The sequence below is a fragment of the Betta splendens genome, chromosome 21 (assembly GCF_900634795.4).
Source record: "Betta splendens chromosome 21, fBetSpl5.4, whole genome shotgun sequence".
Lineage (NCBI taxonomy): Eukaryota > Metazoa > Chordata > Actinopteri > Anabantiformes > Osphronemidae > Betta > Betta splendens.
The window spans coordinates 3,771,678-3,840,793 of NC_040899.1; the positions used below are offsets into that span (position 1 = coordinate 3,771,678).

Below are 69,116 nucleotides of genomic sequence, written 5' to 3' on the forward strand. Positions count from 1 at the left end.
GTCCAGATCCCAGTCCAGATCCCAGTCCAGATCCCAGTCCAGATCCCAGTCCAGACCCCAGTCCAGTCGAGCCCAGTCCAGTCGAGCCCAGTCCAGTCGAGCCCAGTCCAGTCGAGCCCAGTCCAGGTTCCAGCCCAGTCGAGTCACGTTCCAGTTCAGTTAAGTCACGTCCAGGCCCCCGTTCAGTCCGGTCACGTTCAGGTTCAGTCGAGTCTAGCCCAGGTTCCAGTCCAGTCGAGTCACATTCCAGTCCAGTCGAGTCACGCCCAGGCCCCAGTTCAGTCGAGTCCTGTCCCAGTCCAGTCCAGTCACGCTCAGTCCTTGTCCCAGTCAGAGGGCACCGTCCGTCTGACGAGTGTTAGTCCCACCCAATCAGGCCCGACGTCCACTCCGTCGAGCTTGGCAGCTGTAAGCAGTCATGCCGGCTCCGGAGGGGACGCCGTCCCAGTTCCTGTCGACCCGTTAGGGGTCGTTCTTGTCCCCGTCGGCTCCAGTAAGGACGCCGTTTCGGTCCCTGCCGGCTCCTGTGAGGAGCCTGAGGGCAGCGCCGCCGGCTCCTGTGAGGAGCCTGAGGGCAGCGCCGCCGGCTCTAGTAAGGACGCCGTTCCAGTCCCCGTTCCTGTTTCTGTCGGCCATGTTGAGGTCGTCCCTGTCGGCCATGTTGAGGTCGTCCCTGTCGGCCATGTTGAGGTCGTCCCTGTCGGCCATGTTGAGGTCGTCCCTGTCGGCCATGTTGAGGCCGTCCCTGTCGGCCATGTTGAGGCCGTCCCTGTCGGCCATGTTGAGGCCGTCCCTGTCGGCCATGTTGCGGCCGTTCCTGTCGGCCATGTTGCGGCCGTTCCCGTCGGCCATGTTGCGGCCGTTCCTGTCCCTGGTCCCGTTCCCGTCGGCCAAGTAGAGGCCGCTCCTGTCCCTGGTCCCGTTACCGTCGGCCAAGTAGAGGCCGCTCCAGTTCCCGTTCCCGTCGGCCCTGTAGCGGCCGTTCCAGTCCCCGTTCCCGTCGGCCCGAGAGAGGTCGTTCCAGTCCCTGTCACCCTCGGAGCCGCAGCGCCCGCCGGCCTCCAGGAGGGGGTCGCGCCAGCTGCAGTCCCTGCGCACCTCCAGGAGGGGGTCGCGCCAGCTGCAGTCCCTGCGCACCTCCAGGAGGAGGTCGCGCCAGCTGCAGTCCCTGCGCACCTCCAGGAGGAGGTCGCGCCAGCTGCAGTCCCTGCGCACCTCCAGGAGGAGGTCGCGCCAGCTGCAGTCCCTGCGCACCTCCAGGAGGAGGTCGCGCCAGCTGCAGTCCCTGCGCACCTCCAGGAGGAGGTCGCACCAGCTGGAGTTGCTGCCGCGGTTCCAGCCGACCTCCAGGAGGAGGTCGCGCCAGCTGGAGTTGCTGCCGCGGTTCCAGCCGACCTCCAGGAGGAGGTCGCGCCAGCTGGAGTTGCTGCCGCGGTTCCAGCCGACCTCCAGGAGGAGGTCGCGCCAGCTGGAGTTGCTGCCGCGGTTCCAGCCGACCTCCAGGAGGAGGTCGCCCCCGTCGTGGTTCCAGCTGACCTCCAGGAGGAGGTCGCCCCCGTCGTGGTTCCAGCCGACCTCCCGGAGGAGGTCGCCCCCGTCGTGGTTCCAGCCGACCTCCCGGAGGAGGTCGCCCCCGTCGTGGTTCCAGCCGACCTCCCGGAGGAGGTCGCCCCCGTCGTGGTTCCAGCCGACCTCCAGGAGGAGGTCGCCCCCGTCCTAGTTCCCGCCGACCTCCAGGAGAAGGTCGCTCCTGCATCGGTTCCTGGCGGCCCGGCTCCGGCCGCACCTGCATCGGTTCCTGGCGGCCCGGCTCCGGCCGCATCTGCATCTGTTCCTGGCGGCCCGGCTCCGGCCACATCTGCATCGGTTCCTGGCAGCCCGGCTCCGGCCGCATCTGCATCTGTTTCTCGTCGCGGTGGTCCAAGGGGGACGCCGCTGGTTCCTGTTTCTCGTCGCGGTGGTCCAAGGGGGACGCCGCTGGTTCCTGTTTCTCGTCGCGGTGGTCCAAGGGGGACGCCGCTGGTTCCTGTGTCTCGTCGCGGTGGTCCAAGGAGGACGCTACTGGTTCCGGGTTCTCATCGCGGAGCTGCATAGTTGTCTCATGGACTGGTGGCCTCGCCCGCGGCGCATCCGGCGGTGTGGATGGCGCTGCCTCCTGCGGCGACGCCATTCGGGGTGGTCCCCAGGGACGTCGGCCCAGCTCAAGGGCACTAAGAGTGCCACCCTGGCTCAGCGGCTGCTGAGCAGGATCTCGCCACGCCTTCACCCTCCGTGAGGGAATCCCTGGTTTTTGTGTTTTTCCTGTTCGTGGACTTTGGTTTTGTCGTGTGGACTCTTGTTTTGGCCCTCCTCCGGTCCTCCCTCCACCCACCCTGCTCGTTTGCCTTGAGGGGTTGGGATTCGGTCCCTCCTCCTGGGACCACCCTCCGCCCGCCCTAGTTTGGGGGGGGGGGCTTCCGTGGGCACCGTGGAAGGCGCCATAGGGGGGGGGGGTACTGTCATGATTTGGGTTTTGGTTCTAGTTGTTTCCTGTCATCACGCCATGTCCTGTTTTATTTTGTTGACTTCCTGTCATCAGTTCTGTTGTTCACTCCCTAGCTCATTACCCACACCTGTCTGTAATTAGTTAATCACTCACCTGTGTATTTAGTCAGCTCCTGTTCCCATAGTCCCTTGCCAGATTGTTGAGTTCGTTAGTTTCCTGAGTCCCTTGTGTTTCCTGAGTATCTCGAGTTTCCTGAGTTTCCTCGTTCCAGTGTTTCGTGTCCGTGTTTGTCGCGTATTATTCCTGTTTGCCTTGGCCGTCGTTTCCTGTCTGCACCTGGACTAACCAACTGACCGTGAGTTCGCTTAATCCCTGTCTGTACCTTGGCCAAGATCTTCCGTGTATCGAATCTCGCCTACGTACTGGACTCGAGATTGCCTGCTCCCCTTTGTACCTTTTGCTGAGCCTTTTGTGTATGACCTGGACCGTCTGACTCTGCCTTGGAAAATAAACCTCTGTTTGATCATTATCCTGCCTCTGTGCTGTGCATGTGGGTCCGCCGTCTGCCCGAGTCTGACACAAAATACACCTTCACATAAAAAGCAAGTAACTTAGGGACAAAAGGTTGGGAGCTGTTTTTGGTGGGTAGTTATACAAGAATAACCTCTGTATTGGCATGTGAAGAAAACAAGTCAATAATCATATTTGTATCAGATTATATTTTGTGATCGGATAGCCTAAGACCATCGTCAAAGTCATTAAGTGAATTAGAGTTGGGGTTTTTGAACATAGTGCATTGTGTCATTTGATACAAGAGTGTTGCTGAGGTCGCACGCATGATGAGACCCCTAACTAGTGGGATAACTTTCAGATCTTTAATTGTACATTTGGGTCTAGAATGAATAAGAGAATCAGGGATTAAACCAGAATGATGATGCATATTTCCGCTTGTGTTGTCTTTCATTTGTAGATGAAGGATAAAAACTAATTGTAGCAGTGAATAAAGTGATTGTGAGCAATTTAAACACCAAGTCAACTTCAGGATATTTAAACTCAGTGTCGTTGTGAAATTTTCTTCTTCAAAAGTAGTGTGTAAAGTTATATAGAAACATCATGTGATAAAGGCAACAATCCAAGTAACATAAAATGAAGTCTAACAAAATAAGGTTACAATTGATGTCTTGTAACAATCTGCTTCTTCCTGTTGAACAGTAGTGTTAGATTGTTTCCAACCTGTGTGTTGAAGTATTGACAGTTCGTTGGAGTTCTTCAGGTTGTGATCAGCTGATCACAGACACTTGGGATTCGTTATCACCGCCAGGTTTCCTCCCAATGTCGTCTGAGTCACTGTCACTCCCGTGATGTGAAGAGTCTACACGTCGTCCAGCGTCGGCAACTCAAGGCTGCTCGTGTGTGTGTTTTCTCAGGAGCGTGTGTGTAGATGTATGGTCTGACAGTGTGACAAAAGGAAACAGGTTTGACAAGACCCAACAGGTGGTCAAGTCAAGGCCCATCCTTCCTCCTGCTTGACCCCAACCAGTGGCCTGATCTAACCGGCATCTTGAGTCGGGCTTTGGATCACACTGAGCTGTGCAAAGAGTCTCCACAACAGCAGATTCTGTCACTCCAAGCTTCATGGAGTACGACACCTGGCTGCAGTTGTTGCAGGCAACTATCCAACAGTTGCACTTCGGGGGCATCTGGGAATGAGATATCCAGCGCCCTACATTACGGTTGGAGTGCAGCCCAGGTGGACGGGATTCTTAACACCAAACCATTGGGTTTTGCGCCTTCGGATGTCAGTGATCCAGACCCTGTGACTCCAAAGTGCCTGTTGATGGAGCGACCAGATGGGTCCCTGCCACAGGTGGTCTACGCCAAGGAAGAGCTGTTGAGTCACAGAAGGTGAAATCATACACAGGTGCCCACGACCACTTCTGGTCCGGCTTCCTCCGTCCTTACCTGCCTGGCCTGAAGTCCCACCAGAATAGGCAGACATCTTCAGTGGAGGTCACAGGACTCTGTGGCAAAGCTTGTGGACCTGCAGCTGCCTCGGGCATCTTGGTCTAGTGGTTGGATATCCACAGTGCACCAGAGCCCTGATGGACATATTAGGTCAGCAGACATCCAGATAAAGGACAGAACTTTAACCCGGCCAGGGGCTAAGTTGGTAGACCTACCACGATTAAGAACAGTCACCTCAAGTAACAAAGTGTAAGTGAACTGTGCACGGGCTTTTGTTCTGGGCAAATGTATTAGATACATTTGGGGCCAGCTGAATAAAAGGCTCTATGAGACAGTGCGGCTGACGGGGAATTCTCACGCTCCATGAAGGGGTCTTGAGTTCCGGGAAGAACAGGGAAGCGGAGTGCGCAGAAAGGGGGACACAGACCTGTTAACAGCCGGCACACCAAGTTTATAGAGCATGTCGTTAGCAAACCGTTGCTCGTAGCTAACGTTCTGTTGCTATACGTTTCCTTATGCACATGTGTTCATTATTATTCTGTTCTGATTGTCTTATTTTGTTCTCATTAGTTTAGCGCTCCTGTGATGTTGTATCATGGTATGTATATATTTGTTTACACGTTTCTACTGTTTGTTAATCCTAGAGACCACACTTTAGCCCAACTCCTATAATATGTTGGGACCAAAGCCATCTCTGTCTCCTCCCTACCTCACCACCGCACCTATAACATATAACATCTTCCTGGCCTTGAAGTGGTGTTCTGGCCGACACCCAGGATAGTGACAGTCACACATTAGTTTAGTGCTCCTGTGATGTGATGTGTCGTGGTATGCTGTAATGGAAAAATTGTGCCTTTGTGCTATTTCTTATCCAACACAATCGTCATGTGCTGGTTAGGTGCAATACTGAACTGAAAATTCTTACACAAACAACTAATCTCTTGTGCCCTGTCGTGCATCATATCTAAACATCTGATGTTCCATTTGACTGACTAATAGTTTATGATATATGTTTGTCTTTTACACCCAGACTCTGGATCCATCCTATCTGACTCCCCACCAGACCCAAGGCTTTTAAAACGAATGCATCTTGTCTTCGAAGCTTGGTGTTCCTTCCTTTACTCTAGATAACAAGACAGGATGAACAGATGATGCAGAAGTGAGAATGTTTGCATTCTCACTTCTGCACCATTGTGGGCTCTTTGCATCACACCTTCATGGTGTGTGCACTGTGTCACAGTTCGGTCTGGTTCTTGTCATGATGTTATAGTGACATCACCCACAGTCAGTTTCCACTTCTTTCAGGGCCCATTTCTAAGAAAACCTTTAATAGTCCCACAATAGGGAAATTGCGCCACACAACAGCACAAAAGCACAATACAGAACAGGAAAATAAAAACACAGCAGCAAGATTTAAAAGTCAAGTTGTGTTGGCACAATACAAAAAAATACTTCCAGAGTACTGGTACTCTGCTCACAGAGCTGCTCTGCACCCTCTCTGAGGAGCCTGGAGCTGATGTGGTCAGGGCCTGTTGCCTTCCTGGCCTTGGTCGCCCTTAACTCCCTCCTGACCTGCTTCAGACTGAGTCAGAGGGGGGTGGGCGTTGGCTGGTCTGGAGCTGTGGGTTGTTGGGGGGGGGGGTCCCATTGCTCTGTACAGGGGACGGGCAGAGTGGACCCGGAACCCACCTGCAGAGGCTCCGAGACGCTGCTTGGCTTTGGTTCGGCTCTGACTGCAGCACCAGCGACGTTTGGGCTGGACGTGAGCAGATATTTACTGAAGCGCTGATTATCTGCCTAAAGCAGAGACGCGTTTCCTGCGTCTCAACACAACGTCTGATAAAATGCCACGTCGTGACTAATGAAGCGATTTGATGATATGGAGAAATGATGCAGATGAACAGTGAACTGCACAAATGTCACCTCAGTAATAATCTAAAAACAACTTCCCTTCCTGTCGCTCAACACGTTATCGTGTGTTTGCAGTGGTTGAAGTGTTAAATACTCACAGCACAAACATTCAGATTGTGAACACACTGTAATTTATAAAAAACTAATGATGATGCATTAGAGCTGGATTAGAAAAGTTTATTCTCTAATCATTGACACAACCTGTGTCAATGATTAGACTGACTGACTGACTGAAAAGGATTCATTATATTTCAGTGTTGGGAAGTGAAGCAGACGTGAGTGTGAACCCCATGTTCTGAGTCCTTTAGTACAAAGTACAAAAGCTGAATTGTTGCTGTTTCCTGTTAGAAGCCTCCTGTTTCCAGAACCAGGACTCAATGAAACCATGTAAATGAGTGAGTGAGTGTTAAAAGCTGCTTCCACTGAGGACATGAATGAATCCCTGTCAACATGTCGATGACTTCTCTCGTTCCGTCACTGAGTCTGTCCACGTTCCGTTCAGCGTCTGAGAGAACGAGGCCTCGTCAGTCAGTGAGGACTGGACCTGGGTTCTACTGGACCTGCAGCTCACAGGTTTGAGGCCTGACGTGTCGTTGGCTCTGATGCTCCTCATGCTCCAACCAGACTAAGGTCAGTGACGCCGCTGCAGTTTGCTGTGATGCAGATGCAGTGAGGGCGACTGTGAGTCTGCTGGACACTGAGCACCGTTCATGGATTCCAGGCTCAGACTCAGTGAAGCAGCTTGAAGCCGTGTTTCTGACCTCAGTGACTGTGTGTGTTCACGCCCGCCTCTCTTAGATCACACACATCTATCTGATGCAGATAAACACACGCTGCTGTCACTCACACATCATAAGGCAGCAGCTGCACACGGCATCAGCGGTCGTCCTGCGTCGCTCCAAGGTAACGTTCCTGCTTCACATCTGTGTGTTCCAGCTCCTGGTTCATCAGGGCCCTGACGGAACCATCAGCAGACGTTTCTGTCTGACTGGGTTTGGTTCTGCAGCAGGTGTCGGTCCGTCAGCAGCTCCGCGTTGGCTCTGAGCCGCTGATGCGGTTCCAGCTTCAGTCGCTAGCGTTGACTGTGACCTTGAAGGTTCCAGGGGTCGGTTCCCTGGTCCAGAGTCATGTTTAATGCGGTTCTGGACTTATTGCAGCTCCGTTTGCTTTCAGGTCCACGTCTTATGTTTCCTGGTAATAAGTGTGTGTTTGAACCTGTTCAGTGGTTTTAGCCAAAGTGTCGTTCATTAGTTGTAGTTCAGTCGAGGAGGAGTCTGGTCTCGTTTCTTCGTCTCTCAGTGGAGCAGAAACCTCTGAGTTACTAGAACTGTGTGTGAGACGTTGGATCATGTTCAGGATTCACTTACTGGACAAATGAACAGTTCAACCAGAACTGTACTGACACTTTATTCAACTCTGTTTTTTTCCAGTTTCTCAGTGAAGAATAAATCAGAGCAACATTAACGGCACATTGATGGACACTGATGACAACATCCATGATAATATAAAAACAGTTTCATCATGGCTGATCGTCGCCATCTGCTTCTTCCTGACACCTGTTGCCATCGCTGCTGTTTCCTCTCTGGTTCGTTTTTTACATCATTTACTTCCTTATGTTGACAGTTGGTCAGTTCAATGTTAAAGACCCTTAAAGGAGACTGATGATACTTTTAACTCTAAAGAGTATTGGACTTCAATGTCTTAGTAAGGTCGCTGTTACTTTTCATCCCATTAAACCCTTTAGATCGTCCACACTGCCCCTATCAGTATGTGGTTCTCACTCCCCATCAGCAAACGCTGTGTTTTCTGGGCGTGTCGCAAGCGAAGCTGCTCACCACACGTCTGTGGGGAAGCGCATAACTTTTTTGTTGTTTTTAACCTTTTTTTTAATTGGCTTCATGGATTCGAGCCACCGCAAGGTTAGGATACAATAGATGGCAGTAGTGCGACATTGAGAACGCAATCCACCGCAATCCTCCACAGAAGAAGACCCACTACAGGACTGCACGACATTAGCCAGCTGGTTCGTAGCGTAGTGGAACCATACGTCTACGATCCCGAATCTGACCCTGAAGCTGAAGAGGAGGCTGTTGAAGTCGCCACATTTCGGCTGATGCAAGATGTGTCTCATTGGTAATGTCGCATTTACTTCAATTTAATTGATTTATGTAATTTGCAAAGTGACTAGCGGTTGCTAATGCGTATGCTAAATGACTTGAATATTTACAACATGACTTACCTGGAAAACTCTTGCTAATAGGTAACACTACTTTAGCTTACATTATACAAATAAATAAGTTTGAGAGCATAGCTGAAATAATATAAATACATTTTACATTTATACATTTCACTGTTTTTGTCTTACTTGTGCTGCTGCTCTGACATAATTTTATTTATAAAATGTGCATTCATATTTAGAGCAATCACTGCATGACCTTCCTGGGAACAAAAAGCATTGGTTCAAATTATATATTGACCTGACGTATTTTTACTGCTTTTAATTATGTTTTTGTCATTCTTTATAAACCTGACAGTAATATGTCTCTGTATCTGAAGTTGTTACAGGTCTAGTCTACTACATCTAGTCTACAGAGGCTAGTGAGCTGGTGCTGGGGATTCCTGGGTTGAAGAATCTGAGTTGCCATCTCTTCATGCTTGGGTTGTAGATGAAGGCAGAGTTTCCTGATGGATAAAACACTAAAACACTCATTGTATGATGGATGTAGACCACCTGTGGAATAACTCCTTTACCACTTGAGTAAAAATGTGTTTTTTGTGAGTGCAATACTCAGTAAGATTTTTTTTAAATTTATATATAATTTATATGCTTTTTTATTTATGGGTGGTTCACCTTTAAAGCTTACCATATTAGAAAGAGAAAAACATGTAATTTCAATACTATGATTTCCTGAATAAAAGTGTTTTCCCTTCAGAAACCGAGTTCAGTAAAATACGTAATAGTTAAAGCCAACTTTACTGTCAACCAAAAAACTGCACCACTACTCCAAAGCTAGAACAAACTGTTACCTTCACACTCCAATGTGCAATGTATAGGTTACTGAGTTAATTAAGAAGTCTGGGGGTTTGAGGACAGAAGCCTTTGCAGGCCCTTGCATATTAAATGCTTGAAGGAAGTAGGGTAAACAGACCATGTCCTGGGTAGGGGGTACACTTATTACCCCCTATGTTATGTTGGAGATTTTGTTTCTGGTATAGGTACAGTATACAGGTATAGTTATAAACAGATGACCACGGAGATGTGGTGATCCTTGTTCTCATCACTATTTGGAAGACTGAGCGGAAGCAGTCCTCTACCAGATGGAAGCTGTGGCTGTCTTCACCATCACTTCATCAAAACAAAAAGGTACTGCAATCAGAATTGTAGATTACTAAAATGTTCATTATTATGTAGGTCAAGACCTTCTCTAATGTAAGAATACACAATACAAGACAAAACATTAAACCAAACAAGAGGACAGGCCTGTCTGTGCTAAAACAACAGATATATGGTTGTTACAAATCAAATGTAAAATCTAAACAGTATATACCAATTAAAATTAAAATCTTCTATAGCCTATCTTACTGTTAGTACATACAAACTTACATACCTTCACTCCTGAGCTGGGCAGCAGATGCCTGTGTACCAACAGTCTGCAGTGATTTCTCAGTTTGACAGCTTCCTTGCATGTGGGTAACTGGGATGTGTCCCCCTACAGTATAGAAAAGACAATGTTAAATTTACTGTAAACTGTATTGGTCCTACAAATATAATGGCTATGGTACAAGCTATAGGTAACTGACCAGATAAGCAGCAGTTATTGTAGATTGTTAAGCTGCAATAGACATAGACTGCTGGGGGACTTAATTTATACACTGAGCTCCTCTGTTTCCTTCTGCCTCCTCTGTCCCATAACCTCCCATCATTATCCCATGTTTAACTAACCTTGTCTTTTTCTGTCCAGTAGTTGTGCTTCTCTCCCCCCCCCCCCCCACCCCCACTCTTTCTCCCTCTCTGTCCTCACCTACAGGTATCATTGGACTCAAAGTTTGGTGTCTGTGATGGGCAGCTGCGGATCCAACCAATCCTGCCTGCATCCAGTCCCTGGTCCTACCATCCTGCCTGTGCTCTGTTGTTGCTTGTTGTTGCTTGTTGCTGTTGCTGTGCTTTTCTATCTCTCTATCCTCTCACCCCAACCGGTCGAGGCAGATGGCCGCCCACATCCAGTCTGGTTCTGCTGGAGGTTTCTTCCTCGTTAGAGAGGGAGTTTTTCCTCTCCACTGTTGCTGTCAAATTAAATGCTTGCTGTATGTGGGATTTGTTGGGTTTAGTTGTGTGAGGTTTTAAACCTTACTTTGTAAAGTGCCTTGAAATAACTTTGTTGTGATTTGGCGCTATATAAATAAAATTGAATTGAATTGAATTGAATAGATGTGACTAATTAGCAACTAAGCTTTAAACACAACACAGTAATCATTCCAACTAATCATGTTAAAATTTAATAGAACAATGACATAACCCCAAATCACAAGTTGATTTAGGCTGTGACACAGGACGGGCTAATAAACATAACCGCGTTCATCTGCAGTTTCTTATTGTAGCAATCGACCAGCTGTAGCTCTAAAGTGCAAAGGCCTAATGGCATGCATAGGTGTAACCACAGGTGTACAGGTGTATGCGATTACAGAAAAGGCCAAAAGCTGGACCCACTGCTCCCTGCCTGTAGCCGCTCAATGCCGATAGTCATTAGCTTTTCTCCACACAGGTGTGTGGCTGCAGGAGCCCACATGAGCACATTTGAAGGGGACAAAGGCTCGGTTGACTGGCTGTAGCCGTTAGCATAGCTAGCTACTATGTGCCTCACACATGGGTTACTACATTTTAAACAGACAAACTAACATTTTAAAACATTATAATTATCAAGCATGGAAAAGATTCTTCTTTTCCAACAGGAGCCGCGAAACAAATCCAGCATTGTACGCACCCTTGTTTGAAATGCACGTACGTATAAATGCTGAGGCAGTGTTTCTGGCACCGGTCCGTTAAAAATAAAAGTAACCCACAAAGTCCTCACTTGGGGGGGGGGGGGTTATGGTGGAATTCCAGTTTTGGTTTGGGATCATTGTGGTGGTGGTGGTTCAGGATTTGCAGGGAGGACTTCCTGCTTCCATGACGACAACGGGGACCCGGCTTCAGAGTACGACGAGGTCTGTTTCCATTGGATGAGAAAATGTACATTTTCAAAATGTGAAAAAAGGAGGAAATGCTTTTCTACCGTGCTCAGTGTGTGTATATGTGACCCAAAGAGTCATAGGAACGCTCCAAAATGTCTAACAGTGGATTTTGCATGACCCCTTTAATTCCAGTAAGTGGTGTCACTGAGCTGGTGCTGTTGTTTTCATCCTGAACAAGTTAGAACTGACTGATAATAAAACGAAGTTATGTCTGAAATAAAAGTCCAGTTAATGCAACATAAACAACATTAAATCTGCAGGTGAAGAAAGACAACGTTGCTCCGATCTTCGTCATCAACCTCCTGGTTTCTGACGTCATTCAGCTCTGTGGCATGATCATTTTGCGGACAGGACAAGGAACTGTCTTTATTACTGGGGATTGCATGTACACCTTCGGTCTTTCAGCCAGTGTGGGCTTCATGCTGTGCATCGCTCTGGAAAGGTAACTTCCTGTAGAACGTGTGTCCATCATTTCATCATGGATGATGGTGGTGACCATCGTCTGCTGTCTCTGTGTTCCAGGTATCTGGTCATCGTCTGGCCGCTGTGGTACCGAACCAGACAACAAGTCAAGATGTTGCTGCTGCTCTGTGCTGCGGTCTGGACTCTGGCTTTGGTTCTTGTCTTCGTTTTTTATTGGAATGTATATGTTTGGGCTGGTTTGTACCATACCATCTTTGGCGTCCTCCTCCTCCTCCCGTTCCCTCTGCTCGTGTTCTTCCTGGTTGGGACCCTTAGAGCCTTGTCTGCCTCCATCAGTGTTCGTGCTGAGGAAAAGCGGAGAATCGTTGGACTTCTGGTTCTGGTGCTGCTGATTTACACACTGCTGTTCCTGCCTCGCATCATTTTGTTCTTGGTAGATCCTCATGATTATAAGCTGAATGTTCTTGCTATACTTTTCAATAACCTCAATCCCATTGCTGACTTGTTCATGTACATCTTCCTCAGAAAGGGGGCTGTGAACCACGTTTGTTTCTGTCTCTGTTGTTGCAAAAAGAACAGAACCAGTCATCAGTCGTCCAGTGGTTTGAATGATTGTGACACAGTCACAAGTTTGTAGTCAGACAATGAAACACTGGGAAATATTCTTGGCTTGTAGTTTTCATCTTTTGTTAAATATTTAGTTTTGATGAGTCTAGAGCTAAACTACATCAAGCAATAAACAGGCGTCAGTGTCACAGAGTTGAGAAACATCACATAAAATATTAAATAATAGCTTAAAATAAATACATTGTGTGTGGAAACATTTTGTTTGTTTGCTGGAATTTGAGTGTTTTACTGTAGCTAAAATAAAGGAACATTTGTCATTTCTTAATTGATTCCAAATTAAAACTGAACAGTTTGATTCGTGCTCTGTCTCTGATTTAATCTGTGTCCAAAGTAGATCATCATCGGAAAATGTCTTTCAGTGAGTGAAGCCCATGATTTAGATGAACATGGTTTAAACGGTCGTAAGATGCTGGATGTTAAATGTCAACCTGTGTCGTTGATGTGGAGAAGCTTAAACATGTGCGCATGTTCTTCCAGATGTGATTTTAGGTTGATGTTATTAATGATGATGACGATGGCCCTGGTGTTTATTATTTGTTTTTTTTCTATCTTCTGGGTTTTGGAACTCTACAGTCTGAGTCTTTGCTGGTGTACGATCGTCAGTTTCTTTTGATCTTTGACACAATGTTAAGGATCTATGCATGACACCTGTGTCAGGTTTTAGTTTCGTTTTCAGTTTTATTTTGAAAGGACTTAGGTTGTCATACATGTTTTCGTTCTAGTTCCTGTTTTACTTTTGTGGACTTTCTGTTTTCACCCAGAGCACACGTTTTGTTATCTCCGGTTCATTAAGCACACCTGCCAGTTGTTAGCAATCAAACCCAGTATTTAAGATCCACCTCCTCCGGCACTCAGTTGCCAGATTGTCGAGTTTCATACCACTTTCCAGCATACCAGTATAGCTTACCCTGTTCAACGATCACGTTTGTCTCTGACCGCCAATCCCTGCCTGTCCCCTGACTGTACCTACGCCTGGATCTCTTGGTAACATTCTGATTGTCTGACCACGCTTTCGTCTACTCCCTGTCTGTACCTCTGCCGAGCTTACTCGTTGCCGAAACCTTGCCTGCTTCTTTTGTGTCTTTAACCTGAGATTTATCGTGTATGACCTGATTGCCCTGACTACGTGGAGAATAAAGGAACTGTTTGTTAATTCATCACCGTGTCTGCATTGTGCATGTGGGTCCGAAGTCTGTCAAAGTCTGACAACCTGTTGCGAGCAGTGGTAATAAATTCCAGCCCCGTCGCTCCTTCCAGTGCAGTGAACCCGAGTATATCGAGTGATACATCTGCACTGTATGGTTTTCTGCATTTGAACTTATGCCAAGTTAGTAGGAAATCTACAGATGTCTTTGTACACGAGGCCTCTGAATGAGGCCTAATGTACTGTATGTTCTGTTTAAATGTGAGCGTGGATTGAGGTGAATGCATCTGCTCTGCACTGATGCTGATTACTGTAGCTCAGAGTTTGCATGACTTCATCGCTCTGTCAGAACTAATAGGACGCGTCATCAGCCAGAACGAATTAAAGTCGCGCTGCGTTACAGGAGCTCCACGAGCAACAAACCAAAACACGGGTCCAGTGAATCCACGCCTCGACCTTCATTTACAGGCGTCTGCAGGGCTTTTCCTCACGCTGGCCCGTGTTCCGGCTCCTTTCATGTGTTGGTGAAGGCGGGGGGGGGGGCACACGAGCCCGACCTTTGCCTCATTGAAAGATGAGGATCAGGCCAAACTTTCATCTGCCTCTTTGTTATCGCCACCAACGCTGCTGAACGGTTCCCATGAAGTAAATGTCAGGCGGCTTTGAAGGCGTTCTTTCTCCAGCTGCTCCAGAACCAGCCCAGAGGAGCGTGGGGGGAATCCCTCCTCCGCGGCGCTGGCGGATCCACGCGTGCCGCCTCTTTTAGATCCAGTATCCTGCACTGACACCTGGTGAGTCAGAGGAGGTGACGGTTGTGCTTCAGGAGGTAAACAGAGGGTTTGTGACTTCAGCTGGACTCAGTCAGAGACGAGTCCCGTTCTTCAGGGGTGAATCTGCTCGGCCTCGTTTTAACTCCTGGAAGCTGTTTCCAAAATGGCAGCTGAGGTGGAGAGGCTTCCACCACCCATGGGATCAACTGCCACATCAATGAGCCCAGGTCCCCCGTGACCCCACATCAAGGCTGGAAAGGACCCCCCACGGCCCGCGTCCCCCTTGGATCAGAAACACAGTGAGGCGTGGCTGTTTTATTTATAGACGGGCCGCACGTGTCTCACGGCAGACGTGATGGAGTTCCACATGACAAGCTGTCGACTGCAGGCGCTTTAGTCAAAGCTAAACGTACAGTCGGTTACATAATTCTAATTCAGCTTTGGGTTAAAACATAATGAAGGGCTCTCATTAAAGGCCACTATGCAGCGTTTACAGTCAGAACCACGCAGACGAGTCCAGACTGTTGTGTTTAACCTTGTGAAAGCAGGTCATGCATTTGAAGCGCGTGTTGGTTCCGCTGACATGGCTCCACTCTGGTGCTTTCACAGTCCTCCGCCTTTTTAACGTCTCAGATGTGGCCAGAATGGAAGCGTGGTAGAAGAGGCCGCCCAGCGAGTGACTCAGCGCTGGCTTCACATGCTGGAGGCCTGTACGTGTTGCACAACAGAGCCCTGGTGCAGTGATGTGGACCAGGATGCCTCCTCACACGTGCGCGTGCCAGACGGCTCCGCTGGCAGAACCGGCCGAGGTCAGAGGTTCCTATGGCCTCTGGAAGAGAACCCGGAGGATGGAACTCAGCGGCGCCAAGAAGCAGAAGGACGGACTGAAATGGAGAGTGAATTTGTCAACTAATCTCTGGTTCCCATTTGTCAATACTGCGTCTGCATGAGTTGGTGTTTGAAAATGTTGGCTGATGTCAACGAGCTGAAGTATGCGCTGTGTTAAATCGCTGGCTAATCACGGAACTCTCCCTGGAATAAAACACTTTTAGTGGTTTTATTTTCACAGTTTTGGCCGCCGTTCCTGCTTATGATGCATATTTAATTTAAAACACTGGACTTGGCCAAACATGGGGAAGTAATGCTTAGTGTTACAGCATTCAGCAGCGCCTGCATCCTTTTCTGCTGCTTTTCCAGGACCTTGACAGGGTCCTGGACCTTTGGTGCGAGCTGGACCTGATGAGCCAGACGTTATCAGTCCACATCACTCCTCCCTGAGCTCACGGAGGCCTCTGTGTCCGACTGTAAAGCTTCCACTGATGAAATCTCTGCCTGCTGGAATGTGACCTTTGACCTTTCATAGATTCTGGAAGGATGGACGTTCATGATAAAATGCCTAAGAGCTAAATTGTGCAAAGGCTGCAGAATTTTTACTCCTTTATTTCTAGTGGAAAGTGACAATAAAGTGAATAAATTGGCTCATGACTGGATGTTATCACATTCAGTGTCCTTCTATCGCTTTCATTACAACCTCTTCATCCATGCGATCATCGACTGTCACCCAACGTTTGTCCTGCATGTAAAAATAGCCTTTATCCTGTGTGAACTTATTAGAATCATGAGCTCTTTGCTGTTATTCTCTGCCAGGTTTTACTGACAATGAGGCCAACTGGGCACGATGTCCCCCGGCCGCTCTGGACGCAGTGTTAATGATGTAATTAGTGATGTAACCAACTGGACGGTTCAGCAGAAAACGACTCAGATAGAAGAGAGTTCAGCGCAGGAGCTTCATGACTTCATGGTTGCGTAACATAAGGGAGCAGGAGATGAGATGACTGGGACCGTTCACATGCGCAGCTCGTTTGTGACTGTGAATCTGACAGTGAACAAAACAAGTACATCAATAAGTGTTCGGAGCCACAAGCTCAACATTAGACGACAACGGCAGCAGCTGCCACAGGATGCGGAAGCATTTCTAAAACCCTCAGTGGGATTTGATCTACCAATTCCCCTCAATCTGATTAATATAATCATTGTAAGTGGCTCTAAGAGGCTTTGTCACAGTCACGGTCACATCTGACTAACTGACAAACAGGAGAAGGCAACGTCTCCACCACTGAGGGGAGCGTCTGCTTTCTGATTGGCTCCCAGCCGTTGTCGGGGGAGACAGAGTTTAGCAGCTGTCCTTCACCAACCTGGTCGCTGGGATGCAGTTCAAATGATCAACACTCCATCTCCATGTGAATGTGTGTGTAGTCGTGCTCATCACACACTTCCTGTTTCATTGTCACCTCTCAGAAACACAGGACATAATGATGAGTCTGTAAAAGGAGGAAGCAAAAAACAGAAACGTCACCCAGAAACCAAACCAGCCACTTCCCAGACCACATCACTCCCCGTCTGGGATGAGATGCATCATTCCTCCTACAACCTGGGGCTGAATGCAGAGGTTTCCTCTAAATACGATGGCAGACAGTCGTTAGTCAGCAGGTTGTTGTCTGTCAGTCTGAGGTCACTTGCAAAGAGATGCAAACTGCGACTCTCATCTAACTGATCTCAGTGTGACTCGGCTCCAACAGCTGGATCACATCCTGCTTCCTCCACGTCAATGCTGTTACAGCAGCAAGGAGGCAAATCCATGATTTCACCAAGTAGAAGAGAGAAATCTAACAAAACAATAACAAAACATGAGGAGAGTGAAAACCTCCCAGATGGAAAAGACGACGAGGATTTTAACAAACCCACTTGTTTGGTTGCAAACATCGAAGCACGGCATCCTGTCAGAAGAGCTCTGTCTGTGGGTGGAGGCCGACCGTGAGGTCAAAAGTCGTCGTTTGACCTTTGCTGACGGGAAATCACACTGTGGAGCTTTAGGCTCCTAAAACGTGGATCAGACGTTTCCAAGCGGCCGTTTTTTGGTTGTAGAAACACGAGCAGCAGCGGTTTCTCCTCCGTTGGCTGTGAATCACAACAGGCTGAACAAAGGAACGGTCAGCGATGGAGAAGCGTTCGCCTCCGAACACCGCGGGGGGCGGCTCATGTGACCAGCTGTGGCTCCACCTCCTGCTCAGGTCTGTGACATGAAGGGACTGAGGAAGGACAGCGGTGGTAAAAGCAGCCCAGATGTGCAGATTTTTATCCAGAGTCGCGTGAAGCTCAACCAGACTTTATCCGTCTCATGCTCTTTCACAAACATTTACACCATGATGCTATTTTGAATTCCCTCTAAACAACAACACGCTCACATTTTCCTGGCGCCGCAGCTCGTCTGCTCGAGGCCTCTTCGTCTTTACCGGAACTAAACTTTAGCCTTTAAGCTGTGTTTGTCGGCACAGTTTAGGTCTTCGTCCCGTGAGCGTGAGCAACACATCAGGTTCAGTATCAACAAAAGCGATGAGCTCATCAAAATGGAGGACGAGGCTGAAGACGTAGAACGCGTGAAGTGACACAGACGACCCACGGACGCGTCGAACGTCTGCAGCTGTACCTAATAAAGTGACCGTAAAACAGATGCTGAGCTGTAGAACACGCCGTCGCTGCTTAGGATCGAGAGACGTTTGCGTTAAGCTGAGGTCCAGTCAGTTCAGACGACGCCTGACTCTGGAACCGACACCAAAGCGGGTCGTGGCTGCAGGATCCGACCGGACGCTGCTGACAGCGTGGAGCTGCTGGCTGCAGCCTAGTGACGGCAGCAGCTGGAGCCCTGTGGCCACACACAAACACAACGCTGCACTTGCTCTGTCCGATAATGGATTCCTGTGAATTATACAAACACACACCACCTGTGAAACAGCTTAAACTGTCAATAGAACCTGAGCAGGACAGAAACCGACACATCACCTCAAACCAAAGCCTCCTCTGCTGCTGCCTGGTCTCTCCGTCCATTTACGCTCCTGACTCCCACTCTCCCCCCTCCTCCCTCCTTCTGACTCCCAATCTCCCCCCTTCTCCCCCCCCTGCCTCCCACTCCCCCCCCCTCCTGGCCATTCGTCCATTCATTTTACCTGTGGCTGGTTTCCCTCTTTCCCCACGTCACCTTTGAGCCAGAGATCGATATCTGAGCAAAGCTCATGCGTTGAACTGAAACACGTCCAGATGATTAACGGAGCAGAGGATTTCTGACCAGAATAAATTGGTATTTGATCAAATATTCGGTCGAGGCAAATGAAGAGTAGGTTCACGGTCTTGGCCTGGTTTCTCTTAGACTGAGGGCAGCATTAGTGGTCCATGAAGAACTTAGAAGAGCTGCGATGCTAAATGATTTGATCTTTCAGTCTTTGTTTCCACAGAACGTGCTTCCACTTTCATCACCTTCAACCTAAAACACATGAGGCTGTGCATCGACCACATCCATGTGCAAACACAGAAGCTGTGCTCAGCCGTTAACTCAGCCATGAGCTTCTATCAAACAATACAAACTTCTGCTTGCGTAGAACAGGTTTCCACTCAGTGTGGAGGGTTTCACGCAGGACAGAGCTTGGCTGCTCTCTTGTGGCCGTGGAAGAAACTACAGATGGAGCGGCAAATTTTCGTTGCCTCGTTGCTGCAGGATTTCACACTGATCTTGTCATGACATTAGCATGACTTAGGTTCCACCAAGCCCCCCTACACCAGTCATGACCCCCCACTGTGACATACTTAATGCGTGGCTACCTTGTTAACGCCCCCTGAACCTTTTTTAAGAAATGACCTGCAATTGCACATTCATGCACCAGGTGGAGCAGTGATGTGTAATCCAGGCCCACAGGCAGAGAGAGAGAGAGAGAGAGAGAGAGAGAGAGAGAGAGAGAGAACATAAATGAGCGTCTTAAATGTAAAGTAGTTTATAACTGAACTTAAAGTTATTTATGTCTAAGCAAGAAGTAGAAAATTACAGCTGTTATGAATACAATGCCCTTTAGTCAAACATTCAGTCAACATCCACATGGATATTTTATTTGTTTTAATTTTACTGTATTGTATGTATTACTGTATTGTAATGTTTAGCTCTAAATTTACTGGCATTTTTTGACAACTGACAAAGACCAAAAGCTTCCTCAGTCTGAGGGAAGTTCCATATTATCCTCCAGTTTGGCTTCACTTCACACTTGCAAAGAACTGGCTCGTTACGTGAACAAAAGACTCAAAAGTGAGTAGGTGTGATGAACCCTCCCCCAAAAAGGACACCAGCCTGAAAGAGTTGACATGACTCAACTTCCACACAACTTCACCTGAGCCATAAAAACCAGATATATTTGTAAACTGCTTAAAAAGAAAATTCTTCATGGATCCATAACTTTGAAGGTTCCATTCAAATCAAGGCTCTGTTAACATAATGCTGTATGAAGGAATTTAGTTACTGTCCATACAGTAGGTCTCCCTCAGAGGACCAACAGCCTAGTGGTTAAGGCACAGAAGCTCCCAGCTAGAGACTCCTGGTGTAAACTTGCCTCTGGTGTCTTTCGTTTACCACACAAATTCAAGTGACACAGAATACAGAGATCTGCATACATATGTGTTTTAACTTATGCCAGCTGATATTCTTTCAGTTCTGTGTCATTTCAGTCACCTTTTACTGCCAAATGTCACTGCAATCGGCTGATTGTGACTGGTCAATAATTTTCAAGTTAACTTAAAGACTTTTCTTAAAGCAGAAACATTACCAAAAGTGCAGGAACCTTCAGTCTGAGTAAAGTTAGGCACTATCCTTTATTTACAATAGGCTTCACTTCACACCTGTAAAGAACTGGCCCATCAGTTGAACAAAGGACTGTGAGAAGGTGTGAAGACCATGTCCCCCATGAAGGACATATAATGTAGAAGCTCCTTGAGAAACATTTCTGCTCTAAAAGAATGTAGTGACCCAACTTTCAGACAACTTGGTTTAGAAAATGGTCAAATGAACTGGACGTTTATAAAATCTGTAAATAAAACTTGTTAAAAAGAAAGTGTTAAGTCTATAGCGTTAGGATATAAAAGTTTCTTATTTTAAACCACCAACTAACAAAAACAGTTTAATTAAAAACTGTGGGTGAGAAGTTGTGTGCTTTAACCACTAGGCTCTTTTAAGTGATGGATGGATCAAGTAGTTCACAAATGTATCTGGTTACATTACATCAGGTAACAGCACTGCAGGACTCTGGTGCTTTGGGGAGAAGGGGGTGGTGTGAAACCAGTCTAACTGGTGCTGTGGATGGTCGTTCTGTCTGAAAAGAGGCTCTCTATTGTTATGTTCATCTAAGCTTGATTAGAACATAGAAAGGTTCTTTTTTTAATTTAAAACAGCTCCTGAAGCAGGCAGACTGACACACACTACATTCAAGTGAATAAAAATAATATATAGAATGAGAATTTAATATTTTCATTTGTGAAGTCCAACTCAACCTAATACAGCCAGTAACTGATAAACCTCCAGAAGGTAGTTTGGCAGCTGTGGCAGCGTGAGCTGCTGATGCTTATCTATGATTAAAAAAAAGTTAGTACAACATTCAATTCTGAAATGAAGTCAACTTTTCAAGTTTTCTCAACTTTTTAGTTCACTGTTTAGACAGACTATTGTCTGTCTGCTTGTCTGTATGCCCTAGCAAACAGTGTAGAACTGACATTATCAGATCTATGTCACTGTTTATAACAGTGCCTATACTTACTGTTTGACCCAAACTCTACGGGTCAGATACTAAAGCTCCACCTTTTGGTTTTACCCTGGAATTGCGTCTTTGGTGCTAAAATGGGGGTGGCCTCATTAACATTTTTAACACCTTCCCCAGACAGACCAAGGAGGAGGGCTGCTGACAGTCGGCTGATGAGGGTGTGATAAGTGTGTGATCAGCGTCAGAAAGGTGACTGACAGTCGACTGAAATCAGCGAAAATGGACCGCTCCATCTGTACCGCTCATATTCAAACCAGGAATTCGACCATGTGAAGGTCCGCGTGCAGATGCCTCGTCTGTGAGCTCACTAACAAAACAGGACGCTTCAAAGGTTTTATTTTAAACCACACATGCACCACAGCCACTGTTATTATGTGTTATTAACAGTAATTAACCCTAAGATCATGATGCTGAAGTCTCTGAGCTAATAAAGTCTAAATCCCAGATAAAAAAGAAAACAAAAAGGAGAAACCATTCATTTCTATGCTGCAGAGCCACCTCCTGGTGTAGATAAAGTTTTAAGGGCAGGGTCTTTGGATGTCACGTTGCCATGGAGACGCACAAACAGCTGTTACGTCCAGAAGTGACTTAAGGTGTCAGTGTTGCACAAAGAAGCAGCGCTGGAGCGACCTGCGTCTCAGCAACGACTTCATGTTGGTAGAAAATATACGTAAATTTACCAAATTATTACTTCTCCAGGACGTTTCACACAAACAACGCTGCAAAATAATGAAACAAAAAACAGGAATAAACAAAATTGAGAGGAAACAGCCTTGACGGGGAAATAAGAAAAGTTTGATTAAATTCCTTCTGAAAGAGAAAACGGTGCTGTTTATTCCGCACGCGAGTGTTTAGTGGAAATCCTCCATTAGTAAAATCATTTATTACCACTACAGGAAACATCTGGAAAATGAATGCATGTTTGCAGAGGGTGAGGTTTGTCTCTGTGCAGTCTTGTATTTGCACCTGATGAAAGCACTGTTTTCTGTCACTGACGCCTGTGTTGTGGACATATGTCCTAAAGCCACACGCTAAATCACACCTCGTCACCGTGTTAACACCTCTGCTCCATTTTCGTGTAAACGCAGATGAAGAAGGTGAGAGCTCTGGCAGCTCTGTCCGAGGCCTCGTTTGACCTCTGCTCCTCCACAACTGCAGTATAGTTATAACCTTGATTGTATGTTATTGTAGGTTGCAAGTTGAATTCCTGACTATTTTGGTACCTAGTCCAGGGACAGACGCTAAATTGCAGGATGCTGTCGTGCAGAGGCCCGTCTGCAGTTTAGTAGATTTAATTGGAGCGCTATGGTAACGAAGCGGCACAGAAAGGCCTTTAGTCCAAGTCTTAGTAGCGACAGTCAATATCAATAATGATCTCATTTCTCTCCTCCCAGATGTGTCGTCCTTCCAGATGAACGACGAGGACGAGGTGTTTCTGGAGCAGCGGCTAAAGGCTCTGCAGCTGAAGGAGCACGGAGGAGATGGGTGCGAGAAGAGGGGAGGCAAAGTCCAGAACGGTGGACGGAGGAAGGTGAAGCACACGCCTCCGCCTCCGTTACGCCTGGACGCCAGCTGCTCCAGTCTGTCGTCACCGGCAACCTCGCCCACAGGCTCCTCCCTCAGCTCCTTAGACTCCGCCTTCTCCCAGTACTCCACTGACTGCGCGTCCAACGGGGCGGCCCCCCTGAGCGAGCCGGCCCCTCTGTCCCCTCTCTCCCCTCTGTCCCCTGGACGGCCCCAGCGTTCCCCCAGAGGCTCGCCCTCCCACAAGGACCTGCCCACTCATTTGTCACAGCCCCCCCACCCCCACGGCCTCCACCCAAACACGTGGCTCAAAAAGGACCGCTGCCTGTCGCTGAAGCAGCCCGATAATGGACGCACAGAGGAGGACGTGGCTTTTGTAAATGGAAGCATCCAAGCGAGCAGTAACGGCGCCGCTAACGACAAGCGGAGGTCCAGCAGCCCTCCGTCGTACCAGCAGGCCCTGCTGCAGCTGCAGCACAACCGCTCCCCTTTCTACAGGGGCTCCGAGAAAGCCCTGACGGTCAGAGAACTGAGGCAGCTCCACGACCAGACGTGCAGCTCTGGGCCTCTGGGCTCAGCCTCCTCCAACAGGCCGAAGCCGCCCACAGGAAGAGCGGCCGCAAAGGAGCCCGTGCAGCCGCCACAGGGCGTTTTCTATGGACACAGTGGCACCACGCTGGTCCTACAGAGGCAGAAGTCACACTCTCTAACTCCGGCCGTGGACGGACACAAAGACCGGACCCTTCCCCTTCCACGGAGAGCGTCTGAGCCCACTAGAGCCTCTGCGAGCCTGACTTTGGACAGACGGGGTGGACCTCGGCCCCAGGACCGAGGCCTGAGGGTGTCGGACGTGGAGCGCACCTACGCAGAGCCTCGCTTCTGCCTGTCTCCCTCCGCCACCCGAGCCGTGAGGGACTACTTCTCCTCGCAGGGTCAGGAGGACGCGGATACCTGTCTGCAGAGGAGCCAGGAGGTGGCGCTGGCCCTGGTTCAGGGGAAGAGGGAGTGGCAGAGCAGACGCTGCAGCGACCCGCACCTGGACGACTTTGAACAGCTTTTCTTTGCAGAGGAGTCGTACGTGTAGATGAGCGGCTGACGGACTGATTTTACCTGATTACTTGTGTTTACTTGTGTACAACGGTTGTGTGTCTTTTTTGATGTGATAACACTGCAGTTGACTTTATGGTACAACCATAGACGATAAGTTAAGTACCAATGCACTTCCTGCTTATGGTTCATCTTCTCATGGCCAAATCATGACAAAAAGTAGACCCAACATATTGTCCTTCACGTATGTGACAGTGACTTTGCTTCACAGCCTCAAATATTTAATAATTAACTCTCATTAGTGACTTTAATATTGCAGATCCGGTGCCAAAGTCTGGTCCCTAGAGAAACGTCCTGTGGCACCGCGTCCTTGTTTGGCCTTCGGGCTGAGCTAATACTTTGACTTTTACATAACATTTAACATTTTCAACAGTTTAAAGGGAAACTGTGCTGTTAGGAACTTTGATGGATGTTTTAGAGCCTAAACTTTGGTTTCTGAGCTGTGTAGCACTAATGACAACAACAGGTAACTGCTATGACACATGCTTTCATTTCAGTCACATGTGGAAACCTTTAGGACTTTGTCTACAGTATATACACCTGTAGCCTATGGCAGCAATGCATATATTTAATGTAGCTTCTATGAGCAGTTGCATCTATTACGTGAACTATTACTATCTGCCCGAACCAGTGAATCAGTGAAGCCTGTATTTATTCACATGAGCCAAATGTCCAGACACAGCAGCAGTGTTGTCCTCAGCAGCTCTGGTTTATTTCTCTGTGAGGGAGAGAGGCAGGAAAAATGGTCCGAGCTGTTAAATGTGAGAAAACGTGTGCCATTGAAGGAACAGCCTCTTCATTCCTGCTTTTTTAGCACTTGGGTCTTAGTCTGACAGAACAAGAACAGGAGCGCGTCCTGTTGTGGGTGTGTGAGTGTCTGTGTGTTTGTCCATAACATGATGTTAAAGGTGACACTTGCACTAAATGACATTATTCCACTGCAGTGTGTGTAAATACATGCGTATACAGATTATGCTAGTGATGGGTCCGGCAACACCGATGCGTCGGCGCCTGCGTCGAGCTCCTGTCGGTGCGCGTATCGCGTTGGGAAAGCACGTGACCGATACAGTTCCTGTAACAGTCACTGTCTGACGCGCCAGACTGTTTATAAGGAAGCACATGTGTTGGGCTGCATCTGCCGAATGGAATCCCTGAGCGTTTGCCGTTCATCGTCAAATTCATCTATAATTCATCTCATATCGATAAATAAGGTTTCTTTTTTGATTTAATTTTATAAAAAAGTGAAAGTGTACTATTAAAATAATTAATTAATTTTAAAAAGTTTTCACTTGATCTTTTTGAATTCAGATTAAATTCCAAAGTGACTCTTTACTAATCATATTGTTTTGTGCAGGTTAAATTTCGTATTTGTTCGACAGAACTTTCCTATTTAAACAAAACCACCTCACAGTTATGATACATGTCCACTTTATCGACTGTATCTAAAAATATAAATTTTAAATGTAAATGAAGATATGAAATAATACTATATAACATACAATGGCTTAAATTATATTATTGTATATATTAAGTTACAAAATCAGTGTCAGCTGAGTCTGTCAACTAGGTTGCCTGTAGGGAGTTTTCATGTCCAGCAGGTGTCAGTATTCAGTGACACAGTCAATACAGTTTTGCAATGTGTCGAAACGTTTCATGACGCCTCATCTACCCATCACCAGATTATGCTCTTAACACCAGTGCAGTTTTCAGAGTTAACATTGGAATAAGGCTGTTTGTGAAGTGTTACCTCTTTAAATAGTCTCAGTATGTTATCAATTAATACATTATATTTGTTATTTTCATAACAGTGACTTGTGTTTAATGTGTATATTCCTTCATATTATATGATAAAAGTAAATTCTAAAAACCCACAGCGTAGGTACACTAAGAGTGTTAAAAGTGGTTTATTTCATATATATATGTATAAATAAATATATTATCTTGTGCCTTGTGGGGAAAATCAAATGTGTATTTTTGTACATGCCAATTTTAATGCTGCTGTCTCTAGAAGGTATATTTACTACAAAATTTAGCGCCTGCACCATTTGTATATTGTGTACATCTGACGTCCAATGCTCACGAGAACAAAATATTAATTTTAATAAATGTTGCTCCTGTTAAACTACTTTGCAGATCAGCTGGGATCTGATTATTTCTTATGTATAATATCAGTATATTAGTAGTAGTAAGGATTCATTATAGTATATTTTCCATGTTGAGGTGCTAGTGCGGCTCTTTGTTTAAATGATGCACATTACGTTTCTTTTGCATAACCTTCATCCAGATTTATGAAAAAGGTTGAGGAGGAATTTCTGAAGGAACGCTGTTCAGCTCCATCCCACGAAGGTTTGTTTAATCTCCTCTGAGTTATGAGTGTAAACCTGATATGGATATTTACAGCAAGGAAACCTCCGGAGGGGAATTTACGAGCACGGGCCACAGTCTTGGACTTAACCGAGCCACAGTTGTTCATTCAGCAGGACACAGGTCAGATCAGCCGCTGGGGTTCATGCAGGCCACCGGGACATCGGACCGGGCCTTTGAAAGCCTCCAGACGCTGGTGACCCGCTGGAGCTGCTTCCACTGGCAGGACACGCTGTTTGCCGATGCTGCGCTGGCCTCATGTTGCTCAGGGAGGGACGAGTTGCTCGGGAGTTTGCATGATGTAATCCAAACACAGCTTTGTTGTATTTTGGGACTGGTTCCCATTAACTAAAACTTTACAAGACGGAGCTTAGGCGCTCGAGCTTCGTGAGCCTGATTCATTGGAGGATCACACGAGGCCTCCTGGTCAGAGCACCTGCAAGTGTTTCCTTTAAGGCCTCAGCTTTTAAAGGCTCGTATTTAACGGCCTGTTGCCGTTCAGTCAGAATCATGCGGCTGAATTTAGGGCCGACCGCTGACACCTCCACTGTCTTGTCACACATTGATGAGTTTGGTGCTTACATCGTTTGCATGTTCCCTTTTTAGGGACTTTCCAACACCTGCTGAGTTGAAGGCTGCTTTGCTCCTTGCTTGTTGCATAAAGTGGGTCACCTGTGTGTTTGTGATTAAGCAGGCGTTCCTGTGACACTGATGGAATCTCTCTCTCAGCAGAGATGTTGCCGCTCTGCTTCTGTTTCCAGGGGCTGATGAGCAGCTTGGCCTCGCTGCCAGATTCCTCAGCCACCGTGTGGGTCTCAGACGCTGAGGTCACACCTGATGCAATCTGTCAGAACAGCGAGCAGTCGCGCCCTCTTCCCCTCGCTCGCCTCCCTGCACTGAGGCCTTGGTGGCGCTGCAGGCACGATGAGTTTCCACAAAAACACTGCATCACAACATTATCATTGTGTAATGGAAGCAGCTGTAAACCGACCCTGAACATGACAGCACTGTTTCTGCTAAAGTCCACAGAATGTGATCGCACCGTTGTCTGTAGGTACAGAGTCATCTGAAGGTCTCTGCGCCACAAAATGAGTCTGAGAATCATTCAGGACCTCACACAAGGTGCAGTTACATAACAGGAGAGAGGATTCATGACTTTGATGTGATGCACCTGCAAGGCAGCCCTGATGCTGTCATGCCCAGCTTGAGAGAAGAGAAGGCTTAAGAACGATCCAGATCGAGCTGAGACCTACAGCGCAGAGATCGAGAAGCTGGTTCAAGCTGGCTCCGTGGTCAAGTTGTCTCATGCAAAGGTGCACCAAGTGGCAGAGTCCTGGTACATCCCACACCACCTGCTCAGTCATAATGACAAGCATCGCCTGGCTCAACTAGTCCTTTCAGCACTAGGACCAAACGTTGAATAAACATCTCCCACCTGGCCCAACCTTGGGACCTTCCCTCCTGAGATTCAAAGGCATGTTACACAAGGACCAACTTCTTCCATAGGACCACTCACTTCTACGCTACGTGTGACCGATGAACCTGTCACAATCAATGAATGCCAGGTCTTCCCCTTTAGCACAACCTGCAGCCCCTGCTGTGCAACCTTTGCACTGCAGCGCCACATCAGGGTCCACCCTCAGAGTGACGAGCACTAACACCGGTCGGTGGATAGTGCTTCTATGTTAATAACTGCCTTCAGAGTTTACCAACCCCCAAGGAAGCACGAAAGCTGGTGGACAAGCTAAGAGCTCATCTGTCACCAGCTGAGGTCATCAGGTGTTATTAGCCAAGTACCTGTAGACATCAGCTCTACCAGTGCTGAGCTCTGGCTTGGCACTTTCCTACTGACTCCTTAGGCTAAAGACACCGCCCAATCAGTTATGGTGCCCCAACCATGAGAAACATCTAGAAAATCCTGGCCAGTCAATACGACCCGTTAGGTCTGATTTTGCCTTTCACCACGCGATTCTCTGGGACCAACCCAAAAGCTGGGACGACCCCCAGTTAGCTCCATAACTACAGTGGAGAACTTTGGAAGTGTCATGATTTGTGTTCTTGTGTCTAGTTGTTTCCTGTTTTATTTTGGTAGTCTCCTGGTTTCTGTTCCTGCTTTAGCTTTACTTCCGGTTTTTGTCTTGTCACAGCTATCCCTGCTCCACCTGATCGTTATCCTCACCTGCACTGTATCAGTTAATCACTCACCTGTGTATTTAGTCACCTCCTGTTCCCGTAGTCACTTGCCAGATTGTTGAGTTGAGCGTCCCTAGTTTCCTGAGTTCCCTGAGTGTTCGTGTTCCTCGTGTTTTGTTCCTGTCTGCATCGTGTATCCTGCCCGACCCTGGATTATCTACTTACCGTGAGTTTTGCCTGTTCCCTGCCTGTACTTTTGCCGAGCCATTTTTGTGTATGACCTGGACCGTCTGACCGTGCCTTTGAGAAATAAACCTTTTGTTGATTATAATCTCGCCTCCGTGCTGTGCATGTGGGTCCGCCGCCTGCCCGAGTCCCTGACAGAACAATCTGGCCAAACTTGGACCCAGCCAGCACTTAGCCTCCGGTCAGGTCAGTGACTGTTTTTCCCTTGTTTTTTTACGGCATATATAACTCTCCCGCGGAAGTATGGTTTCGGTTTCCTCCTCTCCGCCTCGTCGGATCGTCGTGCCTGCACCAACCTGTCCAGCTCCATGGTTATTTCCCTGGGAGGATTTCCTGCTCTCACGCGGTCCTCAGTCTCCAGTTCAGCCGCGCGCTGCTCAGTCTCCAGTTCAGCCGCGCGCTGCTCAGTCTCCAGTTCAGCCGCGCGCTGCTCAGTCTCCAGTTCAGCCGCGCGCTGCTCAGTCTCCAGTTCAGCCGCGCGCTGCTCAGTCTCCAGTTCAGCCGCGCGCTGCTCAGTCTCCAGTTCAGCCGCGCGCTGCTCAGTCTCCAGTTCAGCCGCGCGCTGTTCAGTCTCCAGTTCAGCCGCGCGCTGTTCAAGCTCCAGTTCAGTCGTGTTTTCCCCAGTCTCCAGCCCAAGCTCCAGACGCCGCGGTCCCGTTTCACCATGCGGGTCCCGGTACAGAGGTCCGGTCCACACCGCTCCCAGCGCCCCAAACGACGGACAGTCGCAGCTGCTCCGGACGGCGCCGGCGGCGGCGCGGTTCCAGGATTCCGGGTCCCGCGATCTCGGTCATGGGGACCGAGCAGTCTCCTTCTCCGACAGAGGAGCCCCTTGATTCTCTGACTGACTGTGTCCCTCTGATAACAGGCATCCCAGACAGCGTCGCCCGACGGGTCCACCTCCTCTGCTCTCCTCCAGTTGCGTTTCTCTTCGCCCACCTCATGAACACCGCCGATTCGGCAGCAGACCAGGGCGCGAGAGAACAACTGTTCGAGGAAGCAGCCGCTCTCGTCCTGAGGGAGCCTGCCCTGCGTGAGGCCCTGCAGCTCCCGGGCCTGCAGCCAGCGGCCGCTTCATGTCCCACCTCTCAGTCAGTTCAGCCTCGCCATGCTCATGCCCTGGTGCAGCCCTGTCGCCTCCAGGCCCCAGTCCAGTCGAACCTAGCCCAGACCCCAGATCAGCCGTGTGTTGCCCAGACCCCAGTTCAGTCGTGTGTTGCCCAGACCCCAGTTCCGTCCTTGTCCCCGTCAGAGGGCACCGTCCGTCTGACGACTGTTAGCCCCACCCAATCAGGCCCGACGTCTCCCCCGTCGAGCTCGGCAGCTGTAAGCTGTCATGCCAGCTCCGGAGGGGACGCCGTTCCAGTCCCTGTCGGCCATGTTGAGGTCGTTCCAGTCCCTGTCGGCCATGTTGAGGTCGTTCCAGTCCCTGTCCCTGTCGACCAAGTTGAGGTCGTTCCAGTCCCTGTCGGCCATGTTGAGGTCGTTCCAGTCCCTGTCGGCCATGTTGAGGTCGTTCCAGTTCCTGTCCCTGTCGGCCCAGTTGAGGTCGTTCCAGTTCCTGCCCCTGTCGGCCAAGTAGAGGTCGTTCCTGTTCCTGTCGGCCATGTAGAGGTCGTTCCAGTTCCTGTCGGCCGTGTTGAGGTCGTTCCAGTTCCTGTCGGCCATGTTGAGGTCGTTCCAGTTCCTGTCGGCCATGTTGAGGTCGTTCCAGTTCCTGTCGGCCATGTTGAGGTCGTTCCAGTTCCTGTCGGCCATGTTGAGGTCGTTCCAGTTCCTGTCGGCCATGTTGAGGTCGTTCCAGTTCCTGTCGGCCATTATGAGGTCGTTCCAGTTCCTGTCGGCCATGTCGAGGTCGTTCCAGTTCCTGTCCCTGTCGGCCATGTCGAGGTCGTTCCAGTTCCTGTCCCTGTCGGCCATGTCGAGGTCGTTCCAGTTCCTGTCCCTGTCGGCCATGTCGAGGTCGTTCCAGTTCCTGTCCCTGTCGGCCATGTCGAGGTCGTTCCAGTTCCTGTCCCTGTCGGCCATGTCGAGGTCGTTCCAGTTCCTGTCCCTGTCGGCCATGTCGAGGTCGTTCCAGTTCCTGTCCCTGTCGACCAAGTTGAGGGCGTTCCAGTTCCTGTCCCTGTCGACCAAGTTGAGGGCGTTCCCGTAGGCCAAGTTGAGGGCGTTCCCGTCGGCCAAGTTGAGGGCGTTCCCGTCGGCCAAGTTGAGGGCGTTCCCGTCGGCCAAGTAGGGGTCGCTCCTGTCTCTGGTCCCGTTCCTGTCGGCCCTGTAGCGGTCGTTCCAGTCCCTGTCACCCGCGGAGCCGCAGCGCCCGCCGACCTCCAGGAGGAGGTCGCGCCAGTTGCCGTTCCTGCGCACCTCCAGGAGGAGGTCGCGCCAGCCGCAGTTCCTGCGCACCTCCAGGAGGAGGTCGCGCCAGCCGCAGTTCCTGCGCACCTCCAGGAGGAGGTCGCGCTAGCCGCAGTTCCTGCGCACCTCCAGGAGGAGGTCGCGCCAGTTGCAGTTCCTGCGCACCTCCAGGAGGAGGTCGCGCTAGCCGCAGTTCCTGCGCACCTCCAGGAGGAGGTCGCGCCAGTTGCAGTTCCTGCGCACCTCCAGGAGGAGGTCGCGCCGGTTGCAGTTCCTGCGCACCTCCAGGAGGAGGTCGCGCCAGCCGCAGTTCCTGCGCACCTCCAGGAGGAGGTCGCGCCAGCCGCAGTTCTTGCGCACCTCCAGGAGGAGGTCGCGCCAGCCGCAGTTCTTGCGCACCTCCAGGAGGAGGTCGCGCCAGCCGCAGTTCCTGCGCACCTCCAGGAGGAGGTCGCGCCAGCCGCAGTTCCTGCGCACCTCCAGGAGGAGGTCGCGCCAGCCGCAGTTCCTGCGCACCTCCAGGAGGAGGTCGCGCCAGCCGCAGTTCCTGCGCGCCTCCAGGAGGAGGTCGCGCCAGCCGCAGTTCCTGCGCGCCTCCAGGAGGAGGTCGCGCCAGCCGCAGTTCCTGCGCGCCTCCAGGAGGAGGTCGCGCCAGCCGCAGTTCCTGCGCACCTCCAGGAGGAGGTCGCGCCAGCCGCAGTTCCTGCGCACCTCCAGGAGGAGGTCGCGCCAGCCGCAGTTCCTGCGCACCTCCAGGAGGAGGTCGCGCCAGCCGCAGTTCCTGCGCACCTCCAGGAGGAGGTCGCGCCAGCCGCAGTTCCTGCGCACCTCCAGGAGGAGGTCGCGCCAGCCGCAGTTCCTGCGCACCTCCAGGAGGAGGTCGCGCCAGCCGCAGTTCCTGCGCACCTCCAGGAGGAGGTCGCGCCAGCCGCAGTTCCTGCGCACCTCCAGGAGGAGGTCGCGTCAGCCGCAGTCCCGGCGGACCCCCAGGAGGGGGTCGCGCCCGTCGCAGTCCCGGCGGACCCCCAGGAGGGGGTCGCGCCCGTCGCAGTCCCGGCGGACCCCCAGGAGGGGGTCGCGCCCGTCATAGTTCCTGCCGACCTCCAGGAGGGGGTCGCGCCCGTCATAGTTCCTGCCGACCTCCAGGAGGGGGTCGCGCCCGTCATAGTTCCTGCCGACCTCCAGGAGGGGGTCGCGCCCGTCATAGTTCCTGCCGACCTCCAGGAGGGGGTCGCTCTCATCGCAGCTCCCGCCGCATCTGCTTTGATTCCTGGTGGTCCGGCGCTGACCGCATCTGCTTCGGTTCCTGTCTCTCGTCGCGGTGGTCCAAGGAGGACGCCGCTGGTTCCTGTCTCTCGTCGCGGTGGCCCAAGGAGGACGCCGCTGGTTCCCGTCTCTCGTCGCGGTGGTCCAAGGAGGGCGCCGCTGGTTCCTGTCTCTCGTCGCGGTGGTCCAAGGAGGACGCCGCTGGTTCCCGTCTCTCGTCGCGGTGGTCTAAGGAGGACGCCGCTGGTTCCTGTCTTTCGTCGCGGTGGTCCAGGGAGGACGCCGCTGGTTCCTGTCTCTCGTCGCGGTGGTCCAGGGAGGACGCCGCTGGTTCCTGCCTCTCGTCGCGGTGGTCCAAGGAGGACGCCGCTGGTCCCTGCCTCGTCCTTGTCTCGGTCGCCGGACTGGTGGCCTCGCCCTCGACGCATCCTGCTGCTTGGATGGCGCTGCCTCCTGCGGCGCCGTCCGCCTCGAATCTTCAGCCTCCTGGATCAGCGTCCGCCAGGAGGACATCGCCGTTGGGGGGGATCCCCGTGGACGCTGGCCCAGCCCAAGGGCACTGGGTGTGCCCCTCTGCCTCAGCGGTGGCTGGGCAGGATCTCGCCGCGCCTTCACCCTCCGTGAAGGAATCCCTGATCTTCGTGTCTTCCCCGTTCGTGGACTCTTGTTTTGGCCCTCCTCCGGTCCTCCCTCCACCCACCCTGCTCGTGTGCCTTGAGGGGTAGGGATTCGGTCCCTCCGCCTGGGACCACCCTCCGCCCGCCCTGGTTCGGGGGGGGGGGGCTTCCGTGGGCGCCGTGGAAGGCGCCATAGGGGGGGGGGGTACTGTCATGATTTGTGTTCTTGTGTCTAGTTGTTTCCTGTTTTATTTTGGTAGTCTCCTGGTTTCTGTTCCTGCTTTAGCTTTACTTCCGGTTTTTGTCTTGTCACAGCTATCCCTGCTCCACCTGATCGTTATCCTCACCTGCACTGTATCAGTTAATCACTCACCTGTGTATTTAGTCACCTCCTGTTCCCGTAGTCACTTGCCAGATTGTTGAGTTGAGCGTCCCTAGTTTCCTGAGTTCCCTGAGTGTTCGTGTTCCTCGTGTTTTGTTCCTGTCTGCATCGTGTATCCTGCCCGACCCTGGATTATCTACTTACCGTGAGTTTTGCCTGTTCCCTGCCTGTACTTTTGCCGAGCCATTTTTGTGTATGACCTGGACCGTCTGACCGTGCCTTTGAGAAATAAACCTTTTGTTGATTATAATCTCGCCTCCGTGCTGTGCATGTGGGTCCGCCGCCTGCCCGAGTCCCTGACAGGAAGAGGAGTTGCAGTTCCTTCCTCGTGCTTCTACCCTGTCCATACACGCCGAAGCATGTCACAGCACCCATTCAAGAGAGAGAGATTCACATATTCTGTGATGCATCTGAACAGGCCTACAGTATGGCACAGTGGCTTATATGAGAATAGTGACAAGTCATGGTCATGTACATCTGGCTGCCCTCATCGGAGCTCATCTCTACCATCTCTTAGAGAATGAGCTCACCCTGAACAGTAAGAGAACTGTATTGTGTTCGGACTCGACCACGGTACTGACCTGGCTGCATTCTGAGCCTTGCTCCTTTAAGGTCTTTGTGGGCACCTGCGTTGGCTGGTCTGGAGCTGTGGGTTGTTGGGGGGGTCCCATTGCTCTGTTCAGAGAAAGGTCAGAGTGGACTGTAGGTGCTGAGGTGTGAACAGCTGCAGTTGGGAGCAGACGCCTGGACTGGAGAGGTGAAGAGGGGCCGTGTGGATGGAGCCTGGAACCTGTTAAAGATCAGGTTCAGCTCTTTTGCCCAGCCTTGGTCACGCGCTCACACGCGACAGCGGCGTCGGCCGATGGAGGGGTGTAAGCGGTGACGACCAGCACCTGGTAGAACCCGTGGGAGGTGGTACAGAAGGAACCCAGAACCGACCTACAGAGGCTCCGAGACGCTGCTTGGCTTTGGTTCGGCTCTGACTGCAGCACCAGCAACGTTTGGGCTGGACGTGAGCAGATATTTACTGAAGCGCTGGTTATCTGCCTAAAGCAGAGCCATGCAGCGAGTTTCCTGTGTCTCAACACAACGTCTGATAAAATGCCACATGTCGTGACTGATGAAGCGATTTGATGATTGATTTGATAGAGATATGATACAGGTGAACAGTGAATTGCACAAATGTCACCTCAGTAATAATCTAAAAACAACTTCCCTTCCTGGCACTCGACACGTTATCGTGTGTTGGCAGTGGTTGAAGTGTTAAATACTCACAGCACGAACATTCAGATTGTGAACACACAGTAACTCATAAAAAACTAATAATGATGCATTAGACCTAGATTAGAAAAGTTCATTCTCTATCATTGACACAACCTGTGTCAGTGACTAAAAAGGATTCATTATATTTCAGTGTTGGGAAGTGAAGCAGACGTGAGTGTGAACCCCATGTTCTGAGTCCTTTAGTACAAACACTGAACTGTTGCTGTTTCCTGTTAAAAGCCTCCTGCTTCCAGAACCAGGACTCAATGAAACCATGTAAATGAGTGAGTGAGTGTTAAAAGCTGCTTCCACTGAGGACATGAATGAATCCCTGTCAACATGTCGATGACTTCTCTCGTTCCTTCACTGAGTGGGTCCACGTTCCGTTCAGCGTCTGAGAGAACGAGGCCTCGTCAGTCAGTGAGGACTGGACCTGGGTTCTACTGGACCTGCAGGTCACAGGTTTGAGGCCTGACTGTTACGGACGAGGGAAAAACCGGACTGAACAAGATTCTAAAACGCGCTCCTTGAGCGGGGAGGCAAACTACAATGGCCACCAAACTGAACTGGGAGGACCCAAATGCACGACCCAGAGACAGGACTGACGACAAGTGGTTTAATAATAAAAAGAACATATAGACTGAGGACAATACAAACTAAGGACGCTGCGACTGCAGGATGAACCGGAAAACAAAACATGCAAACTAACACCTAAAACTCACAGGTAACTCAAAATCGCTGCAGAGCAGGAAACTAAATAACTATCCTAACACAAAACATGCAAACAACAGTATCAAACGTAATCAGCGAACAAACACACAAACCTGGACTGAACACGATGGCACGGTAACAAGTAACAAATAACAAGTATGAGTAACGGGCAACACATAACGAGTAATGCACCAACAAAGACTGTGCACAAACTGAGACCTTAAATACAAGACAAGACAGGTGAACCCAATCAAACTAATACAGGAAACACAAGACAGGAAACAAGGACACAAAACCAAAAGGGTGAAACCAGGCTGCCCCTGGTGGCGTGGAAGCCGAGTCACAACACTGACGTGTCGTTGGCTCTGATGCTCCTCATGCTCCAACCAGACTAACGTCAGTGACGCCGCTGCAGTTTGCTGTGATGCAGATGCAGAGGGCGACTGTGAGGCTGCTGGACACTGAGCACCGTTCATGGATTCCAGGCTCAGACTCAGTGAAGCAGCTGAAGTCGTGTTCCTGACGTCAGTGACTGTGTGTGTTCACGCCCGCCTCTCTTAGATCACACACATCTATCTGATGCAGATAAACACACGCTGCTGTCACTCACACATCATAAGGCAGCAGCTGCACACGGCATCAGCGGTCGTCCTGCGTCGCTCCAAGGTAACGTTCCTGCTTCACATCTGTGTGTTCCAGCTCCTGGTTCATCAGGGCCCTGACGGAACCATCAGCAGACGTTTCTGTCTGACTGGGTTTGGTTCTGCAGCAGGTGTCGGTCCGTCAGCAGCTCCGCGTTGGCTCTGAGCCGCTGATCCGGTTCCAGCTTCAGTCGCTAGCGTTGACTGTGACCTTGAAGGTTTCAGGGGTCGGTTCCCTGGTCCAGAGTCATGTTTAATTTGGTTCTGGACTTATTGCAGCTCCGTTTGCTTTCAGGTCCACGTCTTATGTTTCCTGGTAATAAGTGTGTGTTTGAACCTGTTCAGTGGTTTCAGCCAAAAGGCAAAGTGTGGTTCATTAGTTGTAGTTCAGTCGAGGAGGAGTCTGGTCTCGTTTCCTCGTCTCTCAGTGGAGCAGAAACCTCTGAGTTACTAGAACTGTGTGAGACATTAGATCATGTTCAGGATTCACTTACTGGACAAATGAACAGTTCAACCAGAACTTTACTGACACTTTATTCAACTCTGTTCTTTTCCAGTTTCTCAGTGAAGAATGAATCAGAGCAACATTAACGACACATTAATGGACACTGATGACAACATCCATAAGGCTTATAATGGAACAGAAGATGCAAACATCAATGAGCTTTATCTTAAAATAGTAAAGGTTTCAACATGGCTGATCATCACCATCGGTCTCGTCCTGACGCCCGTCGCCATCTTTGCTGTTTCCTCTCTGGTTCGTTTGTTACGTCATTTACTTTCTCATGTTGACAGTTGCTCAGTTCACTGTTAAAGATCCTTAAGTCCAGTAAGTGGTGACACTGAGCTGGTGCTGTTGTTTTCATCCTGAACAAGTTAGAACTGACTGATAATAAAACTAAGTCATGTCTGAAATAAAAGTCCAGTTAATGCAACATAAACAACATTAAATCTGCAGGTGAAGAAAGACAACGTTGCTCCGATCTTCGTCATCAACCTCCTGGTTTCTGACGTCATTCAGCTCTGTGGCATGATAATGAAGGAGACAGGACAAGAAACTGTCTTTATTACTGCTGATTGCATGTACACCTTCGGTCTTTCAGCCAGTGTGGGCTTCATGCTGTGCATCGCTCTGGAAAGGTAACTTCCTGTAGAACGTGTGTCCATCATTTCATCACTGGATGATGGTGGTGACCGTCGTCTGCTGTCTCTGTGTTCCAGGTATCTGGTCATCGTCTGGCCGCTGTGGTACCGAACCAGACGACCAGTCAAGATGTCGCTGCTGCTCTGTGCTGCGGTCTGGACTCTGGCTTTGGTTCATGCCTTCATATGTTATTGTATTTTATATGTATGGGGTAGTTTGTACTTTACCATCTCTGCCGTCCTCCTCCTCCTCCCGTTCCCTGCGCTCGTGTTCTTCCTGGTTGGGACCCTTAGAGCTTTGTCTGCCTCCATCAGCGTTCGTGCTGAAGAAAAGAGGAGAATCGTTGGACTTCTGGTTCTGGTGCTGCTGATTTACACACTGCTGTTCCTGCCTTCGATCATTTTGTTCTTGGTACAACTTTATGATTATAAGCTGATTGTTGTTGCTATCATTTTCAATAGACTCAATCCCATTGCTGACTTGTTCATGTACGTCTTCCTCAGAAAAGGGGCTGTGAACCAGGTTTGGTTCTGTCTCTGTTGTTGCAGAAAGAACAGAACTAGTCCTCAGTCGTCCAGTGGTTTGAATGATTGTGACACAGTCACAGATTTGTAGACAATGAAACACTGGGAAATATTCTTGGCTTGTAGTTTTCATCTTTTGTTAAATATTTAGTTTTGATGAGTCCAGAGCTGTAGTATGTGTTCACGTGTGGAAACATGTTGTTTATTCGCTGGACTTTGAGTGTTTTAGCTAAAATAAAAAGGAACATTTGTCATTTTCTTAATTGAAAACTGAACAGTTTGATTCGTGCTCTGTCTCTGATTTAATCTTTGTCTAAAGTAGATCATCATCAGAAAATGTCTTTCAGTGAGTGAAGCCCACAATGAACATGGTTTAAATGGATGTTAAACGTCAACCTGTGTTGTTGATGTGGAGAAGCTTAAACATGTGTACATGTTCTTCCAGATGTGATTTCCAGTTTTAGGTTGATGTTATTAATGATGAGGACGATGGCGCTGGTGTTATTTGTTTTTTTTCTATCTTCTGGCTTTTGGAACGTTGTTGTCTTTGCTGGTGTGACACCTGTTGCGAGCAGTGGTAATAAATTCCAGCCCCGTCGCTTCTTCCAGCGCAGCGAACCCGAGTGTATCCAGTGATACATCTGCACTGTACGGTTTTCTGCATTTGAACTTATGCCAAGTTTAGTAGGAAATCTACAGACGTCTTTGTACATGAGGTCTCTGAATGAATGTGAGGGTGGATTGAGGTGAATGCATCCGCTCTGCACTGATGCTGATTAGCTCAGAGTTTGCATGACTTCATCGCTCTGTCAGAACTAATAGGACGCATCATCAGCCAGAACTAATTAAAGCCGCGCTGCGCCACGAACAACAAACCAAAACACGGGTCCAGTGAATCCACGCCTCGACCTTCATTTACAGGCGTCTGCAGGGCTTTTCCTCACGCTGGCCCGTGTTCCGGCTCCTTTCATGTGTCGGTGAAGGCGGGGGGGGGGGGGGGGGGGGGGGGGGTTCCCCCTTTCCCCACGTCACCTTTGAGCCAGAGATCAATATCTGAGCAAAGCTCATGGGTTGAACTGAAACACGTCCAGATGATTAACGGAGCAGAGGATTTCTGACCAGAATAAACTGGTATTTGATCAAATATTCGGTCGAGGCAAATGAAGAGTAGGTTCACGGTCTTGGCCTGGTTTCTCTTAGACTGAGGGCAGCATTAGTGGTCCATGAAGAACTTCTATAATATATATTTATATAATATATATGGCAGATGTAAGATGACATGTACAAAGGAGAAACCTTGGCAGGTGGGATTTAAGGTCCTTTTATTGCATTGTGACGTACGAGGGTGGATTGTCTGCAGATCTTCAGTTCCTGCTCAGGCTTCAGATGCACAGACACGAGCTGCGATGCTAAATGATTTGATCTTTCAGTCTTTGTTTCCACAGAACGTGCTTCCACTTTCATCACCTTCAACCTAAAACACATGAGGCTGTGCATCGACCACATCCATGTTCAAACACAGAAGCTGTGCTCAGCCTTTAACTCAGCCATGAGCTTCTATCAAACAATACAAACTTCTGCTTGCGTAGAACAGGTTTCCACTCGGTGTGGAGGGTTTCACGCAGGACAGAGCTTGGCTGCTCTCCTGTGGCCGTGGAAGAAACTACCGCTCAAATTCAAACCAGGAATTCGACCATGTGAAGGTCCGCGTGCAGATGCCTCGTCTGTGAGTTCACTAACAAAACAGGACGCTTCAAAGGTTTTATTTTAAACCACACATGCACCACAGCCACTGTTATTATGTGTCATTAACAGTAATTAACCCTAAGATCACGATGCTGAAGTGTGTGAGCTAATAAAGTCTAAATCCTAGATAAAAAAGAAAACAAAAAGGAGAAACCCTTCATTTCTTTGCTGCAGAGCCACCTCCTGGTGTAGATAAAGTTTTAAGCGCAGGGCCTTTGGATGTCACGTTGCCATGGAGACGCACAAACAGCTGTTACGTCCAGAAGTGACCTTAAGGTGTCAGTGTTGCACAAAGAAGCAGCGCTGGAACGACCTGCGTCTCAGCAACGACTTCATGTTGGTAGAAAATATACGTAAATTTACCAAATTATTACTTCTCCAGGACGTTTCACAGAAACAACGCTGCAAAATAATGAAACAAAAAACAGGAATAAACAAAAGTGAGAAGAAACAGCCTTGACGGGGAAAAGAGGAAAGTTTGATAAAATACTTCTGAAAGAGAAAACGGTGCTGTTTATTCCGCAACCTCTTCTCTCAAAGCACCAGACAAAGATGGAAGGAAACGCTCAGGGCGCTCATTTCAGCGTTTGCTCACATTTCAGTGAAGTTTCACAGTCACGTCTGTGGAATTAAACAGTCCACGTTCAAAGTGATGAATCAGCCTCCCGTGAGACCCGTCGCTATAATCCGGCCTCTATTTCCAACCAGCCTCCTTCTCGTTCTCGTCGTCTCTGTGAAATGACGCTGAGCTCACACTCGTGTCACGTGGTCCCTTTCAGCAGCGACTGAACGCACCGCCTGTAATTGTGGGCTATTTTAAGGGGAACAGATTCCTGATCACAGTCCTGGTGTGCGTTGACTCACGGCTCGTAGATGATGCATCGGAGTCCTCCTCGCAGCCACATGGACTCCGTGTCGCAACACGGCTATTTTCACCCACGGGCCGTGAACGAGGAGCTTTTTCAGGACACGGTGACGAGCGGTGCAGCCTGTTGCGGTGCAGAGGACACGCGAGTGTTTGGTGGAAATCCTCCATTAGTAAAATCATTTATCCCCACTACAGGAAACATCTGGAAAATGAATGCATGTTTGCAGAGGGTGATGTTTGTCTCTGTGCAGTTGTGTAACTGCACCTGATGAAAGCACCGTTTGCTGTCACTGACGCCTGTGTTGTGGACATATGTCCTAAAGCCACACGCTAAATCACACCTCGTCACCGTGTTAACACCTCTGCTCCATTTTCGTGTAAACGCAGATGAAGCGGACTAAACGGTGCCGGTTCACCTCGTGCAGCTCTGCGCAGCAGCTCGTTCAGTTCGGCAGAACCTCGGCCCACTCTGGTCACCGTCCGCTTTACACCGTGACGCGCGGATGCACGCGCACACTCAAAGTTTAGCGCCTGCCGTGGATTTGTCACGTGTGGGACCGCTGTAGTTCCCGCTGCGCGGCTCTGCGGAGTTTGAGTGACGGGGTGAGGGGGGAGGAAGGGGGAGGAGGGGGAGACGGGCTGCAGGACTCGCCTCACCACGCCTCGGTACGTAACGGTAAGTTCGTCAGCCATATTGACTGTCTGCGCGTCGTCGGAGGAGTTTCTCCGCCGCTGTCGGTGCGCGCCGTGTCCGGTAAACTGCGCAGCGGACGGGACGGGACGGGACGGGACGGGACGGGACGGGGAGGCGACGCGCTCTATTTTTACTCGCAGGGATATATAAAGAAGTCCTGCCGCCAGCTGGAGGGGTGACAGGCGGACACATCCTCAGCGCAGCCGGCGGTGAGCAGAGGTGAGTTCATCGCCTTCATCTCCTTCCGCTTAAGCCGTTCAGCGGGGATTTACTCCGGTGTCCGCGCAGCTCGGCCCATTCAGCGCGGGAGCGCGCGTGTCGGTGACAGGCGGCGTGGTCCGAGCCTCACCGCCGTTTCTTACCGGCTCCGTGCGTTACGTTTCGGGACGGGAGGACGGGTGAGTGGCGGCGAGACGTGACGCACCGCGGAGCTTCATCAGCTCCACCGCCAAATCTAACGTTCACGTTTGCACGCGCGCGTCGGCGCCTCGGGGCGTTTGGCTAATTAGCCGCTCACCTGCGGAACCGCGTTCATCGAGTCCTCGGAGCGGAAACAACGTTTTTGGACAGTTTGACGACGAGCTTTTCTTGGTTCAACGGTGCAACGAGCAGCTCGTGCGTGTTTATGGACTGGAGTGAAATACGTGTGTTCGATTTAAATGCTGCTGCTGTTCTGTTTGTTCCCGCTGGACACACGCTGAGGACTCTCTGAACGTGACGTCTCGTCCCGTGAAGCTTAACTGACCGTCCGCCCAAAACCTCACCGTGTAACGGACTGGTTCAACTTTTGCGCGTAAACGCCACCGTCGCTCAGCTCGCGCTGATGTGACGCTAGCGGCCCATCTGCTACAAACAGATGCTCCGTCAGCGTCGGACAAGTTTACGCGTCCGTCATTGGCTACTTTGGAGCAGGGCCGTGAGTTTATTGGCCAGTGTGCCTGTCGTTCAACTAGCCCCGCCCCCTCTACGGGACCAAATTACAACTCATTTGAGAAAGAGGCTATCTGCATCATGACATGGGATCGCTTCACCAGCGGGTTTTAGATTTCTTTCAGCAGGGTTATTTTTATAACCAGTTGAATAATATGTCTGGGGTCAGAGAAAAGTACTTTTTTTTATTTAAATCGATTCACTTTAGTGTAATCACTGATTCATGGCATGAACTTGGATTTAAATCCTTACGGACCAACACGTCTCCCACAACATTTACCGTCCGCTCAGCAGCAGTAAACTTGATGAACAGCATCGTTTGTCACGGGGGGCGAGAGCTCTGGCAGCTCTGTCCGAGGCCTCGTTTGACCTCTGCTCCTCCACAACTGCAGTAGTTATAAACTTGATTGTATTTTATTGTAGGTTGCAAGTTGAATTCCTGACTATTTTGCTACCTAGTCCAGGGACAGACGCTAAATTGCAGGATGCTGTCGTGCAGAGGCCCGTCTGCAGTTTAGTAGATTTAATTTGAGCGCTATGGTAATGAGGCGGCACAGAAAGGCCTTTAGTCCAAGTCTTAGTAGCAACAGTAACTATCAATAATGATCTCATTTCTCTCCTCCCAGATGTGTCGTCCTTCCAGATGAACGACGATGATGAGGTGTTTCTGGAGCAGCGGCTAAAGGCTCTGCAGCTGAAGGAGCACGGAGGAGATGGGTGCGAGAAGAGGGGAGTCAAAGTCCAGAACGGTGGACGGAGGAAGGTGAAGCACACGCCTCCGCCTCCGTTACGCCTGGACGCCAGCTGCTCAAGAAGGACCGCCGCCTGTCGCTGAAGCAGCCGATAATGGACGCACAGAGGAGGACGTGGCTTTTGTAAGTGAATACATCCAGGTGACTTTGGACAGACGGGGTGGACCTCGGCCCCAGGACGGAGGCCTGAGGGTGTCGGACGTGGAGCGCACCTACGCAGAGCCTCGCTTCTGCCTGTCTCCCTCCGCCACCCGAGCCGACAGGCACTACTTCTCCTCGCAGGGTCAGGAGGACGCGGATACCTGTCTGCAGAGGAGCCAGGAGGTGGCGCTGGCCCTGGTTCAGGGGAAGAGGGAGTGGCAGAGCAGACGCTGCAGCGACCCGCACCTGGACGACTTTGAACAGCTTTTCTTTGCAGAGGAGTCGTACGTGTAGATGAGCGGCTGACGGACTGATTTTACCTGATGTCTTTACTTGTGTAAAACGGTTGTGTGTCTTTTTTTATGTGATAATACTGCAGTTTACTAAATAAAAACTAAACTAAAACTAAAACTTTACAAGACGGAGCTTAGGCGCTCGAGCTTCGTGAGCCTGATTCATTGGAGGATCACACGAGGCCTCCTGGTCAGAGCACCTGCAAGTGTTTCCTTCAAGGCCTCAGCTTTTAAAGGCTCGTATTTAACGGCCTGTTGCTTCAGTCAGACTCGTGCGGCTGATTTTAGGTCCGACCACTGACACCTCCACTGTCTTGTCACACATTGATGAGTTTGGTGCTTACATCGTTTGCATGTACCCTGTTTAGGGACTTTCCAACATCTGCTGAGTTGAAGGCTGCTTTGCTCCTTGCTTGTTGCATAAAGTGGGTCACCTGCGTGTTTGTGATTAAGGAGGCGTTCCTGTGACACTGATGGAAGCCAGACCTCATCATCAACTGGGTCACAGGAAAAGAAGAGCAAAGTGTCCTCAGCCTTCTGATGCTGATTCACCTCTGAACCAACCAGATCATGACTGTGGATCACATACTGTACAGCTGCGTCTCACTGGTTTTGGCTCTGGGTCTCCTTCAGCGCTGCTGCAGCAGAAAGTGTTGGGTCCATTGCATACAGTACCTTGGTACATGTGGATCAGCAGAACCTCTGATGGGCCACAGAACGTCTTTGTCTCTCTCTCAGCAGAGATGTTGCCGCTCTGCTTCTGTTTCCAGGGGCTGATGAGCAGCTTGGCCTCGCTGCCAGATTCCTCAGCCACCGTGTGGGTCTCAGGCGCTGAGGTCACACCTGATGCAATCTGTCAGAACAGCGAGTAGTCGCTCCCTCCTCCCCTCGCGGTGTCGCTGAAGCGCTCGCCTCCCTGCACTGAGGCCTTGGTGGCGCTGCAGGCACGATGAGCCGCCCAGGACGCTTTGATGCTGATCAAGTTTCCATGAAAACACTGCATCACAACATTATCATTGTGTAATGGAAGCAGCTGTAAACCGACCCTGAATATGACAGCACTGTTTCTGCTGAAGTCCACAGAATGTGATCGCGCCGTTGTCTGTGGGTACAGAGTCATCTGAAGGTCTCTGCGCCACAAAATGAGTGATGTGCTGCACCTGCAAGGCAGCCCTGATGCTGTCTAATGCATAACTTGAGGAGTGTGAAGAAAAGGCTTAAGAAAGATCCAGATCGAGCTGAGACCTACAGCGCAGAGATCGAGAAGCTGGTTCAAGCTGGCTCCGTGGTCAAGTTGTCTCATGCAAAGGTGCACCAAGTGGCAGAGTCCTGGTACATCCCACACCACCTGGTTCAACTGGTCCTTTCAGCACTAGGACCAAACCTTGAATAAACATCTACTACCTGGCCCGACCTTGGGACCTTCCCTCCTGAGATTCAAAGGCATGTTACACAAGGTCCAACTTCTTCCAGAGGATCGCTCTCTTCTACGCTATGTGTGACTGATGAACCTGTCACAATCAATAAATGCCAGGTCTTCTCCTTTAGCACAACCTGCAGCCCCTGCTGTGCAACCTTTGCTCTGCAGCGCTACACCAGGGTCCACCTGGTGACGACATCAGCTCTACCAGTGCTGAGCTCTGGCTTGGCACTTCCCTACTGACTCCTTAGGCTAAAGACACCGCCCAATTAGTTATGGTGCTCCAACCATGAGAAACATCTAGAAAGTCCTGGCCAGTCAATACGACCCGTTAGGTCTGATTTTGCCTTTAACCATGCGAGTCTCTGGGACCAACCGAAAAGCTGGGACGACCCCCAGTTAGCTCCATAACTACAGTGGAGAACTTTGGAAGAGGAGTTGCAGTTCCTTCCTCAAGTGCTTCTACCTTGTCCATACACGCTGAAGCATGTCACAGCACGCATTCAAGACAGAAAGAGATTCACATATTCTGTGATGCATCTGAACAGGCCTACAGTATGGCACAGTGGCTTATATGAGAATAGTGACAAGTGATGGTCATGTACATCTGGCTGCCCTCATCGGAGCTCATCTCTACCATCTCTTAGAGAATGAACAGTACGAGAACTGTATTGTGTTCGGACTCGACCACGGTACTGACCTGGCTGCATTCTAAAGCCTTGCTCCTTTAAGGTCTTTGTGGGCACCCGCATTGCTGAAATACAAGAACTGCCCCCCCACACACCTGGCATTATGTCAACTCAGCCCAGAACGCTGTGGATGACATCACACAGGGCAAGTCACTGCAAGGGTTGACAAGACCCAACAGGTGGTCAAGTCAAGGCCCATCATTCCTCCTGCTTGACCCTAACTAGTGGCCTGATCTGACCGGCATCTTGAGTCGGGGTTTGGATCACACTGAGCTGTGCAGATAGTCTCCACAACAGCAGATTTTGTCACTCCAAGCTCCATGGAGTACGACACCTGGCTGCAGTTGTTGCAGGCAACTATCCAACAGTTGCACTTCAGGGGCATCTGGGAACGAGAAATCCTATCATTGAAGACAGCGCTCTACACTATGATTGGAGCGCAAACCAGGTGGAGGGCATTCTTAACACCAAACCATTGGGTTTTGCGCCTTCGGATGTCAGTGATCCAGAGCCTGTGACTCCAAAGTGCCTGTTGATGGGGTGGGCGGATGGGTCCCTGCCACAGGTGGTCTACGCCAAGGAAGAGCTTCTAAATCACAGAAGGTGGAATCATACACAGGTGCCCACGACCACTTCTGGTCCCACTTCATCCGTCCTTACCTGCCTGGCCTGAAGTCCCACCAGAAAAGGCAGAGGCATCTGCAGTGGAGGTCACAGGACTCTGTGGCAAAGCTTGTGGATCCGCAGCTGCCTCAGGCATCTTGGCCGATTGGATGGATATCCAAGGTGCACCAGAGCCCTGATGGACATATTAGGTCAGCAGACATCCAGATAAAGGACAGAACCTTAACCTGGCCATGGGCTAAGTTGGTAGACCTACCACGATTAAAAACAGTCACCTCAAGTTGTTGTCTGTAAGTGAACTGTGTACGGGCTTTTGTTCTGGGCAAATGTACTAAATACATTTGGGGGCGACTGTACAAAAGGGTTCGGAGACGGCTGACGGGGGGAATTCCCACGCTCCATGAAGGGGTCTTGAGTTCCGGGACAGACAGGGAAGAGGAGTGCGCAGAAAGGGGGACACAGACCTGTTAACAGCCGGTACACCAAGTTTATAGAGCATGTCGTTAGCAAACCGTTGCTCGTAGCTAGCGTTCTGTTGCTATACGTTTCCTTATGCACAGGTGTTCATTATTATTCTGTTCTAATTGTCCCGCTTTGTTCTGATTAGTTTAGCGCTCCTGTGATGTTGTGGTGTGGTATGTATACATTTGTTTACACGTTTACACGGTTACACCCAGGATAGTGACAGTCACCCACAGTCAGCTTCCACTTCTTTCAGGGCCCATTTTTAAGAAAACCTTTAATTGTCCCACAAGAGGGAGATTGCACCACACAACAGCACAAAAGCACGATACAGAACAGGAAAAAAAACACAGCAGCAAGATTTAAAAGTCAAGTTGTGTTGGCACAATCCAACAATATACCTCCAGAGTACTGGTCCTCTGCTCACAGAGCTGCTCTGCACCCTCTCTGAGGAGCCTGGAGCTGATGTGGTCAGGGCCTTGGTCGTCCTTAACTCCCTCCTGACCTGCTTCAGACTGAGTCAGAGGGGGGTGAGCGTTGGCTGGTCTGGAGCTGTGGGTTGTTGGGGGGGTCTCTGTTCAGAGGAAGGGCAGAGTGGACTGTAGGTGCTGAGGTGTGAACAGCTGCATTTGGGAGCAGACGCCTGGACTGGAGAGGTGAAGAGGGGCCGTGTGGATGGAGCCTGGAACCTGTTAAAGATCAGGGTCAGCTCATTTGCCCAGCCTTGGAGCAGATATTTACTGAAGCGCTGGTTATCTGCCTAAAGCAGAGCCATGCAGTGCGTTTCCTGCGTCTCAACACAACATCTGATAAAATGCCACATGTCGTGACTGATGAAGCGATTTGATGATTGATTTGATAGAGATATGATACAGGTGAACAGTGAATTGCACAAATGTCACCTCAGTAATAATCTAAAAACAACTTCCCTCTGACGCTCGACACGTTATCGTGTGTTGGCAGTGGTTGAAGTGTTAAATACTCACAGCACGAACATTCAGATTGTGAACACACAGTAACTTCAAAAAACTAATGATGATGCATTAGAGCTGGATTAGAAAATTTCATTCTCTAATCATTGACACCACCTGTGTCACTGACTGAATAGGATTCATTATATTTCAGTGTTGGGAAAGTGAAGCAGACGTGAGTGTGAACCCCATGTTCTGAGTCCTTTAGTACAAAGTACAAACACTGAACTGTTGCCGTTTCCTGTTAGAAGCCTCCTGTTTCCAGAACCAGGACTCAATGAAACCATGTAAATGAGTGAGTGAGTGTTAAAAGCTGCTTCCACTGAGGACATGAATGAATCCCTGTCAACATGTCGATGACTTCTCTCGTTCCTTCACTGAGTGGGTCCACGTTCCGTTCAGCGTCTGAGAGAACGAGGCCTCGTCAGTCAGTGAGGACTGGACCTGGGTTCTACTGGACCTGCAGGTCACAGGTTTGAGGCCTGACGTGTCGTTGGCTCTGATGCTCCTCATGCTCCAACCAGACTAACGTCAGTGACGCCGCTGCAGTTTGCTGTGATGCAGATGCAGTGAGGGCGACTGTGAGGCTGCTGGACACTGAGCACCGTTCATGGATTCCAGGCTCAGACTCAGTGAAGCAGATTGAAGCCGTGTTCCTGACGTCAGTGACTGTGTGTGTTCACGCCCGCCTCTCTTAGATCACACACATCTATCTGATGCAGATAAACACACGCTGCTGTCACTCACACATCATAAGGCAGCAGCTGCACACGGCATCAGCGGTCGTCCTGCGTCGCTCCAAGGTAACGTTCCTGCTTCACATCTGTGTGTTCCAGCACCTGGTTCATCAGGGCCCTGACGGAACCATCAGCAGACGTTTCTGTCTGACTGGGTTTGGTTCTGCAGCAGGTGTCGGTCCGTCAGCAGCTCCGCGTTGGCTCTGAGCCGCTGATGCGGTTCCAGCTTCAGTCGCTAGCGTTGACTGTGACCTTTCCAGGGGTCGGTTCCCTGGTCCAGAGTCATGTTTAATGTGGTTCTGGACTTATTGCAGCTCCGTTTGCTTTCAGGTCCACGTCTTATGTTTCCTGTTCAGTGGTTTCAGCCAAAGTGTGGTTCATTAGTTGTAGTTCAGTCGAGGAGGAGTCTGGTCTCGTTTCCTCGTCTCTCAGTGGAGCAGAAACTTCTGAGTTAGAACTGTGTGTGAGATGTTGGATCATGTTGAGGATTCACTTACTGGACAAATAAACAGTTCAACCAGAACTTTACTGACACTTTATTAAACTCTGTTCTTTTCCAGTTTCTCAGTGAAGAATGAATCAGAGCAACATAAACGACACAATGATGGACACTGCTGACAACATCTATGAGGTTTATAATGGAACAGAAGTTGCAATCACCTACGATGGTGAAAGATGGCTTTATGATAATATACTAAAGGTTTCAACATGGCTGATGTTCACCATCGGTCTCGTCCTGACGCCCATCGCCATCTTTGCTGTTTCCTCTCTGGTTCGTTTGTTATGTCATTTACTTTCTCATGTTGACAGTTGCTCAGTTCACTGTTAAAGACCCTTAAGTCCAGTAAGTGGTGACACTGAGCTGGAGCTGTTGTTTTCATCCTGAACAAGTTAGAACTGACTGATAATAAAACGAAGTCATGTCTGAAATAAAAGTCCAGTTAATGCAACATAAACAACATTAAATCTGCAGGTGAAGAAAGACAACGTTGCTCCGATCTTCGTCATCAACCTCCTGGTTTCTGACGTCATTCAGCTCTGCTCCATGATCATTGTGCTGACAGGACAAGAAACTGTCACTATTATTGGGGAATGCATGTACGTCTTCGGTGTTTCAGCCAGTGTGTACTTCATGCTGTGCATCGCTCTGGAAAGGTAACTTCCTGTAGAACGTGTGTCCATCATTTCATCATGGATGATGGTGGTGACCGTCGTCTGCTGTCTCTGTGTTCCAGGTATCTGGTCATCGTCTGGCCGCTGTGGTACCGAACCAGACGAACAGTCAAGATGTCGCTGCTGCTCTGTGCTGCGGTCTGGACTCTGGCTTTGGTTTTTGCCTTTTTTGATAAATGGGATGCTTCTATACAGGGTAAATTGCACCATACCATCTCTTGTGTCCTCCTCCTCCTCCCGTTCCCTCTGCTCGTGTTCTTCCTGGTTGGGACCCTTAGAGCTTTGTCTGCCTCCATCAGTGTTCGTGCTGAGGAAAAGAGGAGAATTGTTGGACTTCTGGTTCTGGTGTTGCTGATTTACACACTGCTCTTTCTGCCTTTGATCATTTTTAACTTTCTTCCTGATGATAAGCGGAAATTTGTTGCTGTCCTTTTCATTGAACTCAATCCCATTGCTGACTTCTTCATGTACATCTTCCTCAGAAAAGAGGCTGTGAACCAGGTTTGGTTCTGTCTCTGTTGTTGCAGAAAGAACAGAACTAGTCGTCAGTCGTCCAGTGGTTTGAATGATTGTGACACAGTCACAGGTTTGTAGTCAGACAATGAAACACTGGGAAACATTCTTGGCTTGTAGTTTTCATCTTTTGTTAAATATTTAGTTTTGATGAGTGTAGAGCTGTAGTATCTGTTCATGTGTGGAAACATTTTGTTTGTTTGCTGGATTTTGAGTGTTTTAGCCAAAAATAAAGGAACATTTGTCATTTCTTAATTAATTCCAAATTAAAACTGAACAGTTTGATTCGTGCTCTGTCTCTGATTTAATCTGTGTCCAAAGTAGATCATCATCAGAAAATGTCTTTCAGTGAGTGAAGCCCACAATGAACATGGTTTAAATGGATGTTAAATGTAACCTGTGTCGTTGATGTGGAGAAGCTTAAACATGTGTACATGTTCTTCCAGATGTGATTTCTAGTTTTAGGTTGATGTTATTAATGATGATGACGATGGCGCTGGTGTTTATTATTTGTTTTTTCTATCTTCTGGCTTTTGGAACTCTACAGTCTCTGCTGGTGTACGATCGGCAGTTTCTTTTGGATCTTTCACACAATGTTAACAATCTATGCCTGACACCTGTGTGTGATGATAAATTTCTGCCCCGTCGCTGCTTCGAGTGCAGTGAAGCCCCGTAATCTGAGGGCACTTCCTCTGGTTTACTTCACTGAACCCTGGTTTGAAGTCTGGATCATCCTGGTGAACAACACCTGTTTACCTGATGTGACTGGACTCATCGACTAGAGACATCGCTGTAAAAGCACCGCACAGGACGAAACATGAGTCACTAGGAAACATTTTGATTTCATCAACGTACAAGTAATCTGTGATGCACAAATGCAGCTACACTCTGCAACATTGTAGCGAGGTGTCTGGTTTAACGATGATCCATTCATTGTATCAGATTTGAAGCTGGTACCAGATCAGTGGCTTCTTGGTCAGTCAATAATTTAACGGCCTTAATAATAATTCCTGGTGCAACCAAAGTACATCCTGTCTTCAGCATCAGCATCAGATGCTGATGTATTAATGGAGAGAATTCCTATTACTGTCACAATGGCACAATGGTGGAAGGACCCAAATGCACAGCGTGGCTTGAATAAACGAGTGTTTAAATAAGAACGTAGTCAGGCAGGCAATGGTTATACACAGGTTGGCAAAGACGTAGTCAAAAAACAGGCAGAGGTCAAACACACTAGACTGGGCTATCAGAGAATGGGCTAGAATCAAGACGGTTTTACCACACACACCCCTCCTCCCTCCTCCTGACTCCCACTCTCCCCCCTCCTCCCTCCTCGTCCTGTGTGAGGGTCTCCTCCACCATATAAAGCCCTGGAGGCGCCTCAGGGTCCTGAGCTGGAGGCAGCACATGCCACATGTCACTGGAAGTGTTCAGTTTTAAGCGCAGGGCGATGTCACGTTGCCATGGAGACGCACAAACAGCTGTTACGTCCAGAAGTGACCTTAAGGTGTCAGTGTTGCACAAAGAAGCAGCGCTGGAACGACCTGCGTCTCAGCAACGACTTCATGTTGGTAGAAAATATACGTAAATTTACCAAATTATTACTTCTCCAGGACGTTTCACAGAAACAACGCTGCAAAATAATGAAACAAAAAACAGGAATAAACAAAAGTGAGAAGAAACAGCCTTGACGGGGAAAAGAGGAAAGTTTGATAAAATACTTCTGAAAGAGAAAACGGTGCTGTTTATTCCGCAACCTCTTCTCTCAAAGCACCAGACAAAGATGGAAGGAAACGCTCAGGGCGCTCATTTCAGCGTTTGCTCACATTTCAGTGAAGTTTCACAGTCACGTCTGTGGAATTAAACAGTCCACGTTCAAAGTGATGAATCAGCCTCCCGTGAGACCCGTCGCTATAATCCGGCCTCTATTTCCAACCAGCCTCCTTCTCGTTCTCGTCGTCTCTGTGAAATGACGCTGAGCTCACACTCGTGTCACGTGGTCCCTTTCAGCAGCGACTGAACGCACCGCCTGTAATTGTGGGCTATTTTAAGGGGAACAGATTCCTGATCACAGTCCTGGTGTGCGTTGACTCACGGCTCGTAGATGATGCATCGGAGTCCTCCTCGCAGCCACATGGACTCCGTGTCGCAACACGGCTATTTTCACCCACGGGCCGTGAACGAGGAGCTTTTTCAGGACACGGTGACGAGCGGTGCAGCGGTGCAGCCTGTTGCGGTGCAGAGGACACGCGAGTGTTTGGTGGAAATCCTCCATTAGTAAAATCATTTATCCCCACTACAGGAAACATCTGGAAAATGAATGCATGTTTGCAGAGGGTGATGTTTGTCTCTGTGCAGTTGTGTAACTGCACCTGATGAAAGCACCGTTTGCTGTCACTGACGCCTGTGTTGTGGACATATGTCCTAAAGCCACACGCTAAATCACACCTCGTCACCGTGTTAACACCTCTGCTCCATTTTCGTGTAAACGCAGATGAAGCGGACTAAACGGTGCCGGTTCACCTCGTGCAGCTCTGCGCAGCAGCTCGTTCAGTTCGGCAGAACCTCGGCCCACTCTGGTCACCGTCCGCTTTACACCGTGACGCGCGGATGCACGCGCACACTCAAAGTTTAGCGCCTGCCGTGGATTTGTCACGTGTGGGACCGCTGTAGTTCCCGCTGCGCGGCTCTGCGGAGTTTGAGTGACGGGGTGAGGGGGGAGGAAGGGGGAGGAGGGGGAGACGGGCTGCAGGACTCGCCTCACCACGCCTCGGTACGTAACGGTAAGTTCGTCAGCCATATTGACTGTCTGCGCGTCGTCGGAGGAGTTTCTCCGCCGCTGTCGGTGCGCGCCGTGTCCGGTAAACTGCGCAGCGGACGGGACGGGACGGGACGGGACGGGACGGGACGGGGAGGCGACGCGCTCTATTTTTACTCGCAGGGATATATAAAGAAGTCCTGCCGCCAGCTGGAGGGGTGACAGGCGGACACATCCTCAGCGCAGCCGGCGGTGAGCAGAGGTGAGTTCATCGCCTTCATCTCCTTCCGCTTAAGCCGTTCAGCGGGGATTTACTCCGGTGTCCGCGCAGCTCGGCCCATTCAGCGCGGGAGCGCGCGTGTCGGTGACAGGCGGCGTGGTCCGAGCCTCACCGCCGTTTCTTACCGGCTCCGTGCGTTACGTTTCGGGACGGGAGGACGGGTGAGTGGCGGCGAGACGTGACGCACCGCGGAGCTTCATCAGCTCCACCGCCAAATCTAACGTTCACGTTTGCACGCGCGCGTCGGCGCCTCGGGGCGTTTGGCTAATTAGCCGCTCACCTGCGGAACCGCGTTCATCGAGTCCTCGGAGCGGAAACAACGTTTTTGGACAGTTTGACGACGAGCTTTTCTTGGTTCAACGGTGCAACGAGCAGCTCGTGCGTGTTTATGGACTGGAGTGAAATACGTGTGTTCGATTTAAATGCTGCTGCTGTTCTGTTTGTTCCCGCTGGACACACGCTGAGGACTCTCTGAACGTGACGTCTCGTCCCGTGAAGCTTAACTGACCGTCCGCCCAAAACCTCACCGTGTAACGGACTGGTTCAACTTTTGCGCGTAAACGCCACCGTCGCTCAGCTCGCGCTGATGTGACGCTAGCGGCCCATCTGCTACAAACAGATGCTCCGTCAGCGTCGGACAAGTTTACGCGTCCGTCATTGGCTACTTTGGAGCAGGGCCGTGAGTTTATTGGCCAGTGTGCCTGTCGTTCAACTAGCCCCGCCCCCTCTACGGGACCAAATTACAACTCATTTGAGAAAGAGGCTATCTGCATCATGACATGGGATCGCTTCACCAGCGGGTTTTAGATTTCTTTCAGCAGGGTTATTTTTATAACCAGTTGAATAATATGTCTGGGGTCAGAGAAAAGTACTTTTTTTTATTTAAATCGATTCACTTTAGTGTAATCACTGATTCATGGCATGAACTTGGATTTAAATCCTTACGGACCAACACGTCTCCCACAACATTTACCGTCCGCTCAGCAGCAGTAAACTTGATGAACAGCATCGTTTGTCACGGGGGGCGAGAGCTCTGGCAGCTCTGTCCGAGGCCTCGTTTGACCTCTGCTCCTCCACAACTGCAGTAGTTATAAACTTGATTGTATTTTATTGTAGGTTGCAAGTTGAATTCCTGACTATTTTGCTACCTAGTCCAGGGACAGACGCTAAATTGCAGGATGCTGTCGTGCAGAGGCCCGTCTGCAGTTTAGTAGATTTAATTTGAGCGCTATGGTAATGAGGCGGCACAGAAAGGCCTTTAGTCCAAGTCTTAGTAGCAACAGTAACTATCAATAATGATCTCATTTCTCTCCTCCCAGATGTGTCGTCCTTCCAGATGAACGACGATGATGAGGTGTTTCTGGAGCAGCGGCTAAAGGCTCTGCAGCTGAAGGAGCACGGAGGAGATGGGTGCGAGAAGAGGGGAGTCAAAGTCCAGAACGGTGGACGGAGGAAGGTGAAGCACACGCCTCCGCCTCCGTTACGCCTGGACGCCAGCTGCTCAAGAAGGACCGCCGCCTGTCGCTGAAGCAGCCGATAATGGACGCACAGAGGAGGACGTGGCTTTTGTAAGTGAATACATCCAGGTGACTTTGGACAGACGGGGTGGACCTCGGCCCCAGGACGGAGGCCTGAGGGTGTCGGACGTGGAGCGCACCTACGCAGAGCCTCGCTTCTGCCTGTCTCCCTCCGCCACCCGAGCCGTGAGGCACTACTTCTCCTCGCAGGGTCAGGAGGACGCGGATACCTGTCTGCAGAGGAGCCAGGAGGTGGCGCTGGCCCTGGTTCAGGGGAAGAGGGAGTGGCAGAGCAGACGCTGCAGCGACCCGCACCTGGACGACTTTGAACAGCTTTTCTTTGCAGAGGAGTCGTACGTGTAGATGAGCGGCTGACGGACTGATTTTACCTGATGTCTTTACTTGTGTAAAACGGTTGTGTGTCTTTTTTTATGTGATAATACTGCAGTTTACTAAATAAAAACTAAACTAAAACTAAAACTTTACAAGACGGAGCTTAGGCGCTCGAGCTTCGTGAGCCTGATTCATTGGAGGATCACACGAGGCCTCCTGGTCAGAGCACCTGCAAGTGTTTCCTTCAAGGCCTCAGCTTTTAAAGGCTCGTATTTAACGGCCTGTTGCTTCAGTCAGACTCGTGCGGCTGATTTTAGGTCCGACCACTGACACCTCCACTGTCTTGTCACACATTGATGAGTTTGGTGCTTACATCGTTTGCATGTACCCTGTTTAGGGACTTTCCAACATCTGCTGAGTTGAAGGCTGCTTTGCTCCTTGCTTGTTGCATAAAGTGGGTCACCTGCGTGTTTGTGATTAAGGAGGCGTTCCTGTGACACTGATGGAAGCCAGACCTCATCATCAACTGGGTCACAGGAAAAGAAGAGCAAAGTGTCCTCAGCCTTCTGATGCTGATTCACCTCTGAACCAACCAGATCATGACTGTGGATCACATACTGTACAGCTGCGTCTCACTGGTTTTGGCTCTGGGTCTCCTTCAGCGCTGCTGCAGCAGAAAGTGTTGGGTCCATTGCATACAGTACCTTGGTACATGTGGATCAGCAGAACCTCTGATGGGCCACAGAACGTCTTTGTCTCTCTCTCAGCAGAGATGTTGCCGCTCTGCTTCTGTTTCCAGGGGCTGATGAGCAGCTTGGCCTCGCTGCCAGATTCCTCAGCCACCGTGTGGGTCTCAGGCGCTGAGGTCACACCTGATGCAATCTGTCAGAACAGCGAGTAGTCGCTCCCTCCTCCCCTCGCGGTGTCGCTGAAGCGCTCGCCTCCCTGCACTGAGGCCTTGGTGGCGCTGCAGGCACGATGAGCCGCCCAGGACGCTTTGATGCTGATCAAGTTTCCATGAAAACACTGCATCACAACATTATCATTGTGTAATGGAAGCAGCTGTAAACCGACCCTGAATATGACAGCACTGTTTCTGCTGAAGTCCACAGAATGTGATCGCGCCGTTGTCTGTGGGTACAGAGTCATCTGAAGGTCTCTGCGCCACAAAATGAGTGATGTGCTGCACCTGCAAGGCAGCCCTGATGCTGTCTAATGCATAACTTGAGGAGTGTGAAGAAAAGGCTTAAGAAAGATCCAGATCGAGCTGAGACCTACAGCGCAGAGATCGAGAAGCTGGTTCAAGCTGGCTCCGTGGTCAAGTTGTCTCATGCAAAGGTGCACCAAGTGGCAGAGTCCTGGTACATCCCACACCACCTGGTTCAACTGGTCCTTTCAGCACTAGGACCAAACCTTGAATAAACATCTACTACCTGGCCCGACCTTGGGACCTTCCCTCCTGAGATTCAAAGGCATGTTACACAAGGTCCAACTTCTTCCAGAGGATCGCTCTCTTCTACGCTATGTGTGACTGATGAACCTGTCACAATCAATAAATGCCAGGTCTTCTCCTTTAGCACAACCTGCAGCCCCTGCTGTGCAACCTTTGCTCTGCAGCGCTACACCAGGGTCCACCTGGTGACGACATCAGCTCTACCAGTGCTGAGCTCTGGCTTGGCACTTCCCTACTGACTCCTTAGGCTAAAGACACCGCCCAATTAGTTATGGTGCTCCAACCATGAGAAACATCTAGAAAGTCCTGGCCAGTCAATACGACCCGTTAGGTCTGATTTTGCCTTTAACCATGCGAGTCTCTGGGACCAACCGAAAAGCTGGGACGACCCCCAGTTAGCTCCATAACTACAGTGGAGAACTTTGGAAGAGGAGTTGCAGTTCCTTCCTCAAGTGCTTCTACCTTGTCCATACACGCTGAAGCATGTCACAGCACGCATTCAAGACAGAAAGAGATTCACATATTCTGTGATGCATCTGAACAGGCCTACAGTATGGCACAGTGGCTTATATGAGAATAGTGACAAGTGATGGTCATGTACATCTGGCTGCCCTCATCGGAGCTCATCTCTACCATCTCTTAGAGAATGAACAGTACGAGAACTGTATTGTGTTCGGACTCGACCACGGTACTGACCTGGCTGCATTCTAAAGCCTTGCTCCTTTAAGGTCTTTGTGGGCACCCGCATTGCTGAAATACAAGAACTGCCCCCCCACACACCTGGCATTATGTCAACTCAGCCCAGAACGCTGTGGATGACATCACACAGGGCAAGTCACTGCAAGGGTTGACAAGACCCAACAGGTGGTCAAGTCAAGGCCCATCATTCCTCCTGCTTGACCCTAACTAGTGGCCTGATCTGACCGGCATCTTGAGTCGGGGTTTGGATCACACTGAGCTGTGCAGATAGTCTCCACAACAGCAGATTTTGTCACTCCAAGCTCCATGGAGTACGACACCTGGCTGCAGTTGTTGCAGGCAACTATCCAACAGTTGCACTTCAGGGGCATCTGGGAACGAGAAATCCTATCATTGAAGACAGCGCTCTACACTATGATTGGAGCGCAAACCAGGTGGAGGGCATTCTTAACACCAAACCATTGGGTTTTGCGCCTTCGGATGTCAGTGATCCAGAGCCTGTGACTCCAAAGTGCCTGTTGATGGGGTGGGCGGATGGGTCCCTGCCACAGGTGGTCTACGCCAAGGAAGAGCTTCTAAATCACAGAAGGTGGAATCATACACAGGTGCCCACGACCACTTCTGGTCCCACTTCATCCGTCCTTACCTGCCTGGCCTGAAGTCCCACCAGAAAAGGCAGAGGCATCTGCAGTGGAGGTCACAGGACTCTGTGGCAAAGCTTGTGGATCCGCAGCTGCCTCAGGCATCTTGGCCGATTGGATGGATATCCAAGGTGCACCAGAGCCCTGATGGACATATTAGGTCAGCAGACATCCAGATAAAGGACAGAACCTTAACCTGGCCATGGGCTAAGTTGGTAGACCTACCACGATTAAAAACAGTCACCTCAAGTTGTTGTCTGTAAGTGAACTGTGTACGGGCTTTTGTTCTGGGCAAATGTACTAAATACATTTGGGGGCGACTGTACAAAAGGGTTCGGAGACGGCTGACGGGGGGAATTCCCACGCTCCATGAAGGGGTCTTGAGTTCCGGGACAGACAGGGAAGAGGAGTGCGCAGAAAGGGGGACACAGACCTGTTAACAGCCGGTACACCAAGTTTATAGAGCATGTCGTTAGCAAACCGTTGCTCGTAGCTAGCGTTCTGTTGCTATACGTTTCCTTATGCACAGGTGTTCATTATTATTCTGTTCTAATTGTCCCGCTTTGTTCTGATTAGTTTAGCGCTCCTGTGATGTTGTGGTGTGGTATGTATACATTTGTTTACACGTTTACACGGTTACACCCAGGATAGTGACAGTCACCCACAGTCAGCTTCCACTTCTTTCAGGGCCCATTTTTAAGAAAACCTTTAATTGTCCCACAAGAGGGAGATTGCACCACACAACAGCACAAAAGCACGATACAGAACAGGAAAAAAAACACAGCAGCAAGATTTAAAAGTCAAGTTGTGTTGGCACAATCCAACAATATACCTCCAGAGTACTGGTCCTCTGCTCACAGAGCTGCTCTGCACCCTCTCTGAGGAGCCTGGAGCTGATGTGGTCAGGGCCTTGGTCGTCCTTAACTCCCTCCTGACCTGCTTCAGACTGAGTCAGAGGGGGGTGAGCGTTGGCTGGTCTGGAGCTGTGGGTTGTTGGGGGGGTCTCTGTTCAGAGGAAGGGCAGAGTGGACTGTAGGTGCTGAGGTGTGAACAGCTGCATTTGGGAGCAGACGCCTGGACTGGAGAGGTGAAGAGGGGCCGTGTGGATGGAGCCTGGAACCTGTTAAAGATCAGGGTCAGCTCATTTGCCCAGCCTTGGAGCAGATATTTACTGAAGCGCTGGTTATCTGCCTAAAGCAGAGCCATGCAGTGCGTTTCCTGCGTCTCAACACAACATCTGATAAAATGCCACATGTCGTGACTGATGAAGCGATTTGATGATTGATTTGATAGAGATATGATACAGGTGAACAGTGAATTGCACAAATGTCACCTCAGTAATAATCTAAAAACAACTTCCCTCTGACGCTCGACACGTTATCGTGTGTTGGCAGTGGTTGAAGTGTTAAATACTCACAGCACGAACATTCAGATTGTGAACACACAGTAACTTCAAAAAACTAATGATGATGCATTAGAGCTGGATTAGAAAATTTCATTCTCTAATCATTGACACCACCTGTGTCACTGACTGAATAGGATTCATTATATTTCAGTGTTGGGAAAGTGAAGCAGACGTGAGTGTGAACCCCATGTTCTGAGTCCTTTAGTACAAAGTACAAACACTGAACTGTTGCCGTTTCCTGTTAGAAGCCTCCTGTTTCCAGAACCAGGACTCAATGAAACCATGTAAATGAGTGAGTGAGTGTTAAAAGCTGCTTCCACTGAGGACATGAATGAATCCCTGTCAACATGTCGATGACTTCTCTCGTTCCTTCACTGAGTGGGTCCACGTTCCGTTCAGCGTCTGAGAGAACGAGGCCTCGTCAGTCAGTGAGGACTGGACCTGGGTTCTACTGGACCTGCAGGTCACAGGTTTGAGGCCTGACGTGTCGTTGGCTCTGATGCTCCTCATGCTCCAACCAGACTAACGTCAGTGACGCCGCTGCAGTTTGCTGTGATGCAGATGCAGTGAGGGCGACTGTGAGGCTGCTGGACACTGAGCACCGTTCATGGATTCCAGGCTCAGACTCAGTGAAGCAGATTGAAGCCGTGTTCCTGACGTCAGTGACTGTGTGTGTTCACGCCCGCCTCTCTTAGATCACACACATCTATCTGATGCAGATAAACACACGCTGCTGTCACTCACACATCATAAGGCAGCAGCTGCACACGGCATCAGCGGTCGTCCTGCGTCGCTCCAAGGTAACGTTCCTGCTTCACATCTGTGTGTTCCAGCACCTGGTTCATCAGGGCCCTGACGGAACCATCAGCAGACGTTTCTGTCTGACTGGGTTTGGTTCTGCAGCAGGTGTCGGTCCGTCAGCAGCTCCGCGTTGGCTCTGAGCCGCTGATGCGGTTCCAGCTTCAGTCGCTAGCGTTGACTGTGACCTTTCCAGGGGTCGGTTCCCTGGTCCAGAGTCATGTTTAATGTGGTTCTGGACTTATTGCAGCTCCGTTTGCTTTCAGGTCCACGTCTTATGTTTCCTGTTCAGTGGTTTCAGCCAAAGTGTGGTTCATTAGTTGTAGTTCAGTCGAGGAGGAGTCTGGTCTCGTTTCCTCGTCTCTCAGTGGAGCAGAAACTTCTGAGTTAGAACTGTGTGTGAGATGTTGGATCATGTTGAGGATTCACTTACTGGACAAATAAACAGTTCAACCAGAACTTTACTGACACTTTATTAAACTCTGTTCTTTTCCAGTTTCTCAGTGAAGAATGAATCAGAGCAACATAAACGACACAATGATGGACACTGCTGACAACATCTATGAGGTTTATAATGGAACAGAAGTTGCAATCACCTACGATGGTGAAAGATGGCTTTATGATAATATACTAAAGGTTTCAACATGGCTGATGTTCACCATCGGTCTCGTCCTGACGCCCATCGCCATCTTTGCTGTTTCCTCTCTGGTTCGTTTGTTATGTCATTTACTTTCTCATGTTGACAGTTGCTCAGTTCACTGTTAAAGACCCTTAAGTCCAGTAAGTGGTGACACTGAGCTGGAGCTGTTGTTTTCATCCTGAACAAGTTAGAACTGACTGATAATAAAACGAAGTCATGTCTGAAATAAAAGTCCAGTTAATGCAACATAAACAACATTAAATCTGCAGGTGAAGAAAGACAACGTTGCTCCGATCTTCGTCATCAACCTCCTGGTTTCTGACGTCATTCAGCTCTGCTCCATGATCATTGTGCTGACAGGACAAGAAACTGTCACTATTATTGGGGAATGCATGTACGTCTTCGGTGTTTCAGCCAGTGTGTACTTCATGCTGTGCATCGCTCTGGAAAGGTAACTTCCTGTAGAACGTGTGTCCATCATTTCATCATGGATGATGGTGGTGACCGTCGTCTGCTGTCTCTGTGTTCCAGGTATCTGGTCATCGTCTGGCCGCTGTGGTACCGAACCAGACGAACAGTCAAGATGTCGCTGCTGCTCTGTGCTGCGGTCTGGACTCTGGCTTTGGTTTTTGCCTTTTTTGATAAATGGGATGCTTCTATACAGGGTAAATTGCACCATACCATCTCTTGTGTCCTCCTCCTCCTCCCGTTCCCTCTGCTCGTGTTCTTCCTGGTTGGGACCCTTAGAGCTTTGTCTGCCTCCATCAGTGTTCGTGCTGAGGAAAAGAGGAGAATTGTTGGACTTCTGGTTCTGGTGTTGCTGATTTACACACTGCTCTTTCTGCCTTTGATCATTTTTAACTTTCTTCCTGATGATAAGCGGAAATTTGTTGCTGTCCTTTTCATTGAACTCAATCCCATTGCTGACTTCTTCATGTACATCTTCCTCAGAAAAGAGGCTGTGAACCAGGTTTGGTTCTGTCTCTGTTGTTGCAGAAAGAACAGAACTAGTCGTCAGTCGTCCAGTGGTTTGAATGATTGTGACACAGTCACAGGTTTGTAGTCAGACAATGAAACACTGGGAAACATTCTTGGCTTGTAGTTTTCATCTTTTGTTAAATATTTAGTTTTGATGAGTGTAGAGCTGTAGTATCTGTTCATGTGTGGAAACATTTTGTTTGTTTGCTGGATTTTGAGTGTTTTAGCCAAAAATAAAGGAACATTTGTCATTTCTTAATTAATTCCAAATTAAAACTGAACAGTTTGATTCGTGCTCTGTCTCTGATTTAATCTGTGTCCAAAGTAGATCATCATCAGAAAATGTCTTTCAGTGAGTGAAGCCCACAATGAACATGGTTTAAATGGATGTTAAATGTAACCTGTGTCGTTGATGTGGAGAAGCTTAAACATGTGTACATGTTCTTCCAGATGTGATTTCTAGTTTTAGGTTGATGTTATTAATGATGATGACGATGGCGCTGGTGTTTATTATTTGTTTTTTCTATCTTCTGGCTTTTGGAACTCTACAGTCTCTGCTGGTGTACGATCGGCAGTTTCTTTTGGATCTTTCACACAATGTTAACAATCTATGCCTGACACCTGTGTGTGATGATAAATTTCTGCCCCGTCGCTGCTTCGAGTGCAGTGAAGCCCCGTAATCTGAGGGCACTTCCTCTGGTTTACTTCACTGAACCCTGGTTTGAAGTCTGGATCATCCTGGTGAACAACACCTGTTTACCTGATGTGACTGGACTCATCGACTAGAGACATCGCTGTAAAAGCACCGCACAGGACGAAACATGAGTCACTAGGAAACATTTTGATTTCATCAACGTACAAGTAATCTGTGATGCACAAATGCAGCTACACTCTGCAACATTGTAGCGAGGTGTCTGGTTTAACGATGATCCATTCATTGTATCAGATTTGAAGCTGGTACCAGATCAGTGGCTTCTTGGTCAGTCAATAATTTAACGGCCTTAATAATAATTCCTGGTGCAACCAAAGTACATCCTGTCTTCAGCATCAGCATCAGATGCTGATGTATTAATGGAGAGAATTCCTATTACTGTCACAATGGCACAATGGTGGAAGGACCCAAATGCACAGCGTGGCTTGAATAAACGAGTGTTTAAATAAGAACGTAGTCAGGCAGGCAATGGTTATACACAGGTTGGCAAAGACGTAGTCAAAAAACAGGCAGAGGTCAAACACACTAGACTGGGCTATCAGAGAATGGGCTAGAATCAAGACGGTTTTACCACACACACCCCTCCTCCCTCCTCCTGACTCCCACTCTCCCCCCTCCTCCCTCCTCGTCCTGTGTGAGGGTCTCCTCCACCATATAAAGCCCTGGAGGCGCCTCAGGGTCCTGAGCTGGAGGCAGCACATGCCACATGTCACTGGAAGTGTTCAGTTTTAAGCGCAGGGCGATGTCACGTTGCCATGGAGACGCACAAACAGCTGTTACGTCCAGAAGTGACCTTAAGGTGTCAGTGTTGCACAAAGAAGCAGCGCTGGAACGACCTGCGTCTCAGCAACGACTTCATGTTGGTAGAAAATATACGTAAATTTACCAAATTATTACTTCTCCAGGACGTTTCACACAAACAATGCTGCAAAATAATGAAACAAAAAACTGGAATAAACAAAAGTGAGAAGAAACAGCCTTGACGGGGAAATAAGAAAAGTTTGATTAAATTCCTTCTGAAAGAGAAAACGGTGCTGTTTATTCCGCAACCTCTTCTCTCAAAGCACCAGACAAAGATGGAAGGAAACGCTCAGGGCGCTCATTTCAGCGTGAAGTTTCACAGTCACGTCTGTGGAATTAAACAGTCCACGTTCAAAGTGATGAATCAGCCTCCCGTGAGACCCGTCGCTATAATCCGGCCTCTATTTCCAACCAGCCTCCTTCTCGTTCTCGTCGTCTCTGTGAAATGACGCTGAGCTCACACTCGTGTCACGTGGTCCCTTTCAGCAGCGACTGAACGCACCGCCTGTAATTGTGGGCTATTTTAAGGGGAACAGATTCCTGATCACAGTCCTGGTGTGCGTTGACTCACGGCTCGTAGATGATGCATCGGAGTCCTCCTCGCAGCCACATGGACTCCGTTTCGCAACACGGCTATTTTCACCCACGGGCCGTGAACGAGGAGCTTTTTCAGGACACGGTGACGAGCGGTGCAGCCTGTTGCGGTGCAGAGGACACGCGAGTGTTTGGTGGAAATCCTCCATTAGTAAAATCATTTATCACCACTACAGGAAACATCTGGAAAATGAATGCATGTTTGCAGAGGGTGAGGTTTGTCTCTGTGCAGTTGTGTAACTGCACCTGATGAAAGCACCGTTTGCTGTCACTGACGCCTGTGTTGTGGACATATGTCCTAAAGCCACACGCTAAATCACACCTCGTCACCGTGTTAACACCTCTGCTCCATTTTCGTGTGAACGCAGATGAAGCGGACTAAACGGTGCCGGTTCACCTCGTGCAGCTCTGCACAGCAGCTCGTTCAGTTCGGCAGAACCTCGGCCCACTCTGCTCACCGTCCGCTTTACACCGTGACGCGCGGATGCACGCGCACACTCAAAGTTTAGCGCCTGCCGTGGATTTGTCACGTGTGGGACCGCTGTAGTTCCCGCTGCGCGGCTCTGCGGAGTTTGAGTGACGGGGTGAGGGGGGAGGAAGGGGGAGGAGGGGGAGACGGGCTGCAGGACTCGCCTCACCACGCCTCGGTACGTAACGGTAAGTTCGTCAGCCATATTGACTGTCTGCGCGTCGTCGGAGGAGTTTCTCCGCCGCTGTCGGTGCGCGCCGTGTCCGGTAAACTGCGCAGCGGACGGGACGGGACGGGACGGGGAGGCGACGCGCTCTATTTTTACTCGCAGGGATATATAAAGAAGTCCTGCCGCCAGCTGGAGGGGTGACAGGCGGACACATCCTCAGCGCAGCCGGCGGTGAGCAGAGGTGAGTTCATCGCCTTCATCTCCTTCCGCTTAAGCCGTTCAGCGGGGATTTACTCCGGTGTCCGCGCAGCTCGGCCCATTCAGCGCGGGAGCGCGCGTGTCGGTGACAGGCGGCGTGGTCCGAGCCTCACCGCCGTTTCTTACCGGCTCCGTGCGTTACGTTTCGGGACGGGAGGACGGGTGAGTGGCGGCGAGACGTGACGCACCGCGGAGCTTGATCAGCTCCACCGCCAAATCTAACGTTCACGTTTGCACGCGCGCGTCGGCGCCTCGGGGCGTTTGGCTAATTAGCCGCTCACCTGCGGAACCCGCGTTCATCGACTCCTCGGAGCGGAAACAACGTTTTTGGACGGTTTGACGACGAGCTTTTCTTGGTTCAACGGTGCAACGAGCAGCTCGTGCGTGTTTATGGACTGGAGTGAAATACGTGTGTTCGATTTAAATGCTGCTGCTGTTCTGTTTGTTCCCGCTGGACACACGCTGAGGACTCTCTGAACGTGACGTCTCGTCCCGTGAAGCTTAACTGACCGTCCGCCCAAAACCTCACCGTGTAACGGACTGGTTCAACTTTTGCGCGTAAACGCCACCGTCGCTCAGCTCGCGCTGATGTGACGCTAGCGGCCCATCTGCTACAAACAGATGCTCCGTCAGCGTCGCACAAGTTTACGCGTCCGTCATTGGCTACTTTGGAGCAGGGCCGTGAGTTTATTGGCCAGTGTACCTGTCGTTTCACTAGCCCCGCCCCCTCTACGGGACCAAATTACAACTCATTTGAGAAAGAGGCTATCTGCATCATGACATGGGATCGCTTCACCAGCGGGTTTTAGATTTCTTTCAGCAGGGTTATTTTTATAACCAGTTGAATAATATGTCTGTGGGTCAGAGAAAGATACTTTTTTTAATTTAAAGCCATTCACTGTAGTGTAAACTCTAAAACTTGGATGTTGCATGTTCAGAAGCAGAGGAAGAAAAGAGCCCCAGTGTTAAACTGTTGTGAGTCCCCTTTGTTTTTTTCATTCACTGTCTCTGTGAACTGAGGTTCACCACATCACTGCTGTGGCTGTGAGCAAAGGCTTCACTGAATGAGCGTCGGCACCATTCAGGAGCAATGATGTCATTGCTGTCAGATCTCCATTCATTCTAACCTGTTTGGACCTTTGGCAGTAGTGAATCTTCATTCCAGTGACTAATGTCTGAGGAGAGCCCTCAGCTGAACGCTCCTGGGGTGTGTGTGGTGTCTTTCTTCCTCTTCGTGTGTCATGCAGGGCCACTGATTCATGCATGAACTTGGATTTAAATCCTTACGGACCAACACGTCTCCCACAACACTTGCCGTCCGCTCAGCAGCAGTAAACTTGATGAACAGCATCGTTTGTCACGGGGGGCGAGAGCTCTGGCAGCTCTGTCCGAGGCCTCGTTTGACCTCGGCTCTGCTTTGTCCTGCTGAGCTCCACTCCACGCGTTTTGATTTAAGGCCTGTAACTTTCACAGGTTTCCTATGAAGGACCAGACGAGTGCACCACCTCCTGCTCGTTCTTTGCCTTCCTGTTCTTTGTGTGATTATTGTTTGCAGGAGAAAACGCCACAGACGCACCTACAACCAAGCATCGGTTGGTGAAGTGCTCGGGCCATTTGTGCAACCCTCCTATGTTGTACAAGTGTTGCCTTGTTGTCAAGCAAAGCAGTTGGTCCCATTTCCTGCTGTTACGGCAGCTGGTGCAATGTGTGTGTTCATGTGGCATCTCCGACTCGTGCAGCAGGAGACGGCGTTTAAACAGGTTTCCTCGTCTTGGAGAAGATATTTGTTCTCCAAATGTCAGTTCTCAGCTGAACTGAGTGGTGGATCAGAGTGAGACTTAAGGTTTAAAGCCTTTAAAAGTAGAGGGAGCTGGTCTTGTTAAAGGGCAGAGGAGTCTAAGAGAAGCAGGAATGTGTAACACAGTGAAACGAGACCCTCTATGAAAGTGTGTGTAAAACGCAACAGTTGAACTTGATTTGGTCCAAAAGCCGCGGGATGAAAGGCTGCAGTGTTTGCAGAGAGCGGCTTCCTTCTGCATGAACGCTGACCTGGAAGCTGCATCCGCTCTGGAGCAGCGCTCTGGTTTCACTGAACCCCTCAGGCTCACGTCCAGGTTTATGAGGGAGCGGCTGCAAACACACAGCGCCTCCACCGCCGCTGCAGCTCTGCGACGGAGGCCACGGGGCAGCGTTAGGTCCTCTCATTACTTCACCGACCGGCTGGACTCACTTCTATGGCTCAGGCTCTGAATGCTTATGTGTTCGCCCTTCAGGGACTTTTCTCATCAGCATTTACTTCATTTGCCACACATGTTCAGTTGGACTCAAGAACAAATTGTAGTTCCGGTGGTCAAAAGTTAGAGATCAGTGCCTCCTGACCTGCAGTAACATCTGTCCCAGCCACATCTGGTACAAACGTCCACTTAGAGTCAACTTGACCGGCTGGTTTTGTCCCTTTGCTCTCTGTCTTAACTCACTAATGGATCTTATATTAGACGACTGAACTGGAGTCCTGGGTCAGTTAAGCTGCTTCTGCTCAGGCCCCAGATTCCTACAGGGTCTGGCAGTAAAAGGAAAGCTTATGGATGATGAAAGGTCCGACTGAGCTGTGCACTGATTGGCAGGAAAAGCCGCAGTTATATGTACGGGACATCAAAGTGACTAATGTGAGAAAGTCAGGAGGGATTTATTTTTCCCAGCATATTCAAAAAAGCTCTGGGATCATAAAATTTACCATAAGAATGTCTAGTGCATTTCAAATATATACCTGTATAAGTCTGAGTTAAGCTTCCACTACAACAGCAGACCTAAAATGGACCAGGAGGCGTTGAGTAAAACCTGTGACTGCGTTGATTCACAACAGTGCGGTGAAGTTAGCAAACAGACTTGTTGCTCACGGATTAAAGCCAAGTCTTCGTTGATTGTGACAGGTTTAAGCAGCTGTGGGCATTTTGGGTAGAAACCGTCTGGTTCCCGTCTCTTTCGGACCTTCTGGCCTCGCTGAGCTGCTCGTTGGCCCTGCTTTGATTCTGTGCTGACATTTGAGAAAGGTCTATTTCTGGCCGCAAAGATCTGGCACCTGCGGGACACCTACCAACTGCTCGCCCCATTTTACATTCTAGTCACTTCAGATGAAGCCACCGTCTTCAATGAGGCCTGAGGAGGAGCTTAGTGCACGTAAAGATTTCTCAGCGAGGAGAAACTGGAGCAGAGGAGAGAAGCTGAGGCTCATTTCTCCCTTAATTCCGAGTTGTGTGTGGTTATTTTTGGACTTCTCTCCTCTCAGCTGATTGCCCAGCTCTCTCTCTCAGAGCCTCGTGCCTCCTTAGTCCTTCCTCTGTGGTGTTTTATGTTGCACCTTTTGCTGTTGGACAGTAACTGAGCTCAGGAGCAGCTGCTGCTCTGCTGAACTGCTTACCTGCGTGTTCCTTTAGCTGCTTTGTGTTTAGCTGACACGCGTTTGTGGGAATAAAACAGTTTTCTACTGGTTTCAGCTGAATTCTCTGGTTGTAGCATTGCAGGTTTTATTAATGAGTGTCAATTTAACTGATGATTATCAGCTGCTAAAAATGGTAATATTATTATTGTGATCTTTTTTTTCCATTAAATTGATGTATGACTACATGTGTTTGCTGCGTCTCAGGCACCGTTGCCCCGTACAGAGGAGGGAAGACGGAGGACGACTTCTTTGTGTTTCCTCGTCTGCAGGGGACGGGCGGAGAGAGGAGCAAGATGCCCAAACCGGTCAGTACCAAACACGGGTGACGGCCTCATGCGGACACTCTGGTCTCATTACAACCTTGCGGTTCCTCCATGCATCTGCTGCATCCATCAGTATTAGGTCATGACCATGTTACCATGGAGCTGCATGTTTGTACCGAGGGCGTTTTGTGTTTTCTGGTTTGCAGCATCTTCTTCATCGACGGCTGATGATGAGAAATAATCTGCATTAGATCAAAGCTCCTACAGGAAGTCATGAGAATATGAGTTTCTCTTTTCATGCGCACAAACAAATTAAAGCCTCTGTATAAATTAAAGCCAAATACAAACACCAGTTCTCACAGCAGAGTTTGAACTGAGGCTGTGGGAAGTTACCGTCATCGGTGAACCCGTCAACTCAGTAGAAATAGGTGATTGTTGCTTGAACCGGTTGCTGTGACGCCGTATTCATCTGTACATGAAGTGAGCCCAGAACCTGTCGTCAGCTCTGTCAGTCAGAACTAATGTGTCTCTGGAGTTTGGTGCAAACATGCACAGAAGCACAAGACTCGGCCACTTTGTGGAATGGTCCTGTCTATTGAAGGGAGCCAGCACAAAGAGGGCTTTCTCTTCTATTTTCGGACTGAAGGACAGTGGGAGCTTTCATGTTGCACACAGGCCGAGTTTGCACTGCGGCTTAAAAACCAGGTTGTTACAGTTGAGCCTTGGCAGCAGGAACATAAACTCCAGGAATCGTCCTCGGTCGCAGGGGATGGTGAAACTAAAGCACCTGTAAGAGCAAATATTAGAGACGGGTGAGAACCACAGAGCGTGTTTACAGTCCGGCTCCTGTTGACTGCTCAGTTATGTGCAGCCAGCTCACAGCCAAGCCCTGCTCCCTCAATCTCAGTAATGGGGAATTAGGCCAGGTTCGATTCGTGGAAAGAGACGAGGAACATGTGATGTCGTAAAGAGGATGGAAAGTAGAAATATAGAGGTGAAATAGAAGGGGACTTGGAATTTGGGATTGGTGTTTATTTAAAATTGGTACAAAGAAGCCAATAAAGTGAATGAATAGCAGGAGGTACAGTAGGAAATGGAGCAGAAGCAGCGTTAGGATGGACGGATTATTGGAACACGCTGTAGGGAATGAAAAAGGGACACCGAGGGATGAAAGAGGATTTGGGAGAGGACTGAGTGACGGGCACTTTGTTCGCATACAGTCTGGAAAAATGACACCGTAGCCGCGCTCATGTGGAAGTCCCGCTCCGGTTACGCTGGGCTATACTTTGACATTAAGCCTCGCGGTTGGACAGTAAGCCCACCAGCGCTTTCACTGCACGTCTGGACGCGACCCGGCCGCTCCCCTGGTGGTTAGAACCCGGAGCCCGGCGCTGTGGCGCCGCTCCGCTAACACAGCAGACTGCAGACGCGCA

The 69,116-nt window shown here is 49.6% G+C and overlaps 5 protein-coding genes and 2 long non-coding RNA genes across 10 annotated transcripts in view; 5 read left to right on the plus strand and 2 right to left on the minus strand.

Annotated features, from left to right (window-relative positions):
- The first annotated feature begins 7,150 nt into the window (after positions 1-7,150).
- Positions 7,151-13,767, plus strand: LOC129603541 (ovarian cancer G-protein coupled receptor 1-like). The gene is made up of 4 exons (XM_055505289.1): positions 7,151-7,264; positions 7,792-7,946; positions 11,854-12,035; positions 12,116-13,767. The coding sequence occupies exons 2-4, from the start codon at positions 7,836-7,838 to the stop codon at positions 12,651-12,653; spliced, it is 831 nt and encodes a 276-aa protein (XP_055361264.1). The 5' UTR covers positions 7,151-7,264; positions 7,792-7,835; the 3' UTR covers positions 12,654-13,767.
- Positions 13,768-36,366: 22,599 nt separating this feature from the next.
- LOC114846995 (proto-oncogene Mas-like) lies at positions 36,367-38,295 on the plus strand. The gene is made up of 3 exons (XM_029136281.3): positions 36,367-36,552; positions 36,754-36,935; positions 37,017-38,295. The coding sequence occupies exons 1-3, from the start codon at positions 36,367-36,369 to the stop codon at positions 37,552-37,554; spliced, it is 906 nt and encodes a 301-aa protein (XP_028992114.3). The 3' UTR covers positions 37,555-38,295.
- A 10,015-nt stretch (positions 38,296-48,310) lies between these two features.
- Positions 48,311-52,934, minus strand: LOC129603524 (uncharacterized). Of its 2 annotated transcripts, XR_008693440.1 has the most exons (3): positions 52,795-52,934; positions 49,176-49,270; positions 48,311-49,047 (listed from the first exon to the last, which is right to left on the minus strand). It is a non-coding gene; the product is annotated as an uncharacterized LOC129603524 (long non-coding RNA). The 2 variants fall into 2 exon arrangements; XR_008693441.1 differs by having other exon boundaries at positions 48,311-49,270.
- LOC114846996 (mas-related G-protein coupled receptor member X1-like) lies at positions 48,365-49,766 on the plus strand. Its single transcript, XM_041068821.2, has 3 exons — positions 48,365-48,562; positions 48,764-48,945; positions 49,026-49,766. Exons 1-3 carry the CDS (start codon positions 48,365-48,367, stop codon positions 49,555-49,557), a joined length of 912 nt encoding a protein of 303 aa, XP_040924755.1. The 3' UTR covers positions 49,558-49,766.
- A 6,882-nt stretch (positions 52,935-59,816) lies between the features above and the next one.
- LOC129603525 (uncharacterized) lies at positions 59,817-64,570 on the minus strand. Of its 2 annotated transcripts, XR_008693442.1 has the most exons (3): positions 64,263-64,570; positions 60,682-60,776; positions 59,817-60,553 (listed from the first exon to the last, which is right to left on the minus strand). It is a non-coding gene; the product is annotated as an uncharacterized LOC129603525 (long non-coding RNA). The 2 variants fall into 2 exon arrangements; XR_008693443.1 differs by having other exon boundaries at positions 59,817-60,776.
- Positions 59,871-61,272, plus strand: LOC114847000 (mas-related G-protein coupled receptor member X1-like). The gene is made up of 3 exons (XM_041068820.2): positions 59,871-60,068; positions 60,270-60,451; positions 60,532-61,272. Exons 1-3 carry the CDS (start codon positions 59,871-59,873, stop codon positions 61,061-61,063), a joined length of 912 nt encoding a protein of 303 aa, XP_040924754.1. The 3' UTR covers positions 61,064-61,272.
- LOC114846894 (radixin) overlaps positions 63,769-69,116 on the plus strand; it is a 16,124-nt gene continuing 10,776 nt past the window's right edge. The window contains exons 1-2 of one of the 2 annotated variants that reach the window (XM_029136114.3): positions 63,769-63,964; positions 67,625-67,725. In XM_029136114.3, the coding sequence (XP_028991947.1) occupies positions 67,714-67,725 (12 nt within the window). In that variant the 5' untranslated portion in view covers positions 63,769-63,964; positions 67,625-67,713. Of the gene's footprint in view, positions 63,965-63,992; positions 64,144-67,624; positions 67,726-69,116 lie in introns of those variants that run through there. The other variant, XM_029136115.3, reaches the window with a different exon arrangement.

Coding starts and splice junctions, on each gene's coding strand:
- LOC129603541 (XM_055505289.1), top strand. CDS start 7,836: ATGGACACTGATGACAACATCCATGATAATATAAAAACAGTTTCATCA. Junction 7,947..11,853: donor TCGCTGCTGTTTCCTCTCTG/GTTCGTTTTTTA, acceptor TTAAATCTGCAG/GTGAAGAAAGACAACGTTGC. Junction 12,036..12,115: donor CTGTGCATCGCTCTGGAAAG/GTAACTTCCTGT, acceptor TCTGTGTTCCAG/GTATCTGGTCATCGTCTGGC.
- LOC114846995 (XM_029136281.3), top strand. CDS start 36,367: ATGAATCAGAGCAACATTAACGACACATTAATGGACACTGATGACAAC. Junction 36,553..36,753: donor TCTTTGCTGTTTCCTCTCTG/GTTCGTTTGTTA, acceptor TTAAATCTGCAG/GTGAAGAAAGACAACGTTGC. Junction 36,936..37,016: donor CTGTGCATCGCTCTGGAAAG/GTAACTTCCTGT, acceptor TCTGTGTTCCAG/GTATCTGGTCATCGTCTGGC.
- LOC114846996 (XM_041068821.2), top strand. CDS start 48,365: ATGAATCAGAGCAACATAAACGACACAATGATGGACACTGCTGACAAC. Junction 48,563..48,763: donor TCTTTGCTGTTTCCTCTCTG/GTTCGTTTGTTA, acceptor TTAAATCTGCAG/GTGAAGAAAGACAACGTTGC. Junction 48,946..49,025: donor CTGTGCATCGCTCTGGAAAG/GTAACTTCCTGT, acceptor TCTGTGTTCCAG/GTATCTGGTCATCGTCTGGC.
- LOC114847000 (XM_041068820.2), top strand. CDS start 59,871: ATGAATCAGAGCAACATAAACGACACAATGATGGACACTGCTGACAAC. Junction 60,069..60,269: donor TCTTTGCTGTTTCCTCTCTG/GTTCGTTTGTTA, acceptor TTAAATCTGCAG/GTGAAGAAAGACAACGTTGC. Junction 60,452..60,531: donor CTGTGCATCGCTCTGGAAAG/GTAACTTCCTGT, acceptor TCTGTGTTCCAG/GTATCTGGTCATCGTCTGGC.